This window comes from Belonocnema kinseyi, chromosome 2 (assembly GCF_010883055.1).
Source record: "Belonocnema kinseyi isolate 2016_QV_RU_SX_M_011 chromosome 2, B_treatae_v1, whole genome shotgun sequence".
In the NCBI taxonomy this organism is placed as follows: Eukaryota; Metazoa; Arthropoda; class Insecta; order Hymenoptera; family Cynipidae; genus Belonocnema; species Belonocnema kinseyi.
The window spans coordinates 66213389-66266052 of record NC_046658.1 but is presented as its reverse complement, the minus strand read 5'-3'; the positions used below and the strand labels follow the sequence as shown (position 1 = coordinate 66266052).

Genomic DNA, 52664 nt, shown 5'->3' with positions numbered 1-52664 from the left:
AATGTTTACATTTAATTAATAAGATTAATGTTTTCCGCATTTGTGTTTTTTTTATTTTAATTTTTTCCTTAGGTGTGGCATCTTCCCCCGGTTTACCTTACTTACTGATATATTTTATTCCGAAATGAATCACATTATTGTAGACGAATTAGAACTTACTTAATACAATTTAGCAAAAGCACAAAATGTAACTGACGGATGGGAATCCCCATTTCTTACGTTATAGATTGCACAATTATGCGTTATATAACGTAAAAACTTGCAATGTACGATATCACGATATTGCGCTATTATAATGCGATAATTACGATATAGAGCGCATGAATTACGATATATATTGTAATTTGTGCGATATAGTTTTCTCAGTGTATCTAAGGCACTCGGCCACTTGTGAATTGTTAAGTGATAGTGTACCGGCTACCCGGTCCAACCAGGTTCCTATCTGGCAAATAGAACTAGAAATTAAAATAAGGATATAATTTTCTACCCGGTTACTATCCGGTCTCTCTAAGCTACCTGACAATTTGCGAATTATTCAGTGAAAGTGTACCGGCTACCTGGTTCTACCCGGTTCGTATCTGGCAAATGGAACCAGAAATTAAAATCCAACGATCTGGATGGTCACACACAATAGGAACCGATAACAAAGAAGTACTTATTTTTGCGTTCCTGATATAATCGTCGATCACTTTAATATTCCTTACACATTTACTAAATATTCCCATACACGGGCAGATTACGATATCCGTGGCGTCAAAGTTTTATTGTGGATTCCTATAGGATTTCTTGCGAGAAACTCGAATCTGAAAGTTTTAAATCGATAACTCGAATAGTTTTCGAGATTTCGATTTTTTATGTAAAAATAATTAACTTTTATTTATTATTTATCTTATTTTTTAAAAATGTATTCCGATAGGATTTTTTGCGAGAAAAACGAATTATGAATTCTTCAAATCGATATTTCTTATAGTTTTCGAGATATCGAAGGCAACCCTGTGACTGGTCACAGAAAAAATGTAAGATCACACCTCTGCCCCTTTTCCAACGATTCGGGGGGGGGGGGGGGGGGGGGGGGCGGAAAGGCACCCCTGTGACTGGTTACAGAAATAATGTAAGATCACTCCACTGCCTCTTTTCCAACGGCCCGTGGGGGCGGGAAGGCACTCCTGTGACTGGTTATAGAAATAATGTAAGATCACACAACTTCAACTCACGGTTTTCGAAGCCCATTCACAATTTTTTGATAAATCGTGCTGTTCCAAATTATTAATAGTAATTTTAACAAGTGAATGAAGAAAGCAGGAAAGGAATTCAAGGATGTAATAAATCAATCCCATATATTGCTCTTAAGAGCAAAAGGAGCAAAAGTTAGGAGAGCGAGGTCTATCGGAATGAAGTTCTTGAATTCTTTAATGTCTGCTAAACTTTTGAAACCTTTGGAAATTGATGAAAATCCCTTAAAATTTATTAGATTTCTGAAAATACATATTGAATTTTTCTAAATCTTTTGAAATATCTTGAAATATTCATGGATTTAATTTAAATCTTGTTTACGCACATAAAATATACAATAAGAGTGTATAAAATTTCTAAAATATAAAATCTAAGTACATATATTATTATAAGCGTGGCAATATTTTTTTATAAAATGGGTCACAAAAATTTGCAGGCGGCCTTGCACAGCTGTACGTTATATTTCAAATTTTGTTTTTGATACTTCAAGCTAGGTTAGCCGAGAGGCTTTAGGCATTAGGATTGCGAAACTTATAGAGTACGAAACCGCTAGTATTACTAGTACGAACCCGCGTATTTAAGCTAGAATTTTAGATTTAATAGAACTATTTTACGCTTTTCATAATCTGCCTTTTAATAGGGAATACGTCACCGCGGTATAATTCCCATGTAGAAATCAGGTAGATGTTATCTGATCCCAGACAGAACCCAGTCAAGTACCGGGTATAAGCCAGGTCCAATCTTTACTACAAACCAGATACAGATCTTAAAGGTCCCGGACGAGAGCCATATAGAAACAGGAGATAAAATAATCAATCCAGATCGAATCAGATCAAGGAGCGGATATAGACCCAGGTTTTGTCCCCGGTTTATACCATATATATATATATAAATTTCGATTATTATTGTATATTTTATGTGCGTAAACAAGATTTAAATTAAGTGCAAAAATATTAAAAGATATTTCAAAAGATTCAGAAAAATTCAATATGTTTTTTCAGAAATTTAATAAACTTTAAGGGATTTCCACAAATTTACAAAGATTTCAAAAGATTTAACAGACATTAAAGAATTCAAGAACATTATTTATATGGTAAAATTACTTTCAAACTTAAAACTCATACAAATTCTACCCACATTAAAAATACTTTGAACTCTTTTAAATATTTCGAAATCTTTTGGAATTTGGAATCCGCCAGGAGTCATTTTCCTGTTAAATCCCTTGAAATTCCTGAAATCTCTTTAAATACATAACAATTTTTTTAAATTACATGAATATCCATAAACTCTTTTGAATTTTTTAAAAATAATTTTAAATACTTTGTATTATTTTTAATTCCTTTACCAACTTTTTAAACAATATGAAATCCATTAAAATACTACGAAATCCCTCAAATGGCATTGGACTGATTTCGGCACGACATAAACGTAAAAAGTGAGGGCCGACTAACTCATTTCCAATTGTAATTTGAAATCTTTAAAAACTTGCAGAGCGCAAAAGGTAAGCGAGAAATATGTCATAATATTTGTGAATATTTAGGGATATTTCGAAATATTTTGGAATATCAAAAAAATGTGAGATTATAAAGAATATCAAGAATGTCAGGAATATCTAGGAATAGTAAAAGAATACGTGTATGGGAATATTTAGTAAATGTATAAGGAATATTAAAGTGATCGACGATTATATGAGGAACGCAAAAATAAGTACTTCTTTGTTATCTGTTCCTATTGTGTGTCACCACCCAGATCGTTTGATTCAGAGATTGTAGTAAAGAGCTGAAAATTTTAAAAGTGGCCATGAGCCTTAAAGAGACCGGATAGAAACCAGGTAAATAAGTATATCCTTACTTTAATTTCTGGTTCCATTTGCCAGATACGAACCGGGTAGAACCAGGTAGCCGGTATACTTTCACTTAATAATTCGCAAGTGGCCAGGTACCTTAGAGAGACCGGATAGGAACCGGGTAGAAAATTATATCCTTATTTTAATTTCTAGTTCTATTTGCCAGATAGGAACCTGGTTGGATTGCGTAGACGGTACACTATCACTTAACAATTCACAAGTGGCCGAGTACCTTAGGCAGATCAGATAGGAACCGGGTAGAAAAGCATATCCTCATTTTAATTTCTGGTTCCATTTCCCAGATAAGAATCGGGTAGCACTAGGTAGCCGATACATTTTCACTTAATAATTTATAAGTGGCCATGTGCCTTAAAGAGACCCGATAGGAACCGATTAAAAAATTATATCTTTATTTTAATTTCTGGTTCCATTTGCCAAATAGAAACCGAGTAGCACCAGGTAGCCGGTTCACAAGCGTCGATTACCATATAGAGACCGGATAGGCTCTGGGAAGAATTCTAATTTTATATGATTATTATTTTCATTTTGTTTCCATTGACCAGATAAAACCCAAGGTAGGTGCGGGTAAAATATTGAAACAACTTATTTTTTATCACCATTTTCCGGATATGGACCGGTTAGACCCAGATAGATTTCACAAAATTAAATTAAATATCAAATAAAAACCGTACAGAAGCGGGTAAGGACCGAAAGAGTATATAACCGGTTCCTTTCCGGTTTCAATTGGAATTCAAGCTGTCATTTTAGGCAGGGTCATTTCTAATTTAAATCGTCGAGATGTCTCGAAATTCGTGATGTCTAGTCAAATATTTTCATAAGCTTTGCTAGTCGTCTCAAATTTTTAAGACAGCTATAGTCCATACGCTTTTTGAACTCCCACAATTTTTCAGTATGAGTAAATACAGCCACAAATCGTTTAAAATTGAACAATTTTATTTTGTATAATTAAATCCGGAAATTGAATGGAATCTTATCGTGCGAAGTAATACCTTTTCTTTACCAAATAAAGAAAAAAGAGAATTTCACATAATTTTTTTAAATTACTTGAGTACTTATTTTTTTCATAATACCAGAAAAAGATCATGGGTGATATATCTATCGCTATTTCCATAAAGTTGTTACATCAATATTTAGCGCCATCAACCTTTTTATACAAATTGTAATTAAAGTGATCCATTTGCATGCAATAACAGAAAATGAGGTACTTCATGTTTTTGTAAATAGTTCCTGTATATACATATGTTGCAACTTTTATTAAAATTTATCAATAAATATCTTTCAGTAAAAGATTTTTCTGAAGAATCTGTATTATCATCAGAGAACAAAAAAAAATGTGTACGTCTTTTTAAACTAGATGGAAATATGAATTAAACATTTTTTTAATTAGTTTGTTTCTTAAAAAAGATCTTCTTCGTTTCGTTGGGAATCGAACCACAGAACTTTCGATTGCGGGTCGGATGCTTTTTCTTTAAATTACTAAAAGTGATCGAAAGTGAATTCTTTTTTCGAAATACATGCATTATTTTGTCAGGTATTTCAAGTCACAATTATATCTTTCGGTGTTTAATTAGCCATTTTTAATTCGCTATGTTCATTCACTGTATAATTAGTGATTCATTATAATTTTGTATCATTAGATGCTCTCTAACATTACAATCTTAAGTAATTATAAGATTTTCAAGCGTTTTCTCGGAATGAAGCACCCCCTCCTGAAAAGGTTTTTCATGATTATCTCGGAAAGGGTGTATCGGGAAAGAATGAATGTTCGCAGATAATTTGTACATTAAGTACAAAAAAGTGCATTAGGCTTTCCTGAATTATTTCTATAGTCGAGGATACGAGCGAACCTTGACCAAATGTTATAAATTTCGTATAACTTTTACGTTTTAAGGTAAAGTAAATCTATAATAACTCTACAAGAGTTCTTTAAACTTAATATTGAACTCCGATTTAAAAATGTTACTTAAATATCTGGAGAAATTCTTGAAAAATCGTTGAAAACTTTCGTAGAAATCACACTTGAGGTATTAAGAGTTTGTGATCACAGTACGAAGTTTCCCGGGGAAAAATCCTAATACTCGGCACGTCCTCCCTGCATGCTCTGTCACGCAGAATATTCTGGGCGAGGTTGGAGAGAGCTTTTCAGTCCTCGTTTTTCCTAGAAAACGCTGGAAAATTGCGAATTCGGAAATAAGTAGACTTCCGCGAGCATTAAAGACAATTTAGCGAGCACTTGTGAAACATTGAATATTTGTTTGAAATCTCGCTACGTGCTAGCTCAGTATTCTAAAATCATCGGACAAACTTGGTTTGACAGAGCACGGAGGGCGTTTGAGGATATTGGGAAAGCCTCTTTAATGCTCACGGAAGCCTACTTATTTCCGAATTCGCAATTTTCGAGACAAAACGAGGACTAACAAGCTCTTTCCAAGCACGCGCAGAACTCTATTTTTCGTAACAAAGCATGCAGGGATGAATGCCGAGTATTAGGATTTTGCCCCGGGTTATTGGTAAGGAATATTAAAAATAATATTGAAACGGATTGAAGAAGGAGTGAGAGTAAGTATCTGAAAAATTATTGTATTCATATATGTATGATGTAAATACATATAATATGTAAAGCTAATTACGCAGAGTAATGGCTACAAAACAAAGCTCAACAGTGATGAAAATGGCCCAGATTTCTATTTGATTCAAACTATAATGGTCTCAGATGATTCGTTCCAACTTGTTAAAAAGCTTCACGACTGCTTCTTTATAAAACACCTTCAAGAATACAAAGTATTCTGTGGATCGAGTCCATTTCAAATCAGACAGGAACTTGAAATCGCAGAATCTTTCGAAAGAGAAATATGTAATCAAACAGAATTTTGTCTAAAAAGTTATGCCTATTCGAATTTTGTGTATTGTTTTTCAAAAAAAAAAAAAAAAAAAAAACAGAAATTTTATCTTTAAAGCTCTATAACTTTTGGACTAACTGAGATATTCAATATTTTCTCTTTGATTCTAATGTCGTTCATCGTCTTTCAAAATCTACCGAAAAAGATGAAAATAGGTTCAAAATTAACAAAGTAACTATATAATTTTTGTAGCCATAAGAATTCTTTTTTGTTGCAATCAAATTTTCTGCCTTTTCTTGGAAACAATCATAGATACGAAAAAATGTTAAGATAATAAATTCGGTCAGCGATGATTGTTATTAATAGGTTATTCTCCAAAAATAACAAAGAGTTAAATGTAACATACACATCAAATTAATTTTTATTTCTTCAAAATGTGATATCATTCAAACCAATTAATTTTTATATGACGAGGAGTCGATCACTCCAACATTTCTGATACATTTACTAAATATTCCCATACACGCATTCTTGATTTTTTATATTCCAAAATATTCCGAAATATTCCTAAATCTTCACAAATATTTGACATATTCCTCAAATTCCCTTTGGGCTCTATAAGTTTTTGAATATTCCAAATTATTTTAAATGATTTTTAAAAATTTCAAAAAAATTTTATGTATTCTTGTGTAATTACAAATAATATTTACAAGTGTTTGAAAATATTTTAATGAATGTCAAAGTAGTTTAACAGGATTTAAAAATTCTTACAAATTAAAAAAGATTAAAGTTTTCAAATGAATTTCAAAAGATTTCAAATAATTTTAAAGAACTCCAAAAAGTACAAGAATTTTCAAGAGGTTTTATAGACTTTAGAATACTTTTGATGGGTTCAAGAGATTTTAAGTGATTTTAAGGGATTTTGTAGCAATTCAATGGATTTAATGTGGTTTGAAAAGTCGGTGAAAGAATTAAAAATATTACACAGCATTTTAAATGGTTTTTAACAAATTCAAAAGAGTTTAAGGATCTTTATTTAATTTAAAAATATTTTAAAGTATATTTAAATAGATTTTCAGATATTTCTAGGGATTGAACGGGAGTTATTTGATTTACAAAATTTTTAAGTTTATAAGTGAATTTCAAAAGAGTTCAAAATATTTAAAAGAGTTTAAGATATTTTTAATGAATTTGAGAGATTTTAAGTGATTTTGAAGAATTTTTATGGATTTTCAGTAGAATTTAAATGAGTTTTAAGATTTTAAAGTAATTTTAAAATAACTTGAAATATTTTTTAATTTAGTCTAAATCTTGTTTAGTGACATAAAATATTCAATAATGATTTGTCATATTTCTAAAATCTAAAATATTAGTAAGGTAAACCGACCATTACTGGGACAGTTACGAATAGCTAACCTACATAAACACAAGTTTCAAATAGTGACCTGCAATTTGTAGTACAAATACCGTTATAATAAGTGGCTAACACATGATTTTATTGATTAGAACAAAAAATAGATTATTAATATTCTAGTTAATTAATATAAATGCTTTGTTACTTACAATTATAGAATACATTAAGAAATAATTCTCACTCACAAGTATAGAATACATTAAGAAAGAAAAAAAGATTATTTCAAATAATAAGACATTTGTTTCTCTTTATTTTTTAATAAAATTCATATCAACATCTCATCATTTTGCTTAAAACATAACTTTTTATTTTTCATCTTTTGAATAACGTATAAATAAAAACGTATCTTCAACTTAGTATCCCGATAACTTAAATTATTACAATTTTTCTTGTTTTTTTTTTAAATTTTTGATTGTAGATTGAAATTTTGAACCCTAAAATATACATTAAAAAAGGTAATTTTTAATCTAATACTTCAATTTCCTAACAAACTGTTGAATTTTAAAATAAAAAAGACTAATTTTCGACCAAAAAATGTTTGAATTATAAATTAAAAACAGTCGAAGTCATTTAAAAAAACAGTTCATTTTCATCCAAATACACCTATTTTCTACCAAATTCTTGCAGTTCCGAGTCAAAAGGAGAGTTTTATACAAGCAGGTTATACTTTAAACTCGAAAATATGAATTTGAAACAAAAAAGTTAATTGACAACCAAACAGTCGACTTATCAAGTAAAATGATGGACTTGTTACAAAGTAGTATCATTTTTGCCGAGTATTTGAACTTTTGATCAAAATGTTAATTCTTATCAAATAATATAATAGTTCATCTGTCAACCAAGAAAGATTTTAATTAAAAATTGAAAGTAGTTCAATTAATTTAAAAAAACGAATTTTGAATGTAACTGCTGAAGCCTGAACATAAACAGATTTATTTTTAACCAAACAGTTGCATTTTTTCTCATAAAAGATGAAATTTATAATTAGAGTGATACATTTTCGAAAAAGAAGATGAATTTGTAAGAAAATAGGTTGAAGTAGTAATCAAAAAAGATTTTTCAGTCAAGAAAGAAAAAAAATTCCAACCAATCTGTTGAATTTATAAGTAAATTCATGATATTGGTTTTATTACTATTAATAATATTTAATATTAATCTAGAATGTTAAATTTTAATGCATACTGACTAATTTGCTTAAAAAATTATATTTAGGAGTAACTATTTATTTACTTACCTAAGTAGCCGGGAAAATTTCAGGAACGAATTGCAGGTTGCAATAATACTTTTAATTTCTTTTTTAGAATAGAGGACACTTAAATATTCATAACTAATTGAATAAAATCGCTCAAAGAGTTATGATTTTTATTCTTAAACGTATTAAAAATGTGCAAAAACATTAATTTTTCTATTAGTGTAGAAAATTTCATTACTGCAAGGCTATAAAAGTTATGAGGAAAGTTTTGAAGTACAAAAAAATAGCGAATTTTGCAGCGGTTCATTCACAGATTTTGAGGAGTGATTTTTATTATGTTTTACCATTGCATAACTTGCCAAAACAAAAATAAATAGTGGCAATAAATTCATAAGAACTTTATAAATGCTAAAACAGTTTCAATTTTATAATTTATGTTATAATATAAAAGATACCGCAACGAAATTTATTATTGTGCCAGCATTGAACATACTGTTTACGTTGTTCCAGTAATGGTCAATTTACCTTACATATATTATGATAAGCTTAGCAATATTTTGTATCGAATGTGTCACAAAAACGTGCAGACGGCCTTGCACAGTTGTAGGTATTATTTCAGATTTTTTTTTATACTTGCATCTAGGTTAGCTGCGAGGCTTAAGGCGTTAGGAATGCGAAACATTATAGGGTTGAAACCCGCAGCGCATGAAAATTTGCATAGCGTGCGATTATAAATAATGGCAAAAAATCGGGTATCATTTTGTGGAACTGTTCTCTATAGTTTTGAAACTTCTTCGATATATACTGTATTTTAGCTGGAATTTTAGATTTTATATAATTATTTCACGTTTTTCGTACCCTGTCTTTCAATCGAGATTAGGTCACCTCGGCCTTTAAATTTCATAGAACTTTGCAACACATTTCGTTGAATAGTACAACGCAATGTAAAACAAAGACGATTTAAACTTTGATTAAACTACCCATCGTATCCTCTACTATAGGATTAGTTCTATAAAATTTAATGAATATTTTTTTCCGTGTAGGAGTAGATATCTCCAAATGAGAGTGTTTTTTTATGAAAATGCCTTAAACTTATGTTTCAGAACTAATCCCCTACTCTCGATCAATTAAAAAGTTAATTTTTTACCGATGAACCCTTTCCTTTGATTAAACTACCCATCGTATCCTCAACTATAGGATTAGTTCTATAAAATTTAATGAATATTTTTTTCTGTGTAGGAGTAGATATCTCCAAATGAGAGTGTTTTTTGATGAAAATGCCTTAAACTTATGTTTCAGAACTAATCCCCTACGCTCGATCAATTAAAAAGTTAATTTTTTACCGATGAACCCTTTCCAAAATAATCGTCAAAACCATTGTTCGGGGATGTTTTCCACGATTTAGGGGTGTTTTCATGCTTTATCCCGAGTGAAAATTATTTTTTTATCATTTCTTGTGTCTTCAGGAATATGCATGCCAAATATTAATTATTTATTATTATTATTATTATTAATAATATTTTCAAAATTTATGAATGTTAAAAATGTTTGGTCAACCATATTGGATTTTTTTACCTACGTATACACAGTATTTTCGTTGCTCTATCACTTAATTTATACAAGTTATTCAAGATTTGTATCGATTTTTGGTAATTTTTAAAAAAGAAGGATTTTCAAATCGGCATGCAGATTTTTTAAACGTTTCACTAGGCATATTCAACAATGCAATTAATTAATTTTTGATGATTTTTATTGATAAATTTTGTTTAATTTATACAATTATTTAGTTGAGTAAGAAAAAAACTTGTGAGGGCACGATGATAAAGGACTTCAAAGAATTTAAAAAACAAAAATTTTTTATGAAAAGAAATGTGCACCGTCTTATAATTTAGGGTTTTCAAAAAAAAGAAGTAAAATGTTCTAAAATGATACCCCTAAATTTTATTCCTTTTAAATGGTTGCGCTGCTATATCCGCTGATTAGATTCTATGTCGGTTGGCAAGTATGCATTTCTCCATATTATAATTTTGCTATAAACTCATTCTACCATAAACTTCCTAGAATGCACTAGACTTTGCACATTATGGCAAAATAAAAATGTGAGGCTATGAATACTTACTGTACCAGATGGTAGGTATTCATTTATTTAAAATGTCATTGTTCCCAAATATAATTTCTCCGAGAACATGCTAGATTGCTAATGAAGCATATAAAAAGATCTAGATTATGCAGTTATTGTAGAGAACTTCATTACCAACCTATAAACTTTCTGGTTGTTTCTAGTACTTTTGGGGAAAAATAATATTTGGAAACAAGGAAAATTAGGGACAACTGAATATCTACCTTTTGAAATCTAATTTCAGTAGCGTCTACCGACAGTATTTTGGATAACCGAAATGAAACCAGTTTAATGTGAACTTGGTAATCCGGAAAGATTGCAGTTGAGTTTTTTCAAATGAAAAGGTTGACTTAGGAAGTTAGTGTGCAATTTAGAAAGTTTAATTTAGATATGCGAACTAAGATAGAAGTTGTTGTAGCATAGTTGATATTATCCAAATTGACCCGAGTTGACGTTGGGAGTTAGTTTGTGATTTAAAACGTTTAGTTTGGAAATCTGAACAGGGGCCAATTTCCAATTAACCCGGAAATCCTAATAGATTACAGTCATAAGCAATATAAACTAAAACTAATTTGAAAGTAACTCGGAAATTTGAATGAATTCCGGTTGATAATGTCGAAACTAACCAAATTGACGTAAGGTATTACTTTCGAGATCTGTAAAGTTGAGTTTGGTGATCCAAACCGTCACCAATTAAAAATAAACTAGAAAATATGAATAGATTAAAGTTGATAGTGTGAATTTTTGCAGCGTAGATCTTTTTCGTGAGATTATTTATATCTATTAAAAATTCGAAATATATTTTTTAAGATGTTTTTCCTGCAAGGCAGTGTAAGGTTTTAAACAGAACCAAAAAAATAATAATCCACAAAAGAAACTATTTGAAAAGGAAAATATAGTAATTTTGCTCAATTCAGGTAAACCGAGTGTAAAATTTTTCTGCGTGTATCTCGGGGATGATTATTTTTTCCCAGAACGGACTATCTCACAATCGACCACCTCATCGATTTAATTTTTGAATCCCACCATTTTTAACATCTGTCTAATACGATGGACTCAATTTCACTTTTTTGAATTTGTTGACAATTGAAGTCATTCAAGAACGAAAAACGACTCCCAGCCGCATCCTCTCGACTTCTGGTCTAATTCTTTTTCTTCATTTTGTTAGATTGAAAAATGCCTTAAACTTCGCGCGGTAGCATTTTTCAGAGAAAATGAATATTTTGTTTACCAGAAATAATAAAGTTAAGTAACTAGATTTTGTTTATCATTAATTGATGGAATATTTCAGTATGTTTTTTTTCGCAGAATACGAAACTGAAGGAGAGAATGTTACACCCTTTTTGCATTTTTCAGAAAAACTGGTGTACAGTGTTTCATGTGATATTGTCCATTAAATGTTAAATATCTCCGAAAATATTGATGCTACAAGAAAAGAACGTTACTTTCAGAATTAACATTTCAAAATATATAAAGGAATACCATAAAAATAACATAAACACGAATTTAATCAAAGGTAATAAATTAGTTCATTAAATTAATAAGGGGAATAAAATAACCATATATAATCATCAATTGCTTTATTATCATATTTTAGCTCTTATATCAATATATAAACATCCATGACGCCTGATATTAAAAAATCATCAAACGTAGTTCAGTAAGTATGAAGTATTATATTTCTATACAATTAATAAAGCATAGGATGTGGACGTAGACGATGATGACGGTGTCCGTTGCCATTGTTATTAACATTCATGTTCGTATTACTGTTCGTATTCCTTTGTCTCGCTCCAGAACTTCTTCTATAAAGCTTATTGTGGTTTGAATTCCTATTTGCATTCGTTGAACCCTTGCCTCCTTGCGGTCTTCTTTTATTGTCTTTGGGCTAAAATTATAAATGTAATAAGATTCATGGAAATATAGTACAAAAATATGAAATAGTTTATATCAACAAGATGTTTGTAGCAGCAATTGTTTCAAGATATGGTGAATCCAACTATTTCCCTCTTTTTGATTGTTTTTAGTCAATTTAACTAAATAAATTCAATATTATTTAGTTTTTTACATTAATTGCATTTTATGGATACATTAAATGCATTAAAATTCAATTAACTCGTTACCAATGTGGCCTATGTGGATAAACGTTCTTAACAACACTTCGAGCAACACAAACCTTATGAAGCAGTTCCTCTATATCGTCTTCTTTAGATTCGCTAGATTCATCATCATTATTATCATCACCATATTCGTCCACTTCATCCAAGGAGTCATTTCCATTAATTTCTTCACTCTCGTCAGTAATGCCTTCTTCATAAGCATCATCATCATCATTAACATCATCATGATCATCATCTTCTTTATCATAAATATTTTTAATAGAAATTGCAGGTGGGTGAGTTATGCCCTTTTTTTGTTTGTGATAAGTATGATAATAATTACGATTATTGTTTATATTCATATTAGAATTTAAGTTTCTTCTAGTAGGCTGTTCTTCTAATGGTTTCTGTTCATCAGAAAGTTTTGCCTTTTTAGAAAGAATTTCAGAAACTGCTTCTGCAACTGCTACAGCTGTATTAACACTCATCTCCTTGGCAAGAACCTTGGTTACTTTCTGAGCAGCGTCTGCTGCAGCTGAAACGATTTCTGCCCCATTGTCTAATCCTTCATCTTTTAACTCTTGGGTTACCTGAAAATAAAAGTTTTTTAATAGGATTACCTAGTAAAATTATTCGGTTAATATATTTAAATTATAATTACTTCTGCGATTCCTTCTTCCGGTTTTGCCTGTTCATTAGCCAAAGCATCAGATACAGCTATGGTTGCTAGGGTTCGTCGCGAATTGATTTTGTATGGAATTGCTAGCGGCTTCTGTTCATTTGGTGGCCTTGCCTTGATGTGTGAGAATAAGGAATTTTTTTAATTAATAGTTAAGGTTTATTAGTATTTGTATTTGTATTTGTATTTATTTCAGAAATTCCCTAGTACCGCATCAACAACACAAATTGATTATCTTGTGCAAAATAACGGATGCAAGAGGGTGGAACATTCTATAAAAAAATATTTTAAATATTTTTATACAGCTTTAATTTAAAAAAATTCCATTTATAGAATTTAATTAAAAACTTTTTCACATTTTATATGCATTATTTTTAAATTACTTAATATTTTTATATCAAAATAATTGGCTTGAAACTATAGCACAGGATATAGCGATAAAATGGAATGGAAAAGTATAAATGCAGCAGAATTAATAATAGGTTCAGCAGTGATAAAACTGGTTGGAAATGGTTAGAATACTTGAAAGGGACATATGCTAAAAGAATAAACTGGAAAAGAAAATTATACCATTTTTTATATAGACTTTATATGGGAAGCGATACTGTGAGGTAGGAAAAGATAGAATTTTTACAGAAGGATTAGAATAAAATTATAAAACTGAATGACAATGATTGAAATGTGATAAAAAGGATAATATTCAAATATAAGTATAAAATAAAAAGATATGAAAATGGATAGAAAAAGATAGAATTATCCGAAATGGAAATAGTGTAGCGTGATACAACAAGATACAAAAGGGTATTGGCTCATTAAAACTAGGATTGGGTTAAAAAGGTGAGAGGAAAAAATTACCAAAAAATGGTGAAGGATAAAATGGGTTAGTGATGGACAGAAATAATGGGAAAAATAATAGCCTCAAGAGTGATAAAGTCGTTTGAAAAAGGATAGGATGTTTGAAAGGGGGATATGATAAAGGTTAAAAAGGAAAAAATTGAATTAGTAGAAAATTATCTAGAATCAATGGAAATAGGAATCAGTTTAAAAAATATAAAACGTGATAGAAGATCATGTTTTAAAATAAAACAGCGTATACATATTTATCAAGTAATTTTTTCTATTCTAAAATTTCTATATTTCTATGTCTTTAGTTTTTCTATATTTTTTCTTTCAAAATGTTTTCTATCGCTAAAATATATTGTATTGAATTTTAATAATAATAATGAAGTCTAAAGAAATGAATACTTTCGTATTTGACTCACCTGTATGCCAGCAAAATAAGCAACTACTACGAGAATGGAAACTAGTTTTCGAACCATGGTTGTTTCTATTGCAGTTCTCGTGGTTGAATGTAGTTTAAGGAACCTACGACTACCGACTATATATCCCTCTGTAATCACAACTTCAGCCATATATCAATGAAATTCATTTATCATTTGACGTTTTTTAATAGAAGAGCTGTCAGTCGCTCTCTGCCATGATTTTTTTTAGCCAGCCTATAAGTTTATAATTTATGGATTTGTAGTATGTATGCAGGTGTTTTGTAAGTTCATACTATAAAATGAAAAAATCTCTCAAAATTTTATTCTATTTTTTTTTCAGAAATTGCCTTTTAATTTTTACATATTTCAACTCGAAAGGAAATAAAATTCATTAAGACAATAGAAAAAATTGTTTTTCTTCATGCCATTTATCAATCATTTTATTCTTAACGATAATATTTTAATATGATTTAGTACCTATTATAAAAATGATTTGTGTAAGCGGCTCTCAAATTTAGACTATGAATTAACTTTACGCTTCGATTTAATAATCGTTGTACTTTTGCCGCCTAAATGATATGATAAACCTGATATTAGCGAAATTAAAATTAGTTTTGAAAGCCCAAAAAAAACTGAGGGCTGATAAGTTTGTATAGCTTTCATGTATAGTCAGTATGTATTTGTTTATTAAATATCTAATATTCAGACGTTATGATGTATTATAAATCTTAAAATTATTGTCAATGGTTATTTATATATTTAAAAATTGTCATACAAGCAGATTTTATGTAAATCTGAAAGTTTCTTATTTTCTAGAAACGCATTTAAAGATTTTTACAACCCTTTAAGAAGTGTAGTCATATACTACATTAAAATAAATAATAAATAAATAAATTCTCTTTATTAGATTAGTTAAATGTATTGCAATCCTTTCTTTGGTCAATTTTAACTACAGTAGAACATAACACGAAACAGTTACCGCTGAGTCACCACGAGGAGCATAAAAATGTTAAAATTATTAAAAAAATATTTAGAGTAGACGCAAAAATTCTATACAATACTAAAAACATTTATAGTCGTGCTTTATTTGATAGTGTATTAAAATTTCCAGTTTTTTCCTTATTTTATTAGTAATCATTGAAAGAGAGTCACGGAATTCTGTAACATGAAAATTATTCGATGATCAGTTTGCAATATTTTACCAACTTTACAATGAATAAATATTCTTGTGCTAATGTAAACATGTACATCGGAACAAAATGAATGATTCTAATTTTTTAAAGATTTTTAAAGTGATTTTTTCGAGTTCTACTCTAAGATATGAGTTTTGGAGAGTGGCCACAGAACTTTGGAGGCAGACATTGAAGCATAATTGAGCACCCTGAGAATTAAAATATTGACCTTTATTCATAATATTCAGATTTTACAATTCAACACAAATGCTTAGTATTAGGCATAAATTATTCGAAAAACTTTTTTTATTGACTTCTCAATTTGTGTGTGAAAATTTGTATTTAGGAATATGTGGTCGAGTGGAAATTTGGGTTATTTTTAAATTTGTTATTAATAGACAAAACTAAAAAAATGTGAGAATCTTAATAGAATCTCAATACAAATCTCGATGTAAATAATTTATCCGAGTTTTATATGAAAAATATTTATTAAATCAGGGAAATGGTGAAACGGCTAATACCTAAATTTCACAACTTTTTGGCAACGGCCCATAAGTGCTTAAGGGAAATAAAATTCTCTGCTATGTTTATACTATTTCATTAAATTTCATAATTTTCATTTTCAGTTAACATGTTAATAATCTATCATTAGGGAATAATACAACCCACTGAATCCATTTGAAATCAGACAGGTTCTACACTTGAAATCGCATAATCTCTGGCGGGAAAAATATGTTATTTTTTTAGAGGAAATTAGGCGACATGAAATTTTGCGATTTGTGAAAACAAAATTTTTCACGAAGTTATACGTAATTGAATTCTTTTTCTTCGTTTTTCAAAAACTCCCAATTTTGTCTCTAAATTAATGTAGTTATATTTTAGACCTCATAGAGTGATGCAAAGCTGTAGATTTTTGGCCTTTGGTCTTGCGAATTTATAAGAGTAGGTAAAAAATAAGAGTTCTTACTTTTTTATACGTCTATGCATTTCGCCAACGATATCGTGGTCTCATCAGGACTGTAATAAGTACGAATATAATAATATAATGTTTCGTGACATTATTTACTATACCTAGGTTTTCCATAAAAGGAAAAAAATTACCAAGTAAAAACTTACCATAGGTGACATTGTTATATATAAACATATTTATAGGTCCATTGTCGAATGATTTAGATTTGTAAAACCTGTGTAACGATAAAATGAAAGTAGAGTTTATCCTAGATCCAAAGAATATTTGGTGCAATGAAAATACAAATACTCACAAAACCTTCAGTTATTGAAAAATGTTCCTTTATGTTCCATACTTAAGATTTTTGGAAAAGATATGCGAGCTCTAAAATGAAAAGTAGAAATTTTACTAGTTTGTTTGCGTTATTGCTGCCCGAAAAAGGTTTTTTGAGAGAGAAAAGTTTCACATGGAAAAGTTGGAAGGAATTATTGAGTTACATTTTTTATGCCTTAAAAAGTTGAGTATTAGAAGTTATTATAAGTTATCTTAAAATTCTTATATGTTTTTTGTGGGGCCACATGTTAGCGGTCTGTTCTAGAAAGTTAAAGGTTAGGAACTGAAGTAATTGCAAAAACTCATAATTTACTTAAATTTCTGGAAACTTCCAATAATGTCGTAGTATGTCACACTGAGATTCTCAGTATCGGGTATAAAATTAACAGTACCCTCACTTTTTACAATATTTATCATTTCTAAGATATTTCTATAATCAATGTCGATTTTCACAACATTGTAAAAATAGAAACTTATTTCCGAGCAACATTATTAACTAAAGTAAAATTAACTTTTTTTCATTCAAAAAGTGCATCTTGTAAATTCCAAAACACTTTAGTGTATTTCAGATTTAAAATCTTACAGCTAGAAATTTGAGATATTAAATAATTATTAAGGATACTGTCAAAGAAATTAGAATCTTAGAAAACTAAATAATACAAACTGCGTCTTGTCAACTTTTAATCAATTCAAAGGATTATAACTTACCAAAAGTAAGAGCTCATGGAGGTAACCTAATTAGAAAATCTATTAAAAAACTAGATTTTCTTGAAAGAAATCAATCTTCATTGTCTGTTATTCATACCGAGAACTTTAAAAAAATTTAGCAAATAAGAATATTCCAAAAAATGTAACCGAGATTATGTCCTTAGGGGGAAATTTCTCTATGCCTTACACTAAAAGAACTCTCCCTATAAATTACTTTATTTTAGGTATTGAAAAAAGGTCTTTAAAAATTTCTGACAGATCTAAATTGTCTCAGACATAACTTAACTTTTAATTTAAAAAAATTTCTCACTTCTAGAACTATTTGGGATCCGAATCAAAAAATTCTTGAACAAAAATTAAAAGAAACTAAACTTTTTATTAAAAATAATCCACATCTTCTTATATCTCGCTCTGATAAAGGTAATACCACAGTTATTATTGAGCAAGATGATTATAACCAAAAAATATTGCATATCCTAATTGATCAAAAAACCTATGAGGTTATTAAAAACCCTACAAAACAAATCCGACGTGATCTTAATAACATGGTCAAAGAATGGTGGGACAGCTCTACAATAGATAAAAAACTTTATAACTTTCTCAGATGTACTAATGGTTTGCCACTTCTTTTCTATGGCTTAATCAGACTGGGTCGACTCCCATGGGCGCGTTTGACCACTTATAGCGACACTAGCGCAATCTACAAGGAGGTGGAAAACTAAAGCGTATCCATGTGTTCGTGCACGTAAGCGTGTTTATTATTTGAATGCGTTCCATGAATTAAAATTAGAGAAAATAAACGAATTAATTCAAAATTATACAAATTTAAGACGAAAAATGTGTAAATACTGTTTCCTGTACCATTTTCAGCATAAATTTGTACAATTTTTCAATAATTCTCCAATAAATGAAGAATTACATAACACATGAAATGTAAGATTTTTTCAACATTTTATTTAATCGCATTATAATAGAGAAGTGAAATCAGTCACATCCTGGCACAGCACAAACATTTCAATTTCTTTAACTTTGTTTATTTTTCAATGTCCTGATTTCACTTCATACGGCGAAACACAACTTTTTTGAACGTAGCAAAATTTGAAGTTTGTTGAGGAAAACATAACCTCAACGAACATTAGAATGGCAGCACCAAGATATTTTAAGAAAATATTACCCCCACTTATGCCCCTACAGTAGATCCATCTACAAGGAGGTGGATAATTACAAAAGTATATGTGATCACACGCGCCCATGGGAGTCAACCCAGCCTGGGTTCAATAAAACTACGAGTGAGAAAATTCGAGTCCTCTGGCGTTGACGTTGAATAAGTATGTGAAGAAAAAATAGTAGGTTAATGAAAGAGGTTTCATTTTAAAGATGAAAATCTTGTACATTTACAAGCCGAAAAGTAATATTCAAAAAAATTATTTGTAGCTTACAGATCTGAAAATACCATGAAAACTAAGGAAATTTGATAGCTTTTAAAAACAGTGAACTTTGAAGCATAGTTTTTTATAGAAAAAATAATAGGGAAAATCTGAAAAAATTCATGGTGGTACAGTAAACATTTCTGAACAGATTGCCGTCGAAAAATTTGCAAAATATAAATAATTGTTCGTTTTTTGTGAATAAATATGCGACCGCACTATCTTCAGTTCTAATGAAGATAATAAAGTGATTTAAATTGTGGGTAGTTAGTTGAACTATCTGTAATAATTTACAATTTGAAGGAAGTATGTGCTTCTTGTTGTCTTCATACAAACTGCGATATTTGAAGTCAGTTTTTTTATATAGGAAAGCAAGTGCGAGAGCCCAGCGTGGTGCCGTTTTTTCACGGGATCTTCCTCTGTTTTCCTCAGCCCGACCTACCCAACTTATGCCTCCGAGCCACACTCTGGCCTTCAAACCCTTTCCCTGTGTTGAGGAAAACCGTGGCAATTTGTACGAAGACAACAAGAAGCACATACTTCCTTCAAATTGTAAATTATTACAGATAGTTCAACGAACTACCTCCAGTTTAAATAACTTCATTATCTTCATTAGAACTGAAGATAGTGCTCTCGCATATTTATTCACAAAAAGCGAACAATTATTTATATTTTGTAAATTTTTCGACGGCAATCTGTTTAGAAATGTGTAGTGTACCACCATGAATTTTTTCAGATTTTCCCTATTATTTTTTCTATAAAAAACTATGCTTCAAAGTTCACTGTTTTTAAAAGCCATCAAATTTCCTTACTTTTCATCAGATTTTCAGATCTGTAAGTTACACATAATTTCTTGGAATATTATTTTTTGGCTTATTAACGGTCAACATTTGCACCTTTAAAATAAGACCTTTTTCATTAACCTAGCATTTTTTCTTCACATACTTTTTTCAACGTCAAAGCCAGAGGACTCGAATTTTCTCGCCGATAGTGGATGTACCAGATAACTACACTGTAGTATCACTTGATATAGTCTCGATGCTTTCAAATATTGATCCTAACGTAGTATATAAACTAATTGAAAAAAACTGGAATATAATTAAAAATTACACAAAACTTAACTTCTAACAATTTGATGAGGCTATTAAATTTTACATTGATAACGCTTATATTTAATATAACTATAAAACTTACAAACAAAAATTTGGAACACCCATGGGCTCACCCATTTCCACGATGTTAGCTGAATTGATCATGCAGGATGTGGAAGATGAAATTATTAAAAATCCAATCTTTAAAATTTTATTTTATTTTAGCAACGTAGACGATATGCTAGTATGTTTACCAAAAACTCAAGTACAAAGAATTTTGAACGAGTTCAACAAAAAAGGTGGAACTTTGAAATTTACACTAGAACAATCTGTTAATAAAAAAATTAACTTTCTTGATGTACAAATTATCTTTGAAAAAGGATACATTGAAACAGATTGGTATCAAAAAACAGTTTATTCTGGAAGAACTTTAAATTACCTCTCAAATCACCATATTAACCACAAGAAAGGAATTATTTTCTCTCTTTGTGATAGGGCAAAAAAACTTGCAGAATCTTAATTTCATGCTAAGAATATTGGCATTATCTATGAAATCTTGATCAATAATAATTATCCTCATAACTTTATCATTAGTAATATAAAAAAAAAATACTTCAACATTTGGAAAATTTAAAAAACTCACAAACTAGCATACAGAATAACGATAAGATTGTTGATTACTCAAAAATAATCACTTTACCCTATCATAAAGATCTTTACTTGTCAATGATAAGAATATGTAAAAAACTGATCATATCTCTTGTTTTTACAATTAAAAATAAATTGTCCAGTATCCTTCTACCATATATCAAAGATTCAATACCGTAGTTTGAAAAAACTAATATCATTTATAGGATTAATTGCAAAGATTGTCAGATGACTTACATTGGACAGACCAAACGTTCCCTTAAGACTAGAATCTCGGAACACCGGGCAACAGAAAAATATAGAAAAACTAATACATTTTTATGTAAACATGCTACCAATTTTACTCACAACTTCGACTGTAACTGCAAAAATGTAAAAATTTTAGCTATATAAAACAACTACCATTATAGAAATGTCTTAGAAATGATAAATATTGTAAAAAGTGAGGGTGCTGTTAATTTTAGATCCGATACTAAGAATCTCAGTGTGATATACTACGACATTATTGGAAGTTTCCAGAAATTTAAGTAAATTATGAGATTTTGCAATTACCTCAGTTCCTAACCTTTAACTTCCTAGAATAGACCGCTGACATGTGGCCCCACAAAAAACATTTAAGAATTTTAAGATAACTTACAATAATTTCTAATACACAACTTCTTAAGGCATAAAAAATGTAACTCAATAATTGCTTCCAACTTTTGCATGTGAAATTTTTCTCTCTCAAAAAACCTTTTTGGACAGCAATAAAGCAAACAAGCTAGTAAAATTTCTGCTTTTCATTTTGGAGTTCACACATCTTTTCCAACCATTTTTTCCAAAAATCTTAAGTATGGAACATAAAGGAACATTTTTCAATAACTGAAGGTTTTGTAAGCATTTGTAGTTTCATTGCACTAAATATTCTTTAGATCTAGGATAAACTCTACTTTCATTTTATCGTTACACAGGTTTTACAAATCTAAATCATTCAACAATGGACCTATAAATATTTTTTTATATAACAAACTTCTAATTTCATAAGGAATGCGGACTAAATAACTTTTGTGGCCACAAGAATTTTTTTCATAAAATCGAATTTGTCATTTTTCACGATTGAAACAAAGAATACCCATAACGTAACGTGGATCTGAGCAAAATTTGTAAATATAATTGACTGTAGATAACCAGTACATGTATTTTCACAAACAACCTTATACTATCTTACTGACTATTTGCTGCATATCGTATATTTCGAAACCCCCCTTCCTCAGAAGTCATTTTTTGGCTTTTTCCTATCTTGTGCAACCAGCTCTCTAACTGTCTCTTTCTCCCTCTGCCTCCCTTTCACTCAGATATTCCAGCTTCTTCATCCATTCCCACCCCGGACAATTTTTATTCAGAATCTATTTCATTCTCGCTTCTGTACTCTCCCCTGCCCCTTCGTCACCTATACACTTCTCTAACACATGCAACCATGTGTCCTGCTCATACCTCCATGCTCTGCACACATTCTCTTCTTCATTTGTCCAAAACATACATGCTCTTACACCCTCTTCCATTCTGAATCTCACTACTCTATTCCACTCATTACCTGAGCTCCTTTCATGTCCAGAATTTCTCACCTTCCTTATCTCCTATCTTCTTTCTTATCTTAGTATCCACGAATATTACATTTGTCCTCTCTATTAAACCTTCCTCTGATCCTCTCTCTTTCATGGCTGTCCATAACACCCTAATAATTCTATTTTTTCTCTTTATTTTCTTTCATTTCTTAAAATGCTACCTTAAAATCTTCAAATAGTGCCACTGGCTTCCCTTTCTTCCACCCTAGCTTCCTATTGACTAGATAGTTGAGAACGTAGAGGTTATCTGTGATTCCCATCCCTTTTCTCAAACCTGGTTGGTTGTGTAGTATACTTCCCTTTTCTTTCAACTATATTTCCAAGTTCCTGATAAGTACTTCCGCATAAATTTCATATCCCACCTCTATATTTAACACCCTTTTCCCCTCTCATTTCTTAATCAACGATACTGACAGCCCTGTCTTCCATTCCTCCAGCCACCCTTCCCCTTTCCATACCTTATTGCAAATCCTTCAGATCTCTCCTCTCATCCTTAATCCTCGATATTTCAGTGCTTCATTTTCAAAGCTTTCTTCTCCACTTGCCTTGCTCGTTTTCAACCTTGCAATCGCTTCATTCACCTTATTTCAACTAATCTTGTTTACGCTGTTCTCGTCCCCATCTACCACTTTTCTTCCTTCTCCCTTTACCCTATATGACACACCTCCTATCAGCCTCTTAAAGCGCGTCATCCACTCTTTCATTCCTACTTCCTTTTTTATACCCTTAAATTCTTCTCTATCCCTGCTTACCACTTCCCCCCCTTTTTACTACTTTTTCTATCTCTTCCATGTAACTTTATTTCTCCTTCTGTCTTATATTTTTCAGCATTCCTTCGATCTCTCGCTTTCTTCTGTTGATTTATCCTTTTTCCATTTCCCCTATCCTCCATTTCCTCACACTCTTCTGAATGCTGACTTTTTTTCTGCATTCATCGTTTCTATTCTTAAAATTCTCTTAAACTTCCCTCTACTTAACTGCCCATTTTCAATTTCATTTCCCTGTTTTCTTCCCTCTTCCCTTTAACGCGCTTTGGGCCTCCATATCTTATTATTGCGATCACCGGAAATTGTTCTGAGCCTATCAACCAGCCCACTTCCATTATACCCATCAGCTACCTCATTTTTTCTTCTGGCAGAATGCCATTACAAATGAACCATCCCGCCTCTCCCAATAAGTCCAGTAGCCTCCTACCCTCTTATTCTGCCTTCTCTTTTTTAGAGTTTCTCATGAACACCTCCTTTTTTCTAGTCCATACCTCTTATCCTTGTTTCGCGATACGCGCATTCTAATTCCTCCTTATTAGGACCAGCCTCTCCTCTTTTTCCTCTGTCCATCTCTTTATTGCTCTCCATCCTCCCTCTTCTCCTCTTCCTTTACCATTCAGTTCCTTTCTTACCTCTGATACAACGCCACTTATTCCTCTCCCTTTCACGCACTCTTATCTCGCTGCTTGCATTATTCATTGATATGCTTTTCGTTATATTCTTTTCATGAATTTCCACTCCTTCTCATCCACCCACGTCTGACTTATCATTGTCACATCTCACTTCTGCAATTCTTCCCAAAATCCTTTGTCCTTGTTGTTTAATCCTAACTCAATCCAACCTTCCCTTTAGCTGTTCTACTTTATCGTCCCAAATCCATATCTCTGCATTTACCCGTATTCTATCACTTCCAGTCCTTACCATATTATCTTTAATTTTCTCAATCCATGCCTTTCGCTCGATTAGCCACTTTCTTCTCCTCTCCCACCACGTCAGATCGTCTTCGATCCCTGAATTTCTTCCATTGGACAACTTATTCTTCTCCACTCAGTACAAAATTCCTGTACAGGAACCTCAGAAGATCCTGCACATATTTTTGAACACGAACCTGCACACGAACCTGTACAGGTAGTATTGCCTCTTCCTATGCAGGAATTTGACGAAGAAAACTGTACATGATCTTTCAAATGAAACTACAACGACAAAGAAACCTCTGAATGATAATATACAGGTTCCTGTACAGGTTCCTTTGCAAAGAAAATTGAGGCGCAGATTCTTGTACAGTAACGTGTATGGGATTCCTTATAGAAAACCATCAAAGGAACCTTTGGAAAGATCCCTCACAGACACATGTATAGGTTCCTTTACAGAAAGCCATCGCGAAAACTCATGTCACTTACAGGTGTAAAGTTGCCTTCCTTTTTTCCCTTGAAGATTCAACTTACCATCGAGAGAGCCATGCCATCATCTAACCTTCATGGATTTGTTCCTACGTAGGTGTATGTATAGGATCCTGAACATATTCCTGCACATGAACCCATACCTCAATTGGCTCTGTGAAGGAACTTGTCTTGTACAGGATCATTCAAAGGTTAACTCGCATAAAGGTTCACTTTCTCTTTTAGCAGTTTCATTTCCCTTTTCCTATCCACCTCATTCTCTCTCTCTCTCTCTCTGCCTATTCTCTGTGGTATTTAATTTGATACACACCTTCTCTTTCTCTCCTTTCCATAAATCATCTCATTCTTCCCACATTTGTCTCACTTTTCTTACCTCATCTTTTACCTCCTCCCCTTGCCTCTTCCTATAATTCAGTCTTCTCTCTCTGGCGTTGTTTTTTTCGTAACTTTTTTATCCCTAGACTTTTGCATTAATTTTTCAAATGTTTTTATTATATTTTTTTATTATTTATTTTTATCTTCTTTATGTTTTGACTCCGAATTCATTCATTTCGATCTAACTCTTTTTGAATATCCTCGGTTAAAAGCAATGCATACCGAAAAAGCAGATTCGTTGACGACTAAAGCCCGACGCACACGGTGCTTTTTTTCTTGCTGGATTACTTGCTGGATTTGGCTGCTGGTCGCTTTCCAGTCAGATGTGCGTGAAGCTAGACAGGCTGTTCTACAGGCTCCGCTTCAAACGTTGCGTGCTGCTCTGCTCGGTCTCATGCTAACTCTGTTGCTTGCGAGCGGGCACCTGTCACAATGGACGCGGTTGTACAGGCGGCCTTTCGGCGAAGACAGGCAGCCATTACTGTTTTTCTATCAATTGAATTAATAAAACAAAAAGATAAAGGAAAGCGGAAACGCAAAATATGAAATCGGTCTTAGCTGCAACGAAGAAACATGGGAAAAGGTGCTATTTAAAATGTGTCCTGATTACGGATTGTTTTCCTCAAAATCCGGAAGATCCCAGTGCATTCAAAAATTACACACGGATGTAAGAAGATCTTCTAAATAAACTTTTGCAACTTTTATCTCCATACCTAAAAAGACAGGAAACTGTTATCAGAGAATCAATTTCACCCCATGCTTTGCTCCTATACTTTCATATTTTCAAATACTGTGTACAAAAGCAATGAGGATAAATTTGCCATGTGGGATTATAGCAGCTGACAGAATTACGTGAACTTCTCTCCGCTTCTGATGGGCCCTTTGCTTTAGCCAGCGTAAAAACCAGCAGAAAAAATAGCACGCATTCAATCAACGAAATCAAGCCCGGCGCAATTTCATTACTGGCAAAATGTAACCGATTACAAAATTTGTCTCGGGCAAAATTTTCTTGTGGCCAATACTTAACCTTTAATAACTTAAGGCGTTTGATTGACTTCCAGAATATAAATTAATAGAATCATTTCATCTCGCGATTAAGTTGAAGAATGAAGAATATTAATACTTTCACAAATATTAATTTTATTTTCCTTAACAGTTAAAAAAATAATACAGAATACTTTGAATACATAAGAATGACCTGAAAAGGGTTAGCTAAGTTTTATAAATGAACAAATTCATGTTTATTTTTACATTCACATTTATATTTCAAATTCATCCGCAAGTTTTTCTCCGCCTACAGGCAAATTATAATCATCATTTAATGCGCCAAGTGCTGCATCTTCATCGTTGAAAGTAAGATTGTCATTGAAACTTTCATCATTTAAGGCACCATCCCCACCAGCTGCATCATTTAAGGCACTAGGTCCATCATTTTCATCATTTAAAGTTCCAGCTGCATCAATTTCATCATTTAAAGCACCAGGTCCATCATCATTGTCACTCAAAACACTCAGACCTTCATTTTCGTCGTTTAAAGCACCAGCTTCATCGTTGAAGTTAAAATTAGCATTTTCGTTCACATTTGTGTTGGCTGCTTGCGAAACTTTAACAGGTTTAGATCTTATAATGTTTCCATTTTTTGTATTTCTGTCCCAACGACGAGGTTTTTTTCTTATTGGCGCTGCTTCTGGTTCATCCTTATTATCTTCTTTGTTGGAATTATAATTGTTGTTCACATTGCTATTTGAATTCAAAGCACCATTATTGTTGGGGCGTCGTTTTCTGAGACTAAAACTTCGACGACTGTCTTTTAGTGCGTTATCGTCTTCAATTGTTTTAGTGCATTCATCAACTGATTTTCCTAATACCAATGCTTGCAGAACACATTTCCTCTTGGGATTCTGAAATGTAATGATTCTTAAGTAACTCAAGCTTGTGATGTTGGATACTATATGGAAGGATAAAAATTATTCAGATGCTTTATTACGATTTTTCCTCTCCAATTTAAAATTGTGCATTTCACATTCCACAATTTTCTATCCATTCATTAAGAGTTATTTGTTTTTCTCTGGGCAAAACTCAATAAAGTAATTGCGCAAAGTAAAATCCAAAATGTAAAATGTGAGATCAAAGAATCGGCATCGACCCCCAATATTGTAACTAATGAAAATGCTGAAGCTATGTTTCGAAATAGTTAAATAGTGTAAACGCTACAGAAGCAGTTTATAGTTTGAGACATTTTAAGTTATACATAATTCAGTTTCAATGATTATTTTGAAATTGTTTTATTTTTTTAGCCCAACTTAAAAATGGTTAAATTTTAAAGGTTTGAAATTCAATTTTTCAATTTTAACCTCGCAGTTCTTATTATTATATTAAGTGTCGATACAACTTATAATTGGGAATTAATATATGTGTAATTATACTGGATTTGAATTTGAATTTGAGTAACATCCAACGTTGAAAAATAATAATAACTTGTAAGCTTGTCAATTTAAGCTTCAAGTATTTGATTCAACAACTTAAATTCCTTCTGGCACATTTGAGTTTGTATTTTCATTGAAGAATGTAATTTTATTAATTTTGTATTTATAATGTAATAGAGACTAGGGTTTCAGTGCACTGTCCAATAACAAATGAGGATTCGAAACTATTCTCAATTACATTATAAAATGAATATAACTGAAATTACATCAGCTTCAGCAAAATTCTACTTTAGTTTAAAAATAAGAAGGCGGTTAAAATAAATGAGAAGTACGGCAATTTATGAGAGACGCGTCAGACTATTGTTTTCAGTTTTAAGGAATTTCAGGAAGAAATCGTGAAAAAATTAGCTTTGGAATTCGAAATTATATATTTTTAATTTTATTAGATAATTTTAAGCGCATATATTTAAAATCGCTTAATTTATTTGGAATTTTAAAATTGAAAATTATTCATTTTTTACTATTTAAAAAATATTATTCAATCTCATGCACTATATTTTCAATTGTGAACTTAGATGGGGCCAACGCAAAAATTGTGTTTAGTTATTTTGAATATTTTACCATTGATGCCCTTTTTTCTTCCAAAATTGCCTGTTGGTCCTCCTGTTCTAACATTTGGAAAGCTAACATATCGCTAATTCGACGTACATTGCCCATTATCCTACGAAGTAAAACGTTGGTTGGATTTTCGTATCGATCTTTCACCACTCTACCTAGCCTTGCTGGTTGAACGATAGTTTTGGCAGTACATAATTGCACCAGCATCTGCAAATTCAGAAAAACTAGATAAACAAAGACAAATTTAATTTTAATTTTATTCTGGAGCATTATTTTCTCGTTAATCATTTCGCCTAAATTATTCGTTTACATTATTTTTACATTCTCATCAGAGAAGGTATTATATTTGTGTGAAATTTGACTGCCTATCGCGTTTTGGTCAAATGTACACGTTTGGAGACTCTCTGAGCCCGAAAAACAGTTTTTTTTACGACCATATCTGTCTCTCTGTGTGTATGTCTGTCTATGAGCACGATTACTTAAAAAAAATCTATTAGATTAGCCTTTTGTACATTCTTTTCATGTCAGGAACTTTAGGTCAAGTTCGTTTGACAGCTATTTTTGAAAAAAATCCAAAAAGTTAGAGCATTTTGAACATTCTTGAGACCATTTTTTTCAAGATTTAAAAAATCCTGTGTGCGGCTGTTCATAGTTCTGGAAAAGTTGAACAATGTATCTCTAACCAGGGTCGAAATTCGGTCAGATGCCAGAGCTTCACCATCGGCCCAAAGTCGGCCCTGCTATGAGAAACGATCTACGGTAACCAGAGTTGGGCCGACTAAGATGTTTACAAGCTGCCATGGTCGTAACGATGTTGGCGACGGACGTCGCACAGTGGTCTGGAATAGGAATTTACTGTTCATAATCGCCCAAAGGTCGTATTTCTTAACCGACTAGAAAGTATTTTTTAGAAATGCTTAGGAATTAATTTTTAAGAGAATTGTGGTTGGCTTTTTTAAAACTTTTTTCACAGAGCAACAATATATAAACAAATATAGTGACAAAATTGAACATTTTAGCTTTGTGAATTTTTATTTCAAGAAAAAATAGAGATAGAAACTCACCATCAGCCGAAATTATTGCACATGCATTCATAGACCATAATTAATTTTAATAATATTTAACCTAATTATTATAAACAATTTCTATAAAAAAATTCTTTATAAACGCGTTTTTCTCAAAGCTGAATTGATTTTTCTGAACAAAAGTGATTCAGAATTGTCTTTAAAGCCATTTGTATACTTAAAGCTTTATCAAACATAAACAATATAGATTTTTTATAACAATTTAGTTAAACAAGTCTCCTAATCGGCCGTTTTCTCGTAGAAAAAAATGTTTTTTTCTTCAATAATTATTAGAGTGACATTTATTGCGGTGACTAACCAACGAAATTAAATAAAGAATAATTTATATGATTGTAAATTAAATAATATTGGGACATTAAATAATAATTTACGTAATTGTTAATAACAATTTCTGCAGCAAACTGTCCATAGAAACAACGCTGTACTTGAGTTTTTAGAAGTCACCTATCTTTCATTTGTTTTATGCAACTCCCTGAAAAATAAATGAGGAACAAGTGAAAATAAGGTGCAATAACGCTTACTTGCGTATTCAGAAGTCACTTATCTTTCACTTCTTTTGTACGTAACTTCATGAAAAACAAATGAAGAACAAGTGATATGATTTCCTTTTGGCGTCATCTCAAAATATCTCCGGCAGGTTTGTACATTTCAAGTGTTTGTATTATTATTTCTAATAAAAAACGGATACTCTCAAGGTAGGTGAGAAGGTCCTTTGTGATTTTCTTATTGCCAATGAGAGTACTGACGTGCAAGATTTGTTAAGTTTCATGCAAACTGAGTGCAATCTTGATCCTGGGCATATAGAAATAGTAGCTAGTCATTTGAATTTGTATTTTTTACATATATTTCAGAAAAAATGGAAAGAATGTTTAAGTATAAAAAGTCAGTTTGAAAAGAGGTTCGAAAAGTGGCTAAACACTGACTTCGTTGTTACTTTTTCTGGGATAAAATCAAAAGGAGAAAGAAAAAGTTTGGATACCAAATTCTCAGATGCTTCTGCTGCGACAAAGGGACGAAAATTAATGTCTATTGAAGAGAGTTTTACGGCTGCTGAGATACAGGATGCATTTCTGCGAAGTTTACGAAAGAGTGGAAGAAAACAAATTGCAAATGCTATAGTCGTTCTTTTGCATTATGACGATACTGAAAATTTAAAGATTTCAGGTAAATCTGACTTTGAATCATATGTGTCATGCTCTTCAAAAGAAGCTTTAGCTTTAATGCAACAGGTCTGACTATCAAAGTATCAATATAATACTATTCACTTACAGGCCAAAGAAAGAAAGTCTGACATTTATCCTTCATATGTAAATGTATTAGAGATTAAAAAAGATTGTTATCCTTTAATTATTCGAATATCGGAAGAAAGAGCACTATTCAAAGTCTTTTTAAAGATCCGAATTTATGCCTTCCGATTTTAGAGAATAGATTAAAGATCACTTATTTGGACTTTGAAATTAAATATGGCATCGATGGACTGTCAACTGATGCAAAATACAATCAGAAGTTTAATAACAACGATTTGACCGATGACTCTTTTTTCACAGCATCAATGGTGCCAATATGGTTGAGGGTAAAGCACACGGGAGAAACAGTTTGGATGAATCCTCATAGTTCCTCGCCAAAACGTTGTATACCTATCATGATTAAATATGCAAAGGAATTAACAAAATCGGAAATCAAAAATATTAAGACAGAAGTTCAGAAGATTAGACCCACAACAATTACTACGACTAATGGTGTGTATATAGTGACAATAGAAATGAAGCTAACTATGTTGGATGGAAAAGTTTGTACAGCTCTCACTGATACTCCATCATCTTCTACTTTCTACATTTTCAAAGCGACACCATCACAAATGAATGATCTAGAGCGTGTAAAGCAGAAGAAAAAAATTGTATCCAGCTTAGAATTTGGTCTTTCTACTTTGCATGCCTGGGTTAGGTTCATGGAGTGTATACTACATATTGCTTATCGGTTACAAATCTGCAAATGGAGCATATGCAAGAAAGAGGATGAAAAAACGATGAAAAAAGTTAAGAAAAGAATTTGCAACGAATTGCAAAAGAAGAGGGGGTTAGTAATTGATCAACCAAGTCAAGGATCTGGCAACTCTAATTGTGGTAATACGGCTCATAGGTTTTTCTCGATTGTTGATCAAGTATCAGAAATAACTAGAATAAAAAAAGAACTCATTAAAATGTTTAGAAACATACTACAAATGTTAGTAGCAGAAAAATTCCTCCTCTCTTTTTCAACGAGTATGCTTTTAGAACAGCAAAATTGTATGTGAGCTTATATCCATGGTACTGCATGCCTTCTTCAGTTCATAAAATACTGCTACATGGAGGAAAAGTTATGGAGAATTTTATGCTGCCAATTGGCATGTATTCCGAAGAAGCTTCTGAAGCCAGGAACAAGGATATTCAGTACATTCGACAGTTCAACACATGAACAATCTCTCGATTGCATACTATGCACGACCTAATTCACAAACTCCTTGAGTCCTCAGATCTTTTCATTGCGTCCTTGAAGCCTGAATGGGAAAAAGTTGAAGTTGAACTTGATCAAGAACTCGATGAACTAATAGAACAATTCGAATCTAAAAATGATTCGAGTTCTGAATCGTAATTTATTTATTTTAAGTTTTTTATATTAATCTCATTATTATTATAAGTATCAATTTTTTCATTGATTCAATAACACAAATAAGATTATCACAAAAATTATTGAAGGAAAAATAACTTTTTTGTACGACCAACCGCAGATTATCACGCATTGTTTAAAAATTGTTATTAACAATTACGAAAATTATTATTTAATGTCCCATATCCAATTTTGGAATCACTGTTAGTTTATTGTCGGATAATTTCAGTGAAAAACCGTCCTTTTTGCATGTACAAAAAATAAATCATAGTTTTGTTAAATAAATTGTTTATAACAATCATATAAATGATTCTTTATTTAATTTCGTTGGTTAGTCACCGCAATAAATGTCACTCTAATAATTATTGAAGAAAAAACATTTTTTTCTACGATGAAACGGCCGATTAGGAGACTTATTTTACTAAATTGTTATAAACAATCTATATTGTTTATGTTTGATAAAGCTTAAAGTATATAAATGGCTTTAAAGACAATTGTGAATCACTTTTGTTCAGAAAAATCAATTCAGCTATGAGAAAAACTCGTTTATAAAGAATTTGTTTATAGAAATGTTTATAAAAACAATAGTTGTTAACTCATGCTAATTTTTATGTTACAAATTATGACTCTTATGAAAAATATTAGCAACTTGCGTGAAATAAACGATTTTTTCTATGATAAAAAAACACTAATAATAATTTGTTTATAATAATTAAGTTGAATATTATTAAAATTAATTATTTTCTATGAATGCATGTACAATAATTCCGGCTGATAGTGAGTTTCTATCTGTATTTTTTCTTGAGATAAAAATTCACAAAGCTAAAATGGTCAATTTTGTCACTGTGTTTGTTTATATATTGTTGCTCTGTGATAAAAATTAAGAAAAAGCAAACCACAATTCTCTTAAAAATTAATTTCTGAGCATAAAAAAACGATCTTTTCCGTCCACAGATGCCCGAATAATGCGTTTGTTTATTAAATTTCTTTTAAAAAATCATAAAATTTCTCGACTAATCATAAATGTTGCTGAATTTATTGAAAAAATCCCAATGAAAAAGTCTGAAATCGAAAAAAAAAGAATTTTTCCGTCGACAAATGCATCAATAATGGATTTGTTTATTAAATTTGTTTTGGAATTATTATGAAGTTCCTAATTAAAAAGGTCACATCGAAAAAACGAATTTTTATATCCTCAAATGCCTGTTTAACGCACGTTTTAATTATATTTGTTTTAAAAAATCATGAAATCTATCAACTAATTATAAATGTTGCTAAAATTTTTATAAAGTGCCCAATTAAAAGGACTGGCATTGAAAAAAAAGAATCTCACTGTCGATAAATGCCTGAACAATGCAGTTCTTTATAATTTGTTTTTAAAAAAACATAATATTAATCAACAAATTCCTAATCCTCGTGTTTTTATCAAAATTTCTCGCAATATAACTTAAAAAACCTAAAATTATGGAAAATCATAGAAAAAAATCTTCCAACAAATAATTTGTTTATACATTTTTTTAGTATATAATATTGGAATATTTTAAAATAATGTGACACTATAAAACTTAGGCGATTTCAACAATCTTTCTGTTATTGGGGAGCATCGGGAGCGTCAAACTATTTAGCATAGTTTTTGTAAACAAACTTCAAGTGCTTCGATAGCCAAGTGGTTAGAGTACACGGTAAAATACACTAGCCTAGGTAGCTTAGGTAGGGTTCGAATCCTGGGCAAGTAATACTTTTTAAAGCGTTGAAGCGTGCAATTATAAGTGTGAGTAACGGGGTGTGTTAATTATGTATTTAATAATGATAAAAAAAGAAGATTATGTAATAATAATTTAAAAAATAACTTTTTTTAAATTGATTTTTGTCGCAGGTTGAGCAAGCGTCATTTTGAAAATGGCCCATATATGGGACCAAATGTCGGGCTGACATGGAGAAACCAAAGGCGGTTGATCATTTTCATTTAGCTGGTTGGCCCGACCAGTGACGCACAAATTTAGACCGACCGTCCGACGGTTGGTCCGAACGTGGGTAGACGATCAATTCGATCCTGGGCAACCACCTTTGACTGCTCCACGTCGGCCTGACATTTGGTCCCATATATAGGCCATCTATTAGGATGATGCCGGCCCAACCTTCGACATGAATAGTATAAAACAAATAATTTATACTATTAAATTTTTTTAAAATTTAATTAGTGTAATTAGTTAGCTTTAATTTTTAACAACAAAATTTTTAAAAATAAGTTATTTTTGAAATTTTTATTATATAATTTTCATTTCTATCATTATTAAATACGTCACTCGTACTAGGAGTTACTTACACATATAATCGCTCGCTTTCACGCCTTAAAAAATCGCACTGGCCGAGGATTCGACGAACCCAGCCTAAACTACTTGAACTAGTGTATTTTACCGCGTAGTCTAACCACTTCGCTATCGAAGCACTTGAAGTATGGTTACAAAAACTCTGCTAAATGGTTTGACGTTCCCGGTGCTTCTCAAAAACAGAAAGAGTGTTGAAGTCGCCTAATTTTTATAGAGTAAAATTATTGAAGTATGTTCTAATTTTATATAATAATTTTTTTAAATTTATAAACAAATTATTTGTTGAAAGAACTTTTTCTACGATTTCCCATAATGTTACGTTTCTTAAGTTATATTGCGAAATTTTTTGATAAAAACACGATAATTAAAATTTGTTGAGATTATTATTGTTGAAATTACAATAAATTTATTGAAAAAATGCATTGGTTAGGAATTTTTCGATAGAAATTTTTATTTTTATGTCAGTTTTTTGAAATAAGGAACTTTATGATAATTTGAACCCAATTATTAAATTGTTGATTAATTTCATGATTTTTTAAAAACATATTTAATAAACAAATGCATTATGCGGTCATTTATCGGCAGTAACATTCTTTTTTTCAATTAGGAACTTCATGATAATTCATGCAAAATTAATAATTTTTCTTTCAATTTCCTAATTATTCTAAACAGATTTAATAAGCAAATGCATTATTGGGGCATTTGTCAACGGACATTTTTTTCGATTTCAGACTTTTTCACTGGGAACTTCATAATAAATTCAGCAACAATAATGATTAGCTAATATATTTTTAATTGGGAGCTTCATGATAATTTCAGCAAAATTCATAATTAGTTGATACATTCCATGATCTTTTAAACAAATTAAATAGACATATGTATTATTAGGGTATTTAACAACGAAAAAGCTGCTGAAAATGTTGTAAAAGACGAAAAATGCCACATTAATGCATTTGTTTATTAACTTTATTTATAATATCAACAATAATAATTTCACGAAGAAATTTCTTCATCATTATATTGTTCTTGTTTATTATGTATTATTGGAGCATCTTTAACTAATGTTATTGTATAAAACTTAGAGAATTTCAAGACAGAAAAAATGACAAATTTTTCATCATATTTATTTATTTATAAAAACATTGAAAGCTTGATTTCAAATATAAAAAAGGATTTTTAAAATTCTAATTTTAAAATGTATAGGTTAATCACTTAAAAGAATATTATTAGATAGGAAATTTAAAATAATTTCATTTCGACATTTTTAATTATGATATTGTATCACAAATTAAAAGAATTTAATTTTTTTTCAGATTTGAAATTCAAGTTTATAATTCAAAAGACGCACGGGTCAACTCTTTCGGGCCGACTGCACTTTCAAGGTTTTTTTGTAACAATTAGCCAAAGTTTATCCGAATTTCTGCTCATAATCGAGTCAAGGTTTGACCGACCGTCGACTTTTATGTTAAAAATGATACTGTTTTTCAAAAAATTCATCTTTTTGGTTTTAAAGTTCAACAGTTTAGTGAAAGATTACACTGTTTGGTTTAAATTTTGTAGTGTCCATTGTATAAGTTAAAAATAAAAGTATTTGGTAGAAAATTCATGTATTTTTTTGAAAAGTCGCCTCTTTGGATAGAAAAATATTATTTTTTGTTGATTATAATTTACAATTATATTGTAAATTTTTTTGTGTTACAATTATTGTTTGGTGTAAAGAATCATAAACAAATACATGAAAAAAATTATTATAAATAAGAGCGCTAACGGTAAATAATCCCAAAAATTCGACCGAAAAAATTAATTATTTTTAATTAATTATCAATTTATTGTTAATTAATGATTGATTAACAATTATTTAATAATGAATTAATTTCCATTACTTATTTATTAATTATTAAATCATTAACTTTTCGTTATGTAGGAACAAATCTCCTTGCTTCGAACTATTTTTTCTGATAATTAATTTTTATACCGAAAATTAATTTTATTGTCAAATAAATAGCAATATATCACTTTTAAATATTTTCGTTTAATTTAAAGTCAATAAAAATGATTTTAATATCAACATGCCTTATATATTATTATTGCAACATATTGTAAATACACGTATGTATGTATTTATATGAATATAGATAGTACAAAGCATGTTAGATTGTCTATTATCCAAAAAGAACTCGAGTAAATATTCTCACATTATAATATGCAGTAAATTTTAATGAATGATCACATTATTATTTTATAAATTGTAATAATTTTAAATATTTAAAAATAGTTATTCAATATTATTTTAGTTAATTTTGAATATTAGTTCCAATAATTTTACATCTGATACTTCTAAATAGAATTTTAAATTATCGTAGAGTTCTTAGAGTAATCAAATCGGGCTTAAAATTTTGTAGAGATTATAAGAGATGTAAATGAGAACTTGAAAATGCTGCAAAATTTTTGAAGAGACTCAAAGAGGATTCAAATTGTACTAAATAAGACCTAAAGGAATAAAACAAGGATGACGAGCATTAAGGAGATTGAAAAAATAATTCATTCAGCATGGAGAATATAAAAAGGACCTATATTTCGACTCGGGCAGAGTTATAGCATTTTCAAAATTCAAAAAATCAAAGGAAAATTAAAATTGTATGCCGAACAACACATGACATAAAAAAATTCACCAGGAGCAAGACGTTCATTTTTGAAAGCCCTACAAGATTGCACAAAAAATAATAACAAAATTTCATTTTTTATTCGAACTATGTAAGATGCGAAAAAACATTAGAAAAAACTGTGAACTAAAAAATGATCTACAAATTTCTTGTTAATCACTTTTTTATAGGAAGCGTGTTTTTTATTTTATCCATATAAAACAACATTGATAATAAAAAGAATTAAGTTTTTGATAAACGACACAAGCTAAGAAAAAAATTGACAAAATATATTTACCTAAACAAGAAATAATAATGTGTTGAAATTCGTTTTTTGATAGGATAGGTAGTTTTTATTTTAATCGTGAAAAATAACATTAAAAATAAAAACATTCAATTTGAGGAAAAACGACACAATGCACGAAAAAAATTTATAACAAAAGTTGTTTATCCGAAGAAGGTCTATACATTTGTTCTCAAGCTCTTTTTTTATGGAACACGTAGTTGTTTTCAATCGTAAAAAAAAAAAATAAAAAATAAATTAAATTTTTGGAGCAAAGATAACAAAATGTGAAAAGCCAAAAGTTGCATTAACAATCCATCATGAACATAGTAGTACATTATTTTGCAATATCTGAATAAGCAATCCCAGGCCGAGGAAGACAAATAAATGTAATATACACTTGATATACAAGTGTTGAATATAATGGAGAAATGGTCACATTTTCCACAAAATCGAGTGTGAAGCACAAAATACGTGATGAGAATATATTCGTTAAAGCCAAAGGAGCTTTAACAGAAGAGAATTAACAATCACTACAATCACAATTGTCGTCACTTTGACTTTAAATGTTAAAATGTCTTTGCACAAACATGGGCTAAATGCTAAAACCGAACGCGTGGTGGGAGGTAAATACATAATCGAGCGCGTGGCGCGAGATAAATATGTTACTGAGCGCGAATCACGGGAACCAACAATCGCACCCTGGGCGCGCTCATATTTGCAAGCGAAGCGAGCCGCGCGCGATGAAAATTTTCCCGCGCAGCAGGTTGATTTTTTTTCTTCGATTTTTACACCCTTTCAGTATTTCTTTTTCCTAAATGTTTTTATTTACATACCCTCTATAAATAAAGCAGATCATAGAAGTACGTGGACTTTCATATGCTTTTGGAATACAATATTAATATAATGCGTAAAAATATGAAGTAGTTGGTTATGCTATGCATTTAGATATTTTATAATCCAAAAATGTAGTATTTTTCAAGAAGTAGAGTTTCTCAATCAAATAATTGAAAATCTAATTACCGATAAACCGACTAGAGTAGAAAATATCCAGGGCCCAGCCATGATTCTTCTTGATCGGAATACACTTTTCGTTTACCTTTCATGAAGGAACCAAGTTATTAATATAGCGTTTCAAGTCTACACGCTAAGATTAAATCGATATACGAGTTTCTGCAATTCCAATTATGTTTTGGTAAGAAGTGGCTGAGTATTAACATGATAAAAGAAATTTAATTTTAATTTCTATTACGGGGTGCCCAAACGACTTGCAGCATAGAAGCTAGAATCATAAAAATTTTATATGAAATACTCTAATCAAGTGTGTAAACACGGAGAATACGTAAATTTTTATCAGCTTTATTTATTATTTCTTATCAGTTTTTATTCCACCTGGCTCTTATTGTGATTGAATCTTGACCTGTCCTATCTTCTCTTCCTTAATTATATTCTGATTTTTACAATTTATATGATCAGTAATTTCAGACTCTTATTGTTTAGTCTGTGGCTTGATTTTTCATTAATTATTATTGGTAATGTAAAATTATTGTGCAGTCTTGTTACACTTATTTAAATAGTAGATTTCTTTTCTTTATTTTTTTACTCACTTACCTGTACATAATTTTTGGATATGCACGCAGAAAATCCACCCTTGCAAAGTAATAAGTATCACCTATGCCTTCAATCAATTTTTCAGTAGAAGCGCTTGCGTTTGCTTGGAATTTTAGACAAGGGGAAGGAAAAACGCAGAAACCCTTTCACAAGTGCAGCTGATTAATGATAGTCAAGTTCACCCATCCGACCGCTAACCGCGCCAGTTCGTACTTCACGTCCTAGGCTCTAGGATTCGAGAATCAATGCGTAGCCACTGCACTCTGTTATTTTATTATCTTAGTTTATATGTAATTTCGAGTTGTATTCCAATTTTGAATATTTAATTCTACAAAAAATCTGTTCTTGTTTCAATATTATCTTATTGTGAAAGAATTTTTTGTTTCCTACTATTATTTTTATGTATGGTTACATAATTACTATTTTTATCTTTCCTATCCTTTTCTGATTTGTAAGGTTATGAGGATGAAATTTTAAAGCTTATTATTTAAGTAGCCAAAAAATATCAGAAGGTTCTAAAAATTCTAGCAATTGTTACCTCCAATCATCCACCAATCTGCAAAGTATTCTTTTTTTTTATCTGCCGCATAAAGAAAACTTTGTAATGTTAATAAATTTCGAAAAATTATAAATTCGTTTTATTATACATTGGTGAAATGATGAATTCTCAAAGATTAAAAAAAATGTATTACATTTTTTTCAACTATATAATACATAATAAATAGGTAATGAGGTGGAAAAGATGTAAAATAATCATTGACTTGAGACAAGTCGATTGATGTGAACATTAATACTTTTCATTGAAGGAAAAGAAAGTTATGGTGATTTACAACATTCGAAAATTCGTTTTTGTTTTGCATTATAACTTTTTCTATTAACATAATTTTAATTTAATGCATGAAAATAAAAAATGCCTTGATTTGAGACAAATCGATTGACATAAATACTAATACATTTGATTGAAGTGTAAGGAAATTATTGTCATTTATAATATTTAAAAAATAAATTTTTTATAGTAAAACTTTTTTCATTTACATAATTCCAAGTAGATACTAAAATATAAAAGATTGTTTAATAATGTGCGGAATTCCTGAAAATACAATAAAATTATTGGGTATCAGGCAAATAACATCGTGGTTTCGTTGCTGTTCCGGTCGGTTCCAATTTATTTATTTTCTTGCCTTGATAAGGGTTCTGTATGAATGCCGAAACGTTGGTGATTATTTTTTTTAACTGTTTTTATTGTGGTTTGATAATAATAAATATATAAAGGCGAATGAATTAAAAAGATATGGAAGTGAATTTGGGTTGCCGTCTTCTAATTTTTTTTATCTTCTATTTATGTTAAAAAAATTTCTTTTCTTTTTTTGAAATTTTTTTATCTTTTAAAGCTGTACAAATTTGGTTGTTGGATTCTTCGTTTTGTTTCAGGAATTCTGCATATTAACTTGATTATTGGACGTTCAATAAGTTTTTCAATGTAATTTTAATTTCATTAAAATTTTATTAAATTTTATATTCCTTAGTTCAAGACGAATCGATTTATTTGAATATCAATGCATTTTTTGAAGAGTAAGGAAGTTATTGGCAGGAATACTATTTCAAAAATCAATTTTTCACGGTTAAACTATTTTCAATAACGTAAATGCAAGTATATACAACAATGGAAAAGATTCCTTGGTGCAAGAGGATAAGATTGACCTATAATATTGAAAGGCTTAATTAAAAGGTAAGAAATTGATGGTCATTCATAATACTTTAAAAATCGTTTTTTCTTTTCAACAAAAAACTTTTTTCATTAACATAAATTAAAGTTGATGCAAAAATAGAAATAATACCTTGATTTGAGACAAATTGACGAATGCAAATAATAATACATTTGGTTGAAGAGTAAGCAATTTATGGCTCACTATAATATTTGAAAAAATCAGTTTTTTATAGAAAAGCTTTTGTTATTTATGTAATTCAAAGTTGATGCAAGAATATAAAATATTTCTTGATTCAAGTAATTTATGGACATAATTTTATTATATTTTGTTAGAGAGTGAGGAACTTACGATAATTTATATTTGAAAATCTGTCTTTTGCGCTAGAATTTTTTTCTCTGCCTACTTTAAAGTTTATACAACAATAGAAAATATTTGAATTTTCAAAAAAATTAATTAATTTAAGATGAATCGATTAACTGAAACATTATTTAATTTTTTCGAGAGTAAGGATGTAGTGGCAATCAATAATATTTAAAAAATCAGGGTTGCACAGTAAAACTTTGTTTAATTATATCATTTAAATATGATGCAAGAATAGAAAAAAACACCTTGATTTGAAATGAAATTATTGTTTTCCGGAATTTTCATTCAGCCAAATCTAAATTATCTATGAAATAAAATTGAGAAATATTCCTAAACCACGTTCTTTACGTGTAAATAAAATCACAAAAAAAAATCAAAGCAAAATCAGTTTATTATTGTTTCAAATTCTTCTCACAAGGACAATGCAATTTTATTAATAATAAATTAGATCCTGAGTGGATCATATCATTGAACGAATTACTTTCAATATTTCACTTCTTTGAATCTTAACCTGAAACGTAGCATAAGGATTATCAGCTGCAGACTCTTTTCGGGGATTTCCACCATGTTCCATCATTCTTCTAGTTGGAACTTTTTCTTTGTGACTTTGTCCTTTATGCACGACATTTTTTATAGTAGACATCATATCTGCGACAATATCTCTCGTCAAAATTTCTCGGTCTACAGGTGGACGTTTAGGATTATCCATTATTAAACACTTTCGAGTGATTTCTTCAAGTTTATCCCCAATTTCAGTAATTGGAACTGTTGTGAGTCCTCTCCTTGTGTTTGAAACTATAGGCATAATTGCTTGCTTCAATTGTTCTTGAGTAACATGCGATAATTTATTTGGATCTTGCATCAAATTATCTTGAATTATTTGCCATAAACGCTGGGCTACCTCTTCGGAATTTACGTTTAAAACAACGTTCACATTTTTATTTGTATTGACGTTCTGAAAAAGACGGAATTTAAAGAAAAATTTAGGCTGTGCCTAGTCGACCTGGAAGATTCGAGGAGTTGCAAAAGGAAATGCACTAGTTCAGAACTTTAGGGACGACTAGCCAAACTTATGAAAAATATTTGATTACTTATCCCGAATTTCGGGACTTGACACTTTATGAAATTGAATCATAAATTTGTTGACGATAACAAAAATAAATTTGAGCAGGTTTAAGAAATATTCTACCAAAAACGAACAAATTTATGAAATTGGCAGCTTATTTATAGTAGAAGCAGAAACATTTTTCTAATTTTCTATATTTAAATTAATAAAACAAATTAATCAAGAAATAAACTAAAAATCCATTTGGATACATAATATTTCTGAACAAACATTTTTTTACCTTTACTGATTCTTTTGAAGAAGTTTCTTCGGCCGATGAACTGGACGGCTGATTATTTTTTAATTGTCTATAATATGGCATGTATTGGCCATAGTATTGCTGAGAATTTAGCCACTACAAAATAAATTACTTATTTGTTATAATTATATCTACTTATTAGCGGTTTACATTCTTTTATACTTTCATTGCTTAGTTTTATTTTATTTCTTTGTTTATGATTCTCAACATTATTTTCAATAAATATATTATTTTCTATAAATGTATCGGCAAGTGTTTTTCAAATTCAGAAGCTAACAATCCAGTGAAAGCTTTCAGTTCCAAACGATATAAAAATATTATTTTCAAAGAGTCAAGTTTGAAGATCACGTAATCCAGTAGATCAAATTCTTTGACTTTATTTAAGTGAATATCGCTAATCTCAATTAAAACATTTCTTACGTGTATGCATCCTAGGATCAGCATAATGCGATAAGTAAACACAGCCATTATGATAGATGTAACTCAATGAATTGAAACCTTTATTTAAAATAACAATATGTTTTACGTGCTCTTATATACGATAATTCACCGTGCATCGAATAAAATCTTTATCATTTTCGCATCAAGTTTAGTTTTCCAATCGTTAGCAAGCACCATTTTCAACCAACGATATCAGGTTAAGAATTAATATTGTAATATTGGTTCATTTTTAAATATTCTATTCAAGAAGTCAGTAATAAATGGATATTTCTCTGGAGAGGAATTATATATTAACTTATAAATGTGAAGAAGAAAAAACTTCTTCGTTTCAAGCACGAATAACGATCGATCACGAAATCAACAGAATCAAATCTAATCAATGTTTAAGATAGAGTTAATATAATAAAAAGTTATTCTCGGGGCTTTAAAATTATACTTATACTTGGAAAAAAAATTAAATTGAAAGATTTAGAGAAGATTAACATACAAAGCGTAACTGTGATGCTAAATGATACTTAATAGAGTTTAAAAAAAGTTCATAATAAAAGTAAGATCATTTTCAACTAAAACTGCTCATGTAAAGAATTTGAAGAAATGAAGTATGAGTGCAAAATTTACTCTAAAATATCGTTTTATTTGTTACTTATTCTGATGATCATTAGAACACTTCGCGGGATAGTAAGAGGTGATATCTCAGATTTTGTTTTACTTTTGGCTATGACTAGTGTTTGGAGTACTAAATGATTGTGCCAAGTTGTAGTTTGAAATTGTTTGAACTTTTAATCTCGCTCACGCTCGGCCGTAAAAAGACTTCGTTGATTCGATGCACACGATACTTTATACAATAACAGTATGGTTTTCGAGTTTTCTAATGAAATTACGTCTCACGTTTGTTTGAGATTAGTTTAAAGGGACAAGTACCGCTCAGAACAGTGCGCGTGGAGTACAGTGACAAATGGGCATGCGTACACACCGTCAAAGTGCATTTTACCTGCCTGCTCCTTAAGTAGGTATGCAACTTTTATATGCCATGCATTTTCGTAATTAAATATTTTCTAAGTTATCAAATAGAATCGATATTTGTATATATAAATAATAATTCCAATATTTAACAGCCCGAAAAATTTTACATGAATAATTCTTTTTTATATATTCAATACAACCAATCTGAGGGTTGCCGAAAATAATTCGAACTCAACCCGTTAACCGTAGGGAGGGGGGTCGATTTGACCCAGGCCGACATTTCAAATCGGTGCCATTTGCGAACCAAGCAAGAAGACCGGTCCTTATCCTCATCTAAACAATTTTACTCTAGGATAGAAACATCACGCTTAGTTTCGAGTCACTTATATCCTTCAGTCAACGATAGGGTGCAGTCAAAGTGCAGTTTGGGTCAATTTGACCCCTCTTCCCCTACGGTTTACGGATATATTTTGATAGGTCACACCTGAGGTAAGTTTACTATTTTTCTTTTTTTTTCTGTATTAGCGAGAGTAGGATGAATGTACTTATTACTCCTTATAAGCCAAAGTATAAAAATTCACTATTTTTTACATTTCAATCAAGTTAGAATGATAATAGGAGCACGAACGGTAACATGCGCATTCACTTTACGATTTCACTTCATATTATTTTAATTTAAAAAATCATAGTCCTCTGTGTACATATTCAGATCAAAAAATAATTGCTTATATTTCTATCAAAACCTCCAACATTCACACCTAAAATAATGCATGAGTTCATGTTGAAAATTGAGGATTTCAATTTCGTGAAAATTTCTTGCAACATTTTTTCTTTGGAAGGCACACTCTTCCCCTTTAATGTTCTTTTTGAAAAAAACTATTTTTTCTATGAGTTTATTTGTTTATTGTTAATTATATCATAAATAATTTAAAAAAGACACACATGACGAAATTGTACCCTTAAGTAGAAGGTTTAAACAAGAACCATGTATTTTTTCAGATTTTTAAGAACACGTTTTCGATATTTTTAAGTTATTATCGCTACGTTACTTAAAGCACATCCTCTTCTTTCGGCCCAGCGGCTCCTCTCATCCGAAGCCGCCGTGCGGCGTTAGTTCTCGAAAGGATTTAATCAAGTTTCTTCTTATCCAAGTTCAACTGTATCCAGATCATCAGATCTTTTCATAAAAACTATGGTGACCATTTTTGGATAACAATAGCGCTTAAGAATATAACTAATTTTTATTGTGAGATAATGCGCTCTGCTGCATCTAGCGGCATTTATACTGAATTACTGAAGGTCTTAAACGGTGATTTTAGGATACCCGGCCTCCTCTCTGATTATGCAGCCTTATTTTTTAATTCAAGGCTCTACAAGGACGGACAAACTCTTTCCCCAGCTGATCGTTGAAACAACAATGAAAACACCAAACCACCAAGAAGTTGTAGATGCGGTTCAGAATGATCGAACGCGCAGAGCACCCGTCGATGGGTCGCAAACAGTGCAAATCACCTTAGAGTTCGGGGTGTTGAAAATAATTTGAATAAAAACACGAAGACGAATCGGCGAAACGCCTACATTAAGTGGACGAATCCACTTAAACCTCCGCCGTCCATGTGGGACCAAAGCAGTTTTCAATTGATGTTCACCCGTAGCCAAAAAGCGCGACACTTATGCGTCTTAGTCCATTCTGATCTCAATGAGGCAACTTGGGGGCGGGAAATGACGCGTTAATTTGTTTCTTCTCTATAAAATTCAACCTCGAAAAATCGCCTGGGTCACGTATGACCCACGTTAACGGCGGAAGTCTTAAGGATGACTTGCTAGACTGCAGCGATCCCAGAATTATCCCTGCTCATGAAGATTATAGTGCGTATGTACGTACAGTGCGAAGCACCCAGACCTTGAGCATATTTTGATTCAGTCATTGTAAAATCAATGTGCCTACTTTTGAAATGTAGATATGTACTCAGAATGCTCTCCAAACCGTTGCTTGGATATGCCGCATACTAACACGAGGAAGTGAAATTAAGACCAACGGCGGAAAGCAGTTACCTTCTGAGATGATCGCGATTTCAGAACAAGGATCAAAATACCAAAAAATGCTTACATCAACTGAACAAGAAGATTCGACGAGAGAGACAGAATACGTCCCCTGTTCAGCATGAGCTTGACTCTATAATATCTGGTAGGCCTTTTACGGAAAGGGTTCGGAAGATTGTCCAAGAACTGAAAATCTACAATTACACACTAAACAAGCTAAAGCTGCTGAGAATCAAACAACATATGATGTTCAAATATGGGTATTATCTGACGCAAGAAGGAGAATACAAAAAATAGTTAGATGGATCAGGGAGAATTAACAGTTTCTAGCAGACGGAAACTACAAATATTCGCTTCAAGAATCATAGCGACAACATGATAAAATCTGAAGAGGAATGTGCATCAATTACTGCAGCAGTGGTCGAAAAGCACTTAGGGTTACAAAGAAATTTTTCGCTGCAGGCCGAGATGGCATCAAGAACTTTTGATGAAAGATGTTTACTACTGAGCAACAACGGCAGGCCCGCATCTTTAGCTCATAGTTAAATTCTAAAACGCCCATTCTGTAGTAACTGATATTATTACACACTATACTTCTACCGAAGAAAAGCGACCTATCTATAAGTCTTACCGAGCTCAATATACTATATATTGCTTATTCTTCATCTTTAGTATTTTTCAAACACTACGTTCATAAACGAAAAAAAATAGGGAAGCATTATTTTTTTTGTCTGTTCACATACGAAAAACATTATTCTTGGTCTTACTAGAAGAAAATGGGACTGCTCCCTCGTGGTCTTACACTTCCTAAATGATTTCTTTTCTCCTTAAAGATTTGTGTAAGGCTCATTCACACTTTTTTAAGGGAAATGCTGGTGCGAATGGTCAATGTAGGTTGACTGTGACCGCAGAAATAAAATCGAACAGCCTAGAAATCTTACTTCTTTTTTGGTTTAAAATTTAAGAGATTTCAAAAATTGAAGTGTGGATATTCAAAGTCGTAGAACCGCCAATTTTTCAAAATTTGTTTTTTTTTCAAAACTATAAGCTGATGCCGTCACTTCGGCGAGAAGAGCAATTTAAAATTCGCAATAGTATTACTGTGAGAATTTTTCAAACATTGCATTTCGGTAACTGGCGTCCTAATGGCAATTCAAAGTCGTATAACAACCAATGAAGCCTCATGTAAATTTCGTGTTTTCACAGACACTTTCGGACTTTTACAGTAGTAGGATTTACCAAATGTATCTGTATGTGTGTTAGAATTCTTCGTAAAACTCCTGCGCATTGAAATTTGGTGTGATACCCAACATAAAACATTTAACTCAGTGCTAATCATCTATTTGACTGTAATTCTGTATTGCGCGTTGTCTTACGCGTATACAAAAAGGATTTTAATATTGAAAATCGTCAAACCGTGCATTTGATTTTATTATGAAATTCATTTACTAATATTTTGGTTCAAGAAGCAATGATCTAGGTCCTATACTTCCGGAGAAATGGTTAATCGCGTCGCGGAAAACAAGAAACGTCATATCAACTGCGAGAAACACACGTCTCTCTTACTTTAACTTCGTGACGCTAATAGTTGAGACACGACTTTGAATTGCCAGACCCCCTCGACTTATACGTGGCGAAATTTCAAGTGGTCGTATCTTCCTCAATTTTAATTGAAATTGCTTCAAACTTGAATAGGTGACGTATTATCTTATAATGAAGAAACAGTCGTGAGCTTTTCAAAAAATATAAAAATTACAAATTTTTAATAATGAAACTGGTTATTATCTAAATTTGCCGGTAAAAGTTTTCTTTGGGTTTTCAAAATATACAATTACTAATAAATTGCTTAGTGACTTGAATCTTCAACAAATAATTTCAAAAAATACTTATAAACAAATTAATTCATTCTGAGGTACTACATTTCTTTTTAAATTCGATGTAAGTAGAAAAAGTTACTAAATAGTTAACAAAAATTAGTTAATCAAGTTAACCCGCTCAGCCTAGACTTAAGTATCTGTGGTTCAAGTTAACGTATCGAGATTTTTTATTTTTTAAACTATAGCTGAAAGTCTCATAAAAATGAATATTATAAAATTAATCAGATGAATTCACCATATTACTAGAAATATTTTCACAAAACTGAAACAACTATATACCGAGCCGAAAATATCGTCTGGGTATAATACACCCAGTTAAGGCTGAGAGGGTTAATAGTTCAATCAATAAATTACCTAAAAGTGAAAAAAAACTGAAGCTCAATTCATAATTAGTTAAATATTAACTAATTGGAAACGAAATGGTGGATGTAAACTGAGAAAAGTAGGCATTTGTATTCATGACTAGATAAAATGTACTTCAGAAAAAAAGAGCTGTGAGCAACAGAAAATCTAGTTGATTCTAATCAAATCTAGTTAACTAGAATCTTCGCTGCTATGATGTGATTACTAATCACGTGTCTCATATTTTGAGTTTCTGGTTTCAGTAACTAAAAGACATCGTTAAATATGTCCTTAACTTTATGACCGCGTTGTGGATGCATGGCTAATTTTTTATTCCTCTTAACACTCCTCGTCATACTGCTATTTTCAGTTTTTCTAAATTGAGAAACATTCTATGATTTTGCTTTCATTCTATGAAATGCTAGAGTAGCTCTAGAATTACTTAGAACAAAATCATTTATCTTATTCGAAATTATGTACAGTATTCAATCGATTTTGTAATTACACTTTTAAAATGCGTTAGATTAATTAATTTTTTTTAATAGTCGTACATGTTATAGATTAATTTTAACTTTTCAATTTTCAATTGATACTTTTGATTATGATCATAGACGTTTCATTGTGAATTATTATAATTTTACCTAACAGAGTATTTTTTTAAAGAAAAAAATATTTTTTACTAATTGACTTATCAAAATATGGTACTTAAGAGATTCAACGTTTATTACAATGGTCACTTTTCGTATGTGTCATAACGGGTAAGCCCTTTCTCGGTACAACTATAAAAAGAAGTTAGGGAAATTTTTAACTGTGCACAACTATGTTTCTAGTACCAGAAATTTTTCTCAGTGTAGTCAACGACTCAACGTGTTTCAGGTGTGTGTTTTATCGATTTTTCCAGTGTATTTCAGTGAGATTATTTTGAATATGTATGAAGTAAGGTAAAAATAGATTCAAGTCTAAAAATAATTCTAATTTGTTCATCTTGAAGGCATGCATTGCAAATACGTTATGCTGGTAAAGATGACGTAGCCCACACTTATACGAGTTTTACCATACGACGTTCTTCTTGTTTCAATAAAGTTTAAAAGGACACAATCGCGTTCTTTGAATAAACTTTAAGAATTGCTACGTTTTTTATTTCTATATCCTACTCTTAATTATTATTTCTATACAGCCCAAATTAAATTTATATATTTTCCCTAAGAAATAAGCAGTATTGTGTTATCGAATTAATCGAGATGAAAGACATTTTCAGATCGCAATTATTGTGCGAGTAATATCAAATTGAGTGAATTGCAAAAAATTTGTTTGTGTAACTCCCTAAAATTATATGAAATTTTTCATTTGAGTAATAGGTTTTTTACTTGGAATTCAAAAAACAAGATTCGACAAATGCAACAAATAAAGTTGGATATATCAGACAAATGCTATTAAATAACCTTAAAATTACACCTGTCTTCGGAGTAACAGTTGAAAACAGAAAAACGTCATTAACCAAAGTATGCAATTTTCTGTATATAATTTCGAAAAGATATATTTGAATTTTAAATCTATTCATTCATTGTGGTATTCTGCCGCAGGAAATTATTCCGTATTTTTCTTAGTTTAATCATTGTAAATAAAGTTACAATCTCAATAAACATTGAAATATTTTGTGGTGATCTTGTAGCAGGTAGAAAATTCAAAGCATTTGTGTGGCTGGAAGTTCGTCTTTTATAGCCGTTGTCCTTATACAGTGACCGCGAGCGACGAAGGTGACATTAGTCGACTCTGCATGATTTCTTAAAGTTACTATCTGCCACTCCACAGGTTTTTAGTAGCTTGCTTGCAGATGGTCTAGGAAGATTCTTACAATACAAAAATTGTTAAATAAAACCGCTTTCTAAACTGCTGACAGTATCCTAGTGACGAGTAAATGTTCAAGATGTTTAGTGCATCTTACGTTCATGTTACTTGTAGCCAAAATCACAATAGGGTAATTGCTAGTCCTGAGAACCCTGTCCTGAAGCGCAAGGACTTTCTCCGTTTTTGAAATAGGACGTCCTTTTTAGCCAAATATTGGATCCTTCACTATCCACTTTATGATGATTTCACCTTTTGGGGTGCTCAACGTGGATAGATTTTTGTCTCAATTGCGTTTCTAATTCCTCTATGATTTCTATCTTGATATTCAAGACCTACTCTGAGGATAAATTCAATGGCGTGTAAAAGAGATCCGCAATGGCTTGGTGGAACTAACCCTTTAATCGCCGAATTACTGTGGTGCATTCAGTGTTTCGTAATTTCTACAAGGATGGTTCTGCTTAACCTCTCAACGTCAATATTCAGACATTATATGAGCCTAAAGGAGTACATTAGGACAGGTATAGCATGAGTGTCGCTTGCCCTGATCTTGCTTTCCGAGTTGAGAGAACTCTTCAGACCCAATCTGAGTCCTGTAGTGAGGCGTCCATTAAACTTTTCTTAACTATCGTATGCTGAATACCTTTAGATTTGAGAATACCCATGTATTTAAATGACTTATCCTCAGAAATGGTCTCAATGTCATTAACGTGTTCATTCTCTGGCTCTGCAAACCCTAATTCTCATCTGGTTAAATGGATCTTTCTGCATTTATCTAGTTCGAAATCCATGTGGATATCATTAGAAAATTTCTTCGTCACAATAACTGGCTGCAATTTACAATCTGAGTGGCCGAATATCTTCAGGTCATCCATATATAGAAGATGGGTCAATTGATGAACATCCTCATTATCATGTATCTTTCAACCATAAAACATGTTATCTAGTGTATTGCTCAATTAAGTTTATGTTAAGCAGAACCATAAATCTTTGAAGGAGTCTCCTTAAAAGGTACCTAACACGTCATAATGCGCATTGATCTAGTTCTTGATTGTTCATAATTATAATATTTCATTCTTCTACCTCAAAGCATCATCACACGACTTAAAGAGTCAACGATCTTCTGAAAACACCTAGCGAATGCCGGATACACACTCGTCAGGCAGCGGTGTAGCCAGGGGGGGCTTAAGGACCCTCCTTCCCCAAAACTAAGTATTTTCATTATTCAATTCCCTTTCCCCTCATTTTTTGCCTATACATAAACCCGAAGCCTCCTCCGAAAAAAATCGAAGCCCCCCCCCCCCAAGTCCTGACTACGCTACTGTCGTCAGGTACTTGTACCAGAAACTGTGCACCATGTCTGGAGCTAGAGCTTTCCAGTTACTTGCCCTTTTCAAAAGCACTGAAACATTTGAATCTATGATGTTAATCAGTCCCATTTCAAGTTTATTGCTTACTCTTTTTATATTTGGTACCACGCAGCATCTAATTTGCTTTTTTTCGCTTTTCTTCAAACACCTGATCAGCAGTTAGTCACGCCTTGCTAGTCTTCCTTATTAGTCACTGCCTTCTTGCACTGATTTTCTTGTACCGATGCAATATAGCAGGGAGAACATCAAGTTTCTGTTGTTAGGAGTCAATAATCTCATCCAGTATTACTGGTGTCAATATCTCGATGTATCGGGGATGGATGATGTCAGTACCATGATGTATCAGCTTCCTGGTTCTATTTGCTTTTCTTATATTAAGTCAATTGAATCAAATTGCACCTTACTTTGCTGACATCCTTATGCAACCTGAGCTTTTATCTCTTTTTAGAGCAAAGGCAGCATTAGTTTAGTACATTTAGTTCTGTTACCCATCGTTTTAACGGCAACTGCAGGTGCATAGTACACCAGAGTTTTTATGTCTAACGCAGCTAATGTAGCGTTCAAATGCATAGGTAAAACGTAACTATTTAAGTGTTCTATTAGCGCGTGTAAATCTTATGTGATTTGCATATTGGACAGAGAATGCCTTTGTGTTGATTCTACACATCTAAACTCTAGTTAAGCACGAGAAAAAACCTCTTAAGGTGCTGTAAATGTTTTGGGGCTTCGCTGTTAACGTAGACGTTATTACTGCTTGTGTTCCTCTTTCATTTTAATGGCAGCTATTTCGACAGCTAAAAGCGAGCTGTTTACAGATATTCAGAGTTTCTGGACTGCTAAACTCTGCTAATTCATTCTTGTGGAAAGATTCATGTACTGAGTAAGAAAAGAAGATATCGCTACATTCTCACACTTTACCCACTTCTCTCTGCCAAAACATAAAGGCGCGTAACATTTCTGTTTATGCGGTATGTCCATATTAATGGCCTTCTTGGTTCCTGAAAATTTGCTTCTGACACTGGTTGAATTAAATGATCAGTCTCTGGACGATGTGGTACTACTGGATCATCATCAGGCTGAACAAGAACATAAATTGCCGCTGCTTCATCGTGTGATGCAACTTCCTTTAACTGTTGTTTATTATCAGCGGTTTTCCATGCTAAATAGACCTTTCGTTCAATCTCTCTTGTTTGGTCTTCTCAGATCAGAAGGATAACTCTGATAGTGGGATACTTTGCAGCAAACATCGTCCTCAAGTTGTATTACTTCTCGCCCTTGATTTCATACATCGCACTTTCATAGTAGAGACGCAACAATTCCTTTTTCAATCTGGTATTCCACTTGATGCACTCACACGGTCCACTGTCCATCCATTACCATGATTAGAGCAAAAACTACTATGTTTACCGATTTTATTTTATTCGGGACACTACGAGGGTGGATTGATAAGTTTCCGGCCTGACCAAGAGATGGCGCCACTAGGCCTACCTTGAGGTGGCGTTCTATAGTACCATCCTTAGATAGCTT

The 52664-nt window shown here is 31.3% G+C and overlaps 3 protein-coding genes across 4 annotated transcripts in view; all 3 read right to left on the bottom strand.

Annotated features, from left to right (window-relative positions):
- Positions 1-12228: 12228 nt before the first annotated feature.
- LOC117167289 (myb-like protein D) lies at positions 12229-14870 on the bottom strand. The gene is made up of 4 exons (XM_033352113.1): positions 14706-14870; positions 13426-13557; positions 12842-13354; positions 12229-12553 (listed from the first exon to the last, which is right to left on the bottom strand). Exons 1-4 carry the CDS (start codon positions 14853-14855, stop codon positions 12356-12358), a joined length of 993 nt encoding a protein of 330 aa, XP_033208004.1. The 5' UTR covers positions 14856-14870; the 3' UTR covers positions 12229-12355.
- An 11549-nt stretch (positions 14871-26419) lies between these two features.
- LOC117167290 (uncharacterized protein DDB_G0287625-like) lies at positions 26420-38371 on the bottom strand. Its single transcript, XM_033352115.1, has 3 exons — positions 38233-38371; positions 28227-28430; positions 26420-27080 (listed from the first exon to the last, which is right to left on the bottom strand). Exons 1-3 carry the CDS (start codon positions 38272-38274, stop codon positions 26439-26441), a joined length of 888 nt encoding a protein of 295 aa, XP_033208006.1. The 5' UTR covers positions 38275-38371; the 3' UTR covers positions 26420-26438.
- Positions 38372-41265: 2894 nt separating this feature from the next.
- The window catches only part of LOC117167292, a 13797-nt gene continuing 2398 nt past the window's right edge, over positions 41266-52664 (bottom strand). Inside the window, exons 1-3 of one of the 2 annotated variants that reach the window (XM_033352117.1) lie at positions 42677-43056; positions 42239-42352; positions 41266-41847 (exon numbers count right to left, since the gene is read on the bottom strand). In XM_033352117.1, coding sequence (XP_033208008.1) covers positions 41353-41847; positions 42239-42352; positions 42677-42724 — 657 coding nt within the window. In that variant the 5' untranslated portion in view covers positions 42725-43056 and the 3' untranslated portion in view covers positions 41266-41352. Of the gene's footprint in view, positions 41848-42238; positions 42353-42676; positions 43057-52664 lie in introns of those variants that run through there. The other variant, XM_033352118.1, reaches the window with a different exon arrangement.

Bases quoted from the DNA above. Each gene is read 5' to 3' on its own strand.
- LOC117167289 (XM_033352113.1), bottom strand. From the start codon at position 14,855: ATGGCTGAAGTTGTGATTACAGAGGGATATATAGTCGGTAGTCGTAGG. The intron at 13,558-14,705 runs GTGAGTCAAATA...TCACACATCAAG, and splicing joins CTTATTTTGCTGGCATACAG to GCAAGGCCACCAAATGAACA. The intron at 12,554-12,841 runs GTTTGTGTTGCT...TTATAATTTTAG, and splicing joins TAGAGGAACTGCTTCATAAG to CCCAAAGACAATAAAAGAAG.
- LOC117167290 (XM_033352115.1), bottom strand. From the start codon at position 38,274: ATGGCTGGGCCCTGGATATTTTCTACTCTAGTCGGTTTATCG. The intron at 28,431-38,232 runs GTAATTAGATTT...CTGAATTTGCAG, and splicing joins CTACTCTAGTCGGTTTATCG to ATGCTGGTGCAATTATGTAC. The intron at 27,081-28,226 runs GTAAAATATTCA...ATTACATTTCAG, and splicing joins AAGAAAAAAGGGCATCAATG to AATCCCAAGAGGAAATGTGT.